The 67,790-nt window shown below is 37.7% G+C and overlaps 4 protein-coding genes and 1 non-coding gene across 7 annotated transcripts; 2 read left to right on the forward strand and 3 right to left on the reverse strand.

Annotated features, from left to right (window-relative positions):
• The first annotated feature begins 3,997 nt into the window (after nucleotides 1-3,997).
• LOC149090307 (trypsin-like) lies at nucleotides 3,998-10,904 on the forward strand. Its single transcript, XM_089233969.1, has 5 exons — nucleotides 3,998-4,171; nucleotides 6,253-6,442; nucleotides 6,757-7,028; nucleotides 7,280-7,428; nucleotides 10,234-10,904. The coding sequence occupies exons 1-5, from the start codon at nucleotides 4,090-4,092 to the stop codon at nucleotides 10,402-10,404; spliced, it is 864 nt and encodes a 287-aa protein (XP_089090095.1). The 5' UTR covers nucleotides 3,998-4,089; the 3' UTR covers nucleotides 10,405-10,904.
• Nucleotides 10,905-10,984: 80 nt separating this feature from the next.
• On the reverse strand, nucleotides 10,985-20,943 carry LOC149090308 (uncharacterized). Of its 3 annotated transcripts, none has more exons than XM_089233967.1 (3): nucleotides 20,851-20,943; nucleotides 13,691-14,412; nucleotides 10,985-11,202 (listed from the first exon to the last, which is right to left on the reverse strand). In XM_089233967.1, the coding sequence occupies exons 2-3, from the start codon at nucleotides 14,341-14,343 to the stop codon at nucleotides 11,040-11,042; spliced, it is 816 nt and encodes a 271-aa protein (XP_089090093.1). In that variant the 5' UTR covers nucleotides 14,344-14,412; nucleotides 20,851-20,943; the 3' UTR covers nucleotides 10,985-11,039. The 3 variants fall into 3 exon arrangements, with proteins under 3 accessions (XP_089090093.1, XP_089090092.1, XP_089090094.1); XM_089233966.1 differs by having other exon boundaries at nucleotides 20,599-20,878; XM_089233968.1 differs by lacking the exon at nucleotides 20,851-20,943 and adding an exon at nucleotides 20,136-20,483.
• Nucleotides 20,944-22,932: 1,989 nt separating this feature from the next.
• TRNAA-UGC (transfer RNA alanine (anticodon UGC)) lies at nucleotides 22,933-23,004 on the reverse strand. The gene has a single exon. It is a non-coding gene; the product is annotated as a tRNA-Ala (tRNA).
• Nucleotides 23,005-25,561: 2,557 nt separating this feature from the next.
• On the forward strand, nucleotides 25,562-43,133 carry LOC149090310 (uncharacterized). Its single transcript, XM_089233970.1, has 4 exons — nucleotides 25,562-26,114; nucleotides 29,012-29,527; nucleotides 38,429-39,043; nucleotides 42,712-43,133. The coding sequence occupies exons 1-4, from the start codon at nucleotides 25,650-25,652 to the stop codon at nucleotides 42,718-42,720; spliced, it is 1,605 nt and encodes a 534-aa protein (XP_089090096.1). The 5' UTR covers nucleotides 25,562-25,649; the 3' UTR covers nucleotides 42,721-43,133.
• Nucleotides 43,134-43,709: 576 nt separating this feature from the next.
• On the reverse strand, nucleotides 43,710-50,726 carry LOC149090311 (uncharacterized). Its single transcript, XM_089233971.1, has 3 exons — nucleotides 50,238-50,726; nucleotides 46,614-46,761; nucleotides 43,710-43,877 (listed from the first exon to the last, which is right to left on the reverse strand). The coding sequence occupies exons 1-3, from the start codon at nucleotides 50,595-50,597 to the stop codon at nucleotides 43,807-43,809; spliced, it is 579 nt and encodes a 192-aa protein (XP_089090097.1). The 5' UTR covers nucleotides 50,598-50,726; the 3' UTR covers nucleotides 43,710-43,806.
• Between the last annotated feature and the right edge of the window lie 17,064 nt (nucleotides 50,727-67,790).

A 67,790-nucleotide genomic window follows, 5' to 3' on the forward strand; every position in this document is an offset into this window, starting at 1 on the left:
CATCTTCTCACATTTCGGGGACGACCAGACCCCCAAGTCCCCCCCCCCCTCGTTACGCCCTTGAATGGGGTCCAAAGAGGAAAAAGAAATTCTACGTTTTGAAGGGCAAACATTTATAACAACAACTTATAACGACAACAACTAATAAAGGTTTTTAGGACAGGGTGACCTAATAAAAAGTTGAATTTTTTTTATTTTGATGAGAGACTATACAACCCCTTGCAATATGAATGACGTATCTGATGTCTACACATTATTTGGATACTTTTCCCAGTTGGTAGTATGCTTCTAGGATCAACGGTTCGTGAGATATTTCAGGATAAAAGAACTTTCCTATACACCCTGTATAGTTATAAAACGAAACATAACACAGTGCAAATTTTATCATCTAAATTTTGCATTGCTTGAATGCAAACAATATTTTACAATCGTTGATGGTCATCCAGCTCGTATTACTGTGCAACCACATGAGTTGAGCATACTACGATTCGAAACGATGGGGACTGATATTTTTTATTAGACTATTTTTCAAATCCCCATAATCATGCTGCTATCATAATGATGCTAATTAAGTTAGCTAACACTAATAAATCTGAACGTAGCTTGATCGTTTTATATTGTCTTCTCAGGGGAATTTGAGCAATTTTTTCATAAATATCACAAAATCACACTAAATATCACAATCGATTTAAGATTCAGACGGCAAGGCTGCCATCAAGCGTATTTTTGTTCGTAAAAAAAAGTTCATGAGTAAATAATATAAATTTATTCATCCTCACATTTAAGTTTTTTCTCTCTGATCGCGGACTTGTTATTCTGCTTGATACAAAGCGAAATTCAAGCATGAATATCAATTAATATTATAAATGAATAATGAATTTCCACTTGTAAGACTGCAACTAGGGGAGGTCTAGTGTCCCGGGACCTGAATCATAACGCCTATATATTGAGTTTATTGTTTTCCAGTTCAAAATTACGGGGAGAAGGGGGAGGGGACGAAAAATGGGTTTTTGCACTGGGAGAGACAGAGTAAATTTTCTTTTCTACTTTTCTATTTGCGGTCCCTGCCCATTGCACTTTTTGTATGGGCTCCAAAACCTGGGAGATGGGGGTTTTGCTGCTGGCGGGCTATAAAAGTTTCACCGCCCTGCCCTTCTTCCCACGGAGCTATGAATCAGGGAGATTACAACCTCCTTGCCTTCTTCTACTCCATTTCAATTTTGTTGACTATCCATTCCTCCAATTTGCCGGCCATACTGGCTGCCCCAGAGGAAAAGTGGGTGTTGAGCATTCCCCCTCGCGATTCATGAATACAAAATGCTAACAACCCCCCCCCTCCCCCTCTCCTTTGATACGCCCTTGAACCCCGTATATACGAGAAGTCTGAAATACCTAGCTTCTCCTCAGGAACGTCTTAAGGTGCCCGGGGGCCTCGTCATAATAAGATTTTGGTACTACGATTTTCAAGAGTAAGTATGGAAATTAGTGGGCAGGTACTTCGAGCTAGGTAGGAGTCTCGGGGCATTACTTGGCTCAGGGGCTCCTGGTGCTGTTCAGACGACCCTGCTCCCCCAGCTTCTCCTATGGGGCACCGCTACTGCACGGTAAAAAATTCTATGCCGGAAGAAGCATTTTTGACCTTGTTTAGACATTTTCTCTCGCAAGCAGCTTCGTAGGAACATCATTCTCATGTATGTAATGGCTGTACCGCGATTCAAATAACAATCCATCACATTCGCCTGTTTATACCCTCATCTCATTGAGTTTTGTCATTATAAAAAATAATAACAATAATGTTATTGATAGTGCGGTAGGTACTGGGAAGATCGAACCTTTTCTTCAAATCGAAACACAGATATTTTTCCTATTTATACGTACTATTAAATGACGTTTCAGTTTCGAACAAAAAAGCTTTAAATTCATCGTAACGAAGTTCAAGGCCTTTGAAAGTTTGAGAGAGAGAGAGAGAGAGAGAGAGAAAAGAAATGCGAGCAAGTTCAATAATTCCAGTCTTGTTATTCCCGCCTCATTTGACCACGGTTTTCGGTCAAGGCACTGACTTGCCTTGTCAAGTGTGTTTGTCACGTTTCTCTTCTTCAGGAAAACTTATTGCGGTTTTATTATTATTTTTTTCAGTTTTGCGAAGGAGTATTTGCCTCACCCTTGAGAGAGATGACCGTTTGACTTTTTGGGACTGGTAGGTCCTTTATCTCCCGACAGTTTAGCCCATCGCAATGAATATTCAGCTATTTAAAATGCATGAAACAAACAACAACAACCACATGAGTTTGTTGTTTGCTTTTCTTTTTACGAATTCGCAATTTTTTTTCTCCCGATGAGCACTGAATAAAGGTGCTTTATTTGGATATTTTAATTTTTTAACAAAAATATATTTTTACTTTTTGATTGCTTCGGAGGGGGGGGGGGGGCATGGTTTATGCCCCCTCGCGTACGTCTCAGGGTCCCCGGCAAAGTGATGTTCTGGGCTCCCTACTTAGTTTGAAGTATAAAAGTTTGCTAACAAACGTATTTATGTCGCCAGAGCGCAACTGCAACAACATAAATACGTTAGAGCTATGCATATACATACACTCACAGAACACGTTCTGCCATGTACCGATTCGTTGGAAATTCCACAGAGGGATGTGTACACGAGGTGCATGTACAGTTAAGTAGCAGTAGTATGCATATTTATACAAGTACTCTCGGAAATCATAGTACCAAATTCTCGTCATTTAGGCCTATTATGAACACACTCTCCCTCCGTTCCATGACATGATTGCCCATGCGTTGAGATAGCACTAACTCCGGGAACAGTTCTGCTGGATTCTGAAAGTATCCACACCTTTATATCACCATTTTTCACTTTAAAGCTGCATTTCTTTGCATTCAAAAATGTTTTTAAAGCTCTTTGTGGCTGTCTTGAACAGCTGTCGTGCTGGTTAAGGGAGTTTCACTTGGTTTCCACCTGTGGTTCCCCCTCCCCCTTAGGATATCCCAGGACCGCAAAGGGGTTATATGACCCAAGTTGAGAACCTCTGAATGAATTCAGATCGTCTCCTATTGAAGTTAAAATAGTGCATTAATGGTAAAATCGCACGTTGCCTAAATTGCATGCGCAAAATAGCATGTTATCTGCAGATAACTCAAAAAAGCTCTAGTACAGCAGGAGGAAGCATTGTACAGCATTAATATTTGAGTCCTACGGAATAAAATTCATGGGTTTTCAGGTCATTAGAAAAGGTCTTTTCAGCCTTAAAAAATACGTTTTGGTTCATTAGAAAAAAAAAAAATTGGGTGTCACCAGAGAGTAAAAGAGTGTAATTTTTGTGATTTGGAATTTTCTCTTGACTTTTGAGACCCCTGTTTTTTTATTTTTGGTATCATAAATGTCTTTTGAACATAAATTTTATAAAAAAAAAACATTGCCTCTAAATTTCCGATAAAACTTTTTATCTTTGGAGATTCTGTGTAAAACTTTATACCGACATTTCATAGAAACGAACAGGTTAGAATTTGTGTCTTTGATACTCTTCTTATATATTCCACAGAGAAGTTCATCTATTTTTATTCAAACAACCTTCGGAAAAAACTCACGATGACCTTGGCCTCTACGACATCTTGATTATCGATATAAATAATGAACTATAAACGTAATAGTAAATAACAAAAACCTGAACAACAACCGGAATTCTAATAGGGATTCAGGTTAAAAATATAGGCGTGGCATTCTGAACTTGAAATTCTATATTTATTGGTCTTTTTTAAAAAAACTAAAATTGTGGAGAAAATTATTTTTCTAGAAGGATACTTGGTGGCGACCCTTTTTTTTCTCAGTTCTTCGGAAATTTGTGTGAAAGGCTCCATTTTTTTTTTTTTTCATGTATATATATGTGCTACATGTAAGATGAGAAAATGAGAACCGGTTCTTTTTTGTTCGTAAAAAAACATAAGAGGTTGAACTTGCAGAAGAGATCATTCTCAGTGTATGTGCAGTAGTATATATAGAAATAGCCCGGAGTAAAAACGTGAAAAAGAGACCATAATCGTTCCTTGACATTTCAGGGCGCCTCCGACAGATCTTTCAGTATGTCGCGTGTTTCCGCTGTCCAGCTGTTTCTGGTGGCCACAGTATTGACGAATTTCGAAACTCGACTCGTCGCTGGACAGAGTAAGATTTACATGCTTCTTAATATTAATGCCCCAATCATACTTCTTTTATTTTTTGTAATTTTTGTTTATTTTATCGATAACTGATTAAACAGCAATGTTCGTGCAAAAAAAAAGAAAAAAAAAATATATATATATATTCTCCAGTTGTTATACCCGAATCTGACAGTAACAAAACCCGTGTCATTGAATAAGCCTTAACATATTTCTATAATTAATTTAAAAAATTAATGAAAAATTATAATGTAATAATTATATTTCCATTGTAAAAATTGTTTGTCCTGATGTGTGCTATCATCCCTCACATTTTGGTGATAAAGTGCTGTAACACCCTGTATAATAAATTTATATCAGTGGTTCCCAACCGGGGGTGCGGGAGAGCATTTTTGGGGGTGCGAGATGGAGATAAAAATTACAACATGTTGACTGATTATTCAGGAAAATTAAAGTGATGATAAAAATTGAATTTTTCAATTCCTAAAAAAATATGAATCATACGAATATTTTGACGCCTTATCTTCTGACTTCTGCTACTGATACTTGTGTTATACGAATTTTGCATTGTAAAAGCTTCTTTTCCGATTAGGAAATTTATTATTTGTTTCCCATTTCGGTTCAGAAAAAATTATTAGCATGTTGTGCTTAGATTTGATGCTGTCGTGAACACGCATGACTCAGGAAAAAAGTAAAAAAATTCAGTCAAGTGTCAAAGAAATATTATTTTATAGTTGTTGCGGCTGGAATCAATAAGTGAAGAACCATTTAATGAATCTTTTCCAAATGTTAAAAAACAGTAATTTCTTTTTTAGTTTTGTTTTCAAACTAATTGTCAAAAATATGAAGTCAAAATTAAAAATTAGCCACAGCCGAAAAGACAGTAAACAATAAATAAAAGAATTCGTAGAAATTAATTATCGGGTAATTAATCTAATCAATTGCAGAAAAAACCCCGAATTGTTTTTCTAATCGATAGAAAAATGTATTATCCAAGGGATGTGCGGGAAGGTGAAGTCCCATTACTCTGGGGATGCAGGAAGGAAAGAAAACAAGGTTGGGAACCACTGATTTATGTCCTCTCTTCCTCTATCTTCTGATAAAAAAGATATCCATGCTCAACAAAACAGAAAAATGCACAACACGTTATAGCAGAGAGGAAAAAAAGTTTACGCTGTTAAATTTTTCATGCTGCTAACAAATTTTTATGCAGCGCAGAGCCTCCTCCCCTTATCCGAAATGGAAGGGCCTGAGCCAATTTAAGATATGAGTTCAGCTCTGTGCAGGAATGTGACTAAGATTTTTGACGCAAACGTGATTTTGCCATCCACTGTACTGTAAAATTTGAAAATATTACAACAGTATGTTTCTTCTCATCTAAAATTCACCCCTCCCCCTTGAGTTTGCCCCCCGGGGCAGTGCCAATTTTGCCAGTTCCTTGCTCTGTGGAACTATAAAATGGCTAAAACAAGGAGCTTTCAAGCTAGAAAATATTTGTAGAAATTTATTTGTTTCATTCATTCAATTTTTGATAAATGCAACAAAATTAGTTCATTGATTGCGCTGATCTCTAGTACATCCATAGACTAAAGATATTATTATTACTCTGTGAGTACATCCCAGGCCTTTTTCCTCTTAGGCGTTAAGTAGTGGGTTTTTTTTTTGTCCAAACTGACTTTCCATTTGTCTCATCCGTGAAGAGAGGAGGAAAAAAATGCCAGTGGATGATATTTTTTGCTGTCGTTTATCATGAACTCTGCGCCTCCAAGCATATTTTTTGTCACTACAATTGCATCTCACTTTTTCCTATGAGGAGAGGGGAATCTTCATATACAACTACTACAACGATACATGCACCTTGTACATATTCCTCTGCGGAATTTCTAACGAATTGGTACATGCAGGAAAGTGTTGTGAGTGTATATGCGTGGGGCCCTGTGTTTACAGTGTATGTTGTCGGATTGTGCTTGTTTCGTGTTCTTTGGTTTTGCCGTCTTGAGAATAAACTTGAAATACCCGGAGAACGATTTTTTTTCCTAAGCATAAATATATTATACGAATGATTTGCATTGACCATACTGATTTCAGACTGTGGGGTCACGAGATACGGCAATGACTCAGAACGGATCGTTGGAGGAAGACTGGCATCCAGAGGAGAGTTTCCCTGGCAGCTTTCCCTGGAAGTAACCCATCCACAAAAAGGAAACATCCCTCACTATTGCGGAGGTGTCCTCATCGACAGGGAATGGCTACTTACAGCTGCACACTGCATCAACAAGTGAGTATAAAGACGTGTATATACAGTCGATTCCCGTTCTAACAAATATTGTTAAAGCGAAAAAATCTCGTTTTAACAAAAACTTATCTAATCCCCAGATAAGTTTACATAGGAACAGTGTGAAAATCTTTAATTCCTTTATAACGAAATTTTGTTATTAGATCTCAACACGGTTGGGCTTCGCTTTCTTAGTAAATGATCCGGAAAAATACTTTTGAAAGTAGTACGTAGTAGAAAGTAGTTTGTAGTAAAATACTACGGTAGTAATACTCTACTTTCGCTCGTTTGTCTTTTTTTTTTTCTTCACAAAACAGTCCGGCGTTCTCGTTGGCCTTGCCGTCGTTCTGGAAAGTCCGAGTCGGAGAACACAATTTGAAGGAGAAGGAAGACAGCGAGAAGAAGATATCTGTTAGCCAAATCTACGCTTATCCATGGTACCAGGGATACGACAACGACATCGCACTGATGAAACTCGCTGAACCCATACCAGACAACCCTAACATCAAGCCTATCTGTCTGCCGAAAAGCGAAGACACCTTCACTGGAATGACTTGCACTGCATCCGGCTGGGGAAAAGTCGATCTCCGTAAGTGATTTAAACATTATTTATAAAGCTATACACGTAACACAATATGTATTATGCTTTTAGTGAAAAATTCCCCAATTCTCGCTCCATAACGATACCAACCTCAAACCATTAAACACTACTGATTAAAAAGTTGTTGAGAAGTTGTATTTTTGCACAGATCCGTAGACTTATCTATAGGAAAGGGAGTGACCGAATTCTCACATTATTTACATAGATTCAAAAGATTTATTTTTCTTTCCTCCCTCTAGATTCGAAAGCATCGGAAGATCTGAGAGCTGTTGGAATTCAAGTTTTCGAGAGCAGCGTGTGTAGCGCCTACACTACCAAGTTCCGCATCCCTATACAAGCTTGGCATTTGTGTGCAGGAACTCTACTTGGTGGAAAAGGAACGTGTCAGGTGAGCCGCAAAATATAACCCTTGCTACAAAATTCATGGGATACACAGTGCCGTCTTAACTTCTACGTAGAAATAATAAAAGCATCGGGGGGGGGGGGGGAGGACCGACCCGGACATGGCTTGGAGGCCTTATGATAATGAGATTCTGGTTACAACTTTGAAAACCGGGAATCAAATACGTAATTCAGTTTCAGTTAGTTCAATGTTTGGGAAACAGATCGTGGAAACCCAGTAGAATCCTTCATGAGAACGATGCGCCGACTTACATCATTAGCCAAAACAAAAATGTCTCGTTTAAAATTTTTCTACAACGCCTTTTCAGCCGAGGGTCGGAAATGTTTCAGACTTTTGAGTGCGCTCTGTCTGAGCTTTATGTTGGATATTTCAATTCCTGAATTATTACTGGGAAAGGCTAGGCATTATGATACGAAATACTGTGGGTGATCGAGTATCCAAAGCCCTCTCAGCTCCGACGCTAATATCCTCAATTTATCTATGTATGGTTTCAGCTTATTCTCGCAAGCCAGAGGCACTTATAGGGGGGGGGGGGGGGCTAGGTACCGTTTCATCTTTTCCCGATTCAGCCTCAAGTCAAAATAGTACCGTTTTATTCTCAGTTTGATATAAAAAGTGTCTTATTCTAAACCTCTCTTTTCCTTCTGTCTACTCCCTTCAAGCCAAAGCTCAGAGGACTACATAACTTCAAATTTAAGTATTCCTGCAGCAGAACCTGGTTCAAAATTGCTCGCCGATGACGATTCGCGAGCAAAGCGGAGCTCTTTAAAATACTAAGAGTGCTCACAAGGTGCCTGATTCTACACTCGTGAGATCGATTCCCGTTTTAAACATTCATTGGCCACAGTTTAAATATGGGAATACATAAGTCATACATACTCACCTATGGCCCTCGGAGTCCTCTAACCCATGACCTCAAGCGTAGTTTTGTGAAAATCAATTAGGTGGCACATAACACTTGAGTGGCCCACAACACATTTACAGATCACTCAAGAGTGACCCGCGACGTATTTACAGATCATTTGAATGATCTGCGGTATAGTTCCTGAACATTTAAGCGGCCGCATCACAGTTCCACATCACTCAAGCGGCCAACGCCACATTTCCCCATGACTTAATTGACCGCGGCACATTTACAGATAACTCAAGTAACCCGCTGTGTATTTACATATCACTTACGTGACCTGCGACACAGTTCTCCATTACTCAAGGGAGGGGGAGGGGAGCCTACAACACATTTCTACATGATTCAAGACCCACGGCACATTTCCGGATCACTCCCGCAATCCGTTTCCAGAGCAATTACGTTTCCCGCCACATATTTTCAAACCAATGAAGTGACCCACACGCTCCTAAGGGATGAGCGACCTCGATGCAGGCGCTCTTCCTCTTATGATGGGCATGCACCGTGTTCGTGACTCAAATAATATTCACCACGTTTTTAACATGCCAACATAAAAACGGGGAAAAAGGGAGTGGATGAAATTGAGCTAGAATTTATCACCTGAGGATGAAACGGCACTATCTCAGCAAGAGGATGAAATGGGAAAGGATGAATCGGGACATCACCGACAAGGCGTTGGGAATTGGGGGGGGGGGGGAAGTAGGTTAAAGTTGTCAATCGTCCCATAAATGCGGAATTATGCGGCGCGTACACAGCAGGTGGAGGGGGGGGGGGAGTGCATTGCATTATATATTCATAAAGAATTGGGAGAAGGGTAGCTCAAATACCTTGAGCGCCCCCTGCCAGGTTACGGTGCCTATGCTCAATACCCACCAGAAGAGATATGTGCATCACTTTTGGAAAAGTTGAAAATGGCCAGGAAACACAGCGAAAAGAGATTTGAACATTTACAGAGGAAAAAGGCTTCTTCCATTTATTTCTGTGCAGAGTGGTAGCGAGGGAAGTCTTAAGAACATCATCGGACCCCGGACCAAGTGATTTTTGTGAAGTCCTAAAAGGTAAATTTTAGAAAATTTCAACCAGATCTAATTTTTGTAAGGCCCCCCTTCTTCTCTTGAGGCCCCCGGGTTGCCCCCATGCGTTAAGGCGGCGCTGGTGATAGCAAGGTTATGATCACTGCATCCTATTGAATTCTTTCTTTCAATAGGATGCAGTGGGCCCCCCTTCTTCTCTTGAGGCCCCCATGCGTTAAGGCGGCGCTGGTGGTAGCAACGTTATGATCACTGCATCCTATTGAATTCTTTCTTTCAAACCGAGCACAACTCCAGTCTATCACCATGGGCAATTTACTACCGATTAGTTGTGCCGGAAGTATGAGTATGTATACCTAACGGTCCGAGTGCATAAATAGTGTTGTATGTGAACTTTTAGTGGTGTCACATCTATATTCAAATTCTGAGTGAAGTTGTGACGTTTGAATATTTGTACTGTTGTAGAGGCCTGTTACTCTCTGTGGCGAGACTTTTTAACGGGGAGATCGGCTCGCATTTGCGCCACGAAGTTGGGAACCACAAAAAAATCAACTTCAGTCGACCACCACTGTGGTTGAGGTGGAGTTTGAACCCGGGCCCTCGCAATACGATTCTGTCACTCTGACCACTCGACCACTACAGCGGCAACCTATTGAATTACAAAGAGCGTATTTTGAATGAGGTTAAGGTTAATTTTTTAAATTCTCGATACTTTTGAAATCAACCTTATAATAATGGCCTGATGTTCAAATATATTAATGTATATTCGCATCATGTATTTTTTTTTATCAAGATGTTGTTGTGATATTCGTTTATATATTGCACGATTTCTATTTTATTGAAATCTTTTTCTAGGGTGACTCGGGTGGACCATTGGCCTGTATGACAAGTGATCGCGGTTGGGTGTTAGCTGGTCTAACATCGTTTGGATCTGGTTGCGCAAAGAGAGGTTATCCTGATGTATATACAAGGGTGTCGCATTTCCTTTCCTGGATAAAGCAAATGAGAGGGGACCTAACGGGGTAAAACCATCTAAAATCCCATGTGTATCGGATACTCCATAAGCTAGCCCATCTAACTCCAATAATATCATTCGGTGCTGGTTGCCGTCAAAGTTTGGCATTTTCAAATGGACAGAGAGAAGCAGGGAGTTTAGGAGTGTCTGTGACATTTTAAGGGCGATTCGGAATTCATCGTAGCTCATGTTCCTGTTCTTTTCTCTATTGAAAAATTTCAGATCGATTTTCATTTTTGTAGATCAAAATTCAACCCTGTGAGACAGATTAATTATTTATTTAAAACGAGGACTAATAAATATTTTCACTACGGTCAATCGTTTCAGTTATTCAATATTATTTCAATTCATGTGAGGATTTCAAACAAGTTATACAGTTCGGATTTTAAGCAATAATCGTCACTCCTCAAGGTGTTTGAAAACTATGTGATGGAAATGGAATCGATCGCACTCTAAGAAACGTTTAATCCTTTGCAGAAATGTTGGCAACAATAAATGCTTTTACAATTCATGGAACTTGCCTCTATTTTTTATACACTATCAAATAACAAAATACAAAAAAAAAAAAAAAACTACACCGTACACACCATACACTGGATAAAAAGGAAAACGAATTTTATTGGCTTCAACGAACACAAATTCACGTTCAATCGCTTTTAAGCTCTTTCAAAAGTTTTTTCTTCTGCAATCTCAACACGTCTAAGTTGGCCTCGTGTATTTGCATTTTAATGTCGTGTTCACGTTTTGCCATTTTCAGCAACTCGTAATTCAGCTCATCGGTTGAAATCTTCTGACCTGACGCATTTGATCTGGAATGAAAAAGGATTAATATATAAGCACACACACATACGAAAAATACACTGTGATTCATAAAGAAGTATAAGTGCAGTTCCAGATACTACTACTACTACTACTACTACTGAACTATACATGCACCTCGTCCATATTCCTCTGCGGAATTTATAACGAATTGGTACATGTTGGAATGTGTGTATATATGTAGTGGACCTGACGTGAAGTTTGTTTTTGTGTAATGCTTGTTGTGTGCTTTCCTCGGACACCAATTTTTCTAATTATGAGTGAAGTGCAATGATTGAACAGTTGTATTGTAGGCACAAATATTGTTGTGTGTGTGTAGGCCTGCTGCTGTCTGTGGCGAGACTTTTTAACGGGTAGATCGGCTCGCGTTCGCTCTGTAAACATGGTACGCGACTTTATACAGCAAAAAGAATAGGTCCTAAGCTAAAACCCCCTCAGCCTTCCACAAGGGTCGTCTTTATGGGGCAGTACATAAAGCTTTGCACTTGGGCGACAAGTAAGCTCGAGCCGTCCCTCCCGTGACAGTTTTCATGAGGAAAAAGAAGGGCTGTACACTTTCTTTTATGAACATAGCCAAGGCCGTCTTAAGAGCATCATGGGCCCCCGGGCCAAGTGATTTTTCTGAGGCCCTATCAGGCAAATTCTTGAAAATTTCAACCAGATCTCATTTTTGTGAGGCTCTTTTTCTTTTAAGGCCACCGGACCGTGCCCGGATGAGCCCATGAATTAAGACGGCACTGAACATAGCACTAGAAGAAACTGGTCACATGACACACGCTCTATGGCCTACGTCACTTCTCAGTAGCGGGACAAACATTATGAATACATCTACCTAACGGGTCGTGGTTATTTTCCGTGTCTTCAACTATTACTGTTTCACAGAATCTGGAAACTGTGTACTTCTTTATTAATCATTCTATATATAGGGAAAATGACAAAATAGAATGGTCATGGAATATTCCGAAGCATTTTACAGGGGGCAATGCTTATTCACCCTTTAACTTTCAAACCACCGATCACAGAAACATACTTCATTATAAAAATCATTCGAATAACGCGTGGATCTCAGGCATGTCATTTAGGAAGTTGTATACGCATTAAAAATGCTAAACTTATTTTTTCCAAAGGACCCTCCTTAAAACTTAGGCACAATAATTTGTGTCACGATTTTAATGAGTCAAAGAGAAAGAAAAAGTTTCATTTTTACAAGTGAAATATTCATCAAAATATCGCGCATTGAAACATTTGAAATGTTTTAAGGTTGGGGGCTCCAAATGTGTATCTATTCGCATTCGATTATGTTTATATATGAGGACTTTCAACTCTGAGGTGTATTTATTAAACGGTTTGAATTTTGTTTGAATCTCAGGCAATCTGGGTCTTCATTCAACTAAGTTTAAATTTTTTTTCTTCAAAAATATGAGAAAAATCTGAAAAGAGTGATAAAAATCATAATTTTCAAATTCACATATCTCGGTGAATTTTTCACTCTAAATTATGTAATTTTTATTCTGCTTCACTCTTGAAACGTAGGGTGAAAAGTTTCGACACACAAATTATAGGTAAAAAAGCCCGAATAAAGAAACACAATTTGTACATATTTGAAGTTTTTTGCAAAATAAATGACATGTATCCGAAATTTGTATGTTATTTGAATACTTATTCTAATTGGAAGTATGTTTCTATGATTCAAAGGTTAAAGGGTGTATAAAGACTTAACCCTGTTTTATTACATACCATTTAGAATTGCATCACCAAAAATTTAATCAAAATAAATCGATTTAGAAGCCGAAAATTCACTTGGTTTCTGTAGTCTGCTGCCTATCGAATAAAAACAATTTGTAGCGGATTCGCCATATTCAGGAATAAACCTGTATTTATGTTTCAGCTAGTTTTGATAGTGTTATTGATTTATGTATACGATAGGCCTTCAAGTACGGCACGCTTTAACACATGGGGTCACCCGGGTACGTCGCGAGGCCTCAGTTTCTCTTGTTGGTCTCTTGAAAATGAGATTTGGCGCTATGATATTCGAATAATGTATCAAGGATGAGTTTAGGAACTGTGCATCAAATCTTTTTTCGTTCTCAGTGCTATTTCGGCAATTTGGCCCGTAGCTCTAAAAGACTGAACGAAACAGGCTACACGGTGTTGTGGGAGTGTATATGCGTGTCCTTTACCGTATTTATGCTGTCAGAGTTATATATGCTTGTTTCGTGTTGTCGTGCTGCCATCGGTCTTTCATATATTGAAATGAAAATGGCAAATGCCTAAATTTTTTCACGTTATGTGAGTATCGTGTTGAAATGTCTGCCTACTCGCTCGGATATATATACTGTGGAATTCGGTTTAATTGGTCTTTTGATCTTGGTACGATAAGAATGATCAAAAGATTGGCAGTTTCAGTTGTAGTAATAAGATGTTATTTTCTGCAAATAATTGTCGCATCCAGTTCTTTCACACAAAATCGAATCTGACCTTTCTTCGAGTTTCCTCCTCGCTTCTTTCTGATTCGAACTATGGTTGTCAAACGACACCTGTTGATGGAGTGCGGGCATTTCTGTAATTTCGAGTCCAGTTGGCACTTTGACTTCACCGTTCGTTGTCCATATCGTTTTTGGTGAACTGGTTTTGGGCACCATCGAAGAATCGCCGCTGTTCGTCTCGGTGGCGTACCCGTTGTAAGACGCTTCGCCGTCACTGAGGTTGTCACTGTCTGGACATCGTAGCGACATGATGTGCGAGATGCCGATGATCGGTTTGTTGCTGTCGTCGTCTTCGTTCAGCGGCGACTCTCGGAGTTCGACGTTTAAGAAATCGGCCGGTGATGTTAGAGTATTGACGTGGAACATCATATCGATTAGACGTTCGGTCGGTTCGTCAACTATGATGGGGTCCTCCGATTCCGAAGGATCCGACCGCTGCTTGTAGACCCTTCTGGCGAGGATTTTCATCCGTCGGTAGAGATCTTTTAACTGCGTGTAGTTTCTCTGTGGGCCATGTGGAAATTTCTTGTTGTATTTGGCGACCAGTAGCTCCCAAGTTTGCTTCTTCTTGACGATGGACGACGTGTCGAGTCCCCTGTTTTCGGTGACTCCTATGTAATGCTGCAGGCAGTCCAGAAAGTGCATCTTCTCCACGACCGTGAAATTGTAATTCCTCGGTCGCTTGTACAGCACTGAGTACTTGTTTCCCGTATTCTGAAAAAATAACAAAAAAACATACACGATAATGAACATAAATGAATAGAAAAAAAAGAGTAAAATATAGAATACGGAGGTACAAACTTGTACACTGTTTCGGTCACTCACATGCTTGCACATGCTCTATTTCACTCTTTTGGTCGCTCATTGAGACTTGCTTTATAGGTCCCTCTTTTAATCATTTACACATGTTCTATGTCCTTTTTTGATAATTCACATGCTTGCACGCGCACTACGTCACTCTTTTAATCATTCACATGCTTGTACACGATCTAGGTCATTCACTGACCTGATCCCTCGCCCTGAAGATCACGTGCCTCACTTTTGTTTACTCACGTGCTTGCAAACTCTCTAGGTCGCTCTTTAGATTACTCACTGATTTAGTCCCTTCCTGTCTCGGCAGAGGCAGATTTATTTGGGATTACATACAAATTTTGCGGCCCATCTCACATTCTACTAATTTTCCTGTCCACACACATTCCCTCAAATTTTCCGCTCCTCTGAACTAGTCACTCTGGGTTACAGCCCCCTAAGCCCCGTGTAAATATGCCCCTGTGAACATGACCTGTTCTGTCAAACGAAAGAACATGAACGTACCCTACCAAGTTACCAACCCTGTCCAATCCGGGCCAGTTTTCGTGTTATGGTGGATAATCGATTATGGCAAAAAAATGCGTCAAGTCTGAAAAAAAATCAGAATTTGTGAAGTTTCTGAAACACCTACACGTAAACTAACCACATATTTGGAAAGAACAGAAAAAGTCCTATAAGGTGACATCATTTTCATCGAAATATGTGGTTTTAATGGAAAGCTACAAGCGCTGAAAAATTGTCCCAAACAAAATTGGCGTTGGCACCTTGAATTTTTCCATGTATGATTAATGGTTTGGGTCTGAAGGGCACACAAAATTTCCCGAATTTATCTGTGTGCCTACTAACATGGAAAGGGGGGGGGGGGTCACTTACAAAAGGGGGGAAGGTCATTTAGGGGCATGAGCGGAGATACGGGGGGGGGGCGTGGGGCGTCAAAGGTGGAGTCGACTGATCTAATGTATATATTTATATATCAATTGCCATGCCATCATCATCATCATCTTGCCCTCCCCCCAACAATAATGACCGGGCCCCCCAGACTTCCAAGTCTATCTCCGCCTATGCTTAGGGGGTCTGGAAAAGTCGAAAAAAAAGTATTATCTAAATGGCTCACAACCCCTGAAAACCTGCAAAAGAGGCCCCCCAGGTTGGGTCTTTGGCGGGTCACGATATAAAGAATTTATAGCGTGAAAAACAAAAAATGGCGAGAATCCTTCAGGAACCTCCCTCCACGGAGTGGAGCCCTGTCAGCTCTACCCTTGGGGAGGGGCCAGCATGATTATCCACACCATTTTTCTCGAGAAAGAAAATCCCTGGCTCATAAAAAATTCGACTGGTGCATGATTTTTGTTTCGATTTGTTAAGCCCTGGTACATTGTCACCTGTTTTCTAGCTTCGATGCTCAAAATATCGATTCAGTTTTCGCTTCAAAGAAATTTTCGCGTAAAAGTGAGCAACAGTGTCGAACTTTAAATTACACTTAGAATATTCATTTAATTCACCAGTTTTTCATTTTCAATTTTGAAGACAGATGACAGCAGCTTCTCTAACTGCCAGTCGATCTCCTATATGAAAAAGTCTCCCCACAGGGAGTAGGCACATCTTCAATACTACATGTAAGTAACGGGGGGGGGGGGGGAATATCACGCATTAGCCATCTTTAGTTCAAAATATGGAAGGCAGATGGCAGCACTAGCACAACCAAGAAACCACTCTTACAAAATAAACACGTTGGGGCCATTCATATAAACACAACACGTTGCTGCATATACCAATTCCTTGGAAATACCCCAGAGGAATGTTTACGAGGCTAAGTAGTAGCAGCAGCTTCTGAACACCTGCATGCCTCCCACTCCCCGAAGCAGGGCGGGCCCCAGGCTGGGATCTTTTGCTGTCCCCTAGACCAGACTTTCACTGGGCCCTTCATCGTGAATTTATAGAATGAAAAAAAACGAGAACTGATGAGAATCGTCCCGTACCCCGTGGCTATCAGACCAGACAAGGGCCGGGCTCTGTCCCTACCGAGACATTAGCCCTTTATCCACGTGGGTTGGGTCATGCTGGGGCGGAACCCAGGGCTGCAGTGCTGTCGGAGGGGGAGGGGGCATGATGCGTTGCACAGGGCTGTAGAGCTGTCAGCGGGGAGCATGATGCGTTGCACACACTGTCAGTTTTCAGAGGGAAATGAATTCTGCCACAGCTCACCTGTTTTAGTAATTGTCTCCAATTTAAAATTATGCGCATGCCACTTGTCTGTTGACCCTTTCGCTCTTCACGCGCTTTGAGAGTATAGCGTAAATAATGCCATCCTATATTTCGAATATCAATTTCACTTTTTTTACTTGAATTTTTCAAACCTTTTTAACTTTTGTATTGCAAAAAAATGATCGGAGGTCGTTTGAATATACATATGGCAACACACATTTTGAATACATATGGCAACACACATTTTGAATACATATGGCAATACTGTACATTGATAAAGAGATAAAAATGGGTCATTACATTTCTTTGGGGAAAAAAGACATATAAAGAAATTATAGATCATTTGTATTAAGGTAAATTTTTTTGGTATTCTGCAGAAAAATGTATCTACCAAAAAATGCTCAAATCAAAAAATGTGTTCGAGGGGGGGAGGGGGATCTCTCTGTACTAGTTTCAGTGTGAAAATAAAATGTGTCATAAAACTAAAAAATATAAATTTTCATACCCCCCCCCCCCTCTAACCTGCAATTACAAAGTTGTTGCTCTATCTCTTCTGAGGCCATAAAAAAAAATGGGAAAGAACAGCATAAACTAACGGACACAACGCTCCATTTCCCCATTTATTGTTTTCTTTCCCAACTTTTTTTTTCTCCGATATAAATGTATTTCAATTCAAATACCTCAGCGAATATTGCAATTGAAAACTTTTTCCTTGTTGGTCTTCGGAGAGCAAAAACTTTGTAATTGGAAGTTCGAGGACACGGGGACTGACCCATGTCCTCCAGGGTTTTGACCAAAATTCGAATTGCAGAAATAGTTAGGACGTTGTCCGGCCATTTCACGAAGCGGTAGGAGCCAAATCCATATTTTTAATCGTCTACGTGCGTGGGCGGAGATACGGGGGGGGGGGGCATCCCCTCTCCCCACCGTCAAAGGTGGAGTCGTCTGATCTAATGTATATGTGTATATATATTGTGTATATATGAACTGACATCACCATCATCGTGCCCCTCCCCCCAGACTTTCAAGTCTATCTCCGCCTATGTCTACGTGTGATACACGTCTACGTATATATAGAGCAGCAGCTCCATGTGATGAGAGAAAAACTACTAAAATAATTGAATAGACATATAGTTTTTTCTGTCAAATTTTGGAAAAAAAATGATTACCACATCGTGACTGCGGTTTGATGGGTTGCCGTAACTAACGTGGACACAATTATCACGAAAGCATACGCCAACTGGATGATGATCCCGAATCATATCTTTTGTTATCAAACTTTAGCCTCGGATCACCGGCCACTTTGTGATCTGACCGGCCAATGTTCAAAGAAAATGGTCAATGCGCAAAGTGGCTGGTCCCGCCGCGAATTGGCCAATTTCAGGCTGTTGCAGTAACATAATACGTATACCCTACCTAGATTCCAACTCGATATTTGTAGTGGCGTACGCAGGACCAACATTTTAGAAAGGGTGGATTAGAGGCTTGGAGGAAAAGGGGGGGGGGGGGGCTCTGTGGCATCTCTACCATACAATTCAATTTTTTTTGACGTTGTGGTGGTCGAGTGTTCATAGTGACGAGGTACCGGGTTCGAACCTCACCGTCGCCACAGTGGTGGTCAGCTGCAGTTGGTTTTTTGTTGCTCCCAACTTCGAGGCGCGAATGCGAGCCGATCTCCCCCTTCAAGAGGTCTCGTCACAGAAAGCAACAGGCCTATTAACGGTACATGCATTCAATGATTACATTTCACTCACTTCACTTTTTTATTATAGATGGCAGCACTAAAAATCTGACACACAACACTAGATAATCACTGAGACTGTTAGGTATATACACTTCCGGCACAACTCACTAGGTAGTAAATTACCTATAGCGATAGACCTGAGTTGCGCTCGGTTTGAAAGAAAGACAAATTTTAAGTTACTTACCTGCAAAAAAATCGTTTTAAATTAACAGAAATTGATTAAACAGCAGATAAATGTTTTACCCCCTTAAATATTTTATTTTTTGTTCCTGAACGGCTTGGAAGGGGGGGGGGGGAATGACACCCTCTTTCCCCGCATTCACTTCTGCAGGGCCGCAACTAGAAACGACAATATAATTTGTCAAGCGGGCCCACAAGGGGAGGGCTGACAAGGCTCCAGCCCTGGGGCCCGGGACGATTTTCACCATTTTTTTGCTTTTTCCCGCTATAAATTCATCATAAAGGTGTGGTCGAAAAGGTGTTTCATCGTGAAAGTGTGGTCGGGGGGGGGGGGAGGGCCGCAAAAGATCCCAGCCTAGGGGCCATGCTCTAGGATGTGGGGGCCAATGTCCATTATGGCACCACCCCCCCGTAATGTTGAACAGAAAAACCGTAAACTCAGCGCCTTTCCTGGTGCGGATCGCGGTACCAGCGCCCCCCCCCCCCCTCGCTTAGTTGCGACCCCGTGATTCTGGATAATACTTGCTCTAATGTTGTTCGATTAAAATGAGCATTTTAGTTTTTATGCAAAAATGTTTTACACTATAAATTATCCTGGAAGGGCACCAAAGATTCCGGTCAAGAGACTACATACACTCCATGGCAGTGGCGTGCGTAAGATTTTTATTAAGTGGGTGGTGAGAGACGGTTTTTTTTTTCTTTCCCACGGATTTTTTCTTATTTCCAAAAAACACTATAATTTCGACTCAAGCCTCCCAGAATAAATGAAATAATTTCGGAATGAATGAAAGCAATAATTTCAATACAGATGATAGTTAAGACACCCCCCCCCTGCGTACGCCAGTGCTTCAGGATGTGGGGGGGGGGCTTATCGAAAAGAAAAGTGATTGATTAAAAAACTGAATTGACACGAATTTGGTGGTATGTATCAATTAATTAATACGTATCTTTTGTCTGTATGCTAAAATCAAAACAAATTCGCATCATTGAAATTCATTTAAAAAATTCCGTAGATTTCATTTTTAGAATTAAAGCTATACAAGTGGGGTAAAAAACAAATCATGAAAATTTCAATAATAATTTAAATTATAAAATGAAAGAAAAACACACTTTAATTAATATTTTAGTTATTGAATGTTTCAATAAAAAAACAACCGGGGTCTGTCCATGGCCCTCACATCCTGTAGCGGGGCCCCTAGGCTGGGATGTTTTGCGGGCCCCTCGGTTAGACTTTTAACGGGCCCTTTCTGTAGTTAATTTATAGCATGAAAAAAGCAAAAAAATGATGATAATCGTCCCGGGCCCTAGGGCTAGAGCCCTGTCAGGCCCCCCCCCCTATGTGGGGGCCATGGGTCTGTCCAACCAAAATTTGGTTCCGTTTTGCGGACCCTTCCCAAAATTTTGAATTTGGAAAACGGACCCTTCACAAAATACAAATTTATGAAACGATATACATTCCAAAATTTCATTTCTTTTGTACAAAATTAACTAAACTTACTTCGCTCTGGACATCAAAGATCAAATAAAATAGCTCTTCATTGAAGTTTCATAAAATTGTTGATCAGAAAATGAACTTCAAAAAAAAAAAATTCAACAAAACTTCAAATACCGGGCCTTCAAAAACTGAAAATCTTTCTCGGAAATATTTGAATAAAATATTGATAACTACTAATATATTAATCGGTGAATTACAATTATAATAATTTAACGATAATTTTTCTTATCACAAGATACAAATAAATATCCCGGAGAGCTCTAGGGGAGGATTCGACAAGAAAGAAAGAAACGTACGCTTGTTGTTTGGATAATACACGTAGACCTACCTACCGCTATGCAATTCATCTACACGCCCTGACGCACGAACAAACGCCGCGGTATCTTTTTTTTTCACATTATCGTTATTACATATGCCATTATTACAAAATCACAGATTAAGAAGAGTATGGAATAATAAACCTTACCTTACTCATTCATATGAAAAAAAGGAAAAGTGAAGTTCCCAGAAAAATACTGCTAAAAAATGGAGAAAAACACACTTTTTTTCGCTAAAAAAAAAAAAATTCAGGTGCAGTTCGATGAATGATGGTTGCCTGGTCACGCTTATAAAAGCGTGAATAGGAAAAGCTACAGCTACGACAAAAACCGGTCCAGACACAGACCAGTCTAGCAAGCCTCGGTCCAGGGAATAGTTATATAGAGAAAAAGGTACTTACTCCCCTCGCTTCTCTTTCTACCTTCCACACGCATTAACATTACAACACCACCATTGAGTCATTCAAGGGTGATGAAGTAGACGCAATACTACTACATTTAAATGGAATTTTTCACAGAATCTGTATAATTTTTTCTTTTTTTTTTGAAGTTAGAAAACATGTACGCTAAAAAAATTCCGGACACAATATTTTGCAGTAACTATAAATGTTAAAAAAATAATAATAATCGACAGTAATTTCATTGAAGTTATCGTTATTAAATATGGTGTAAAAAAAACACTACTCTCTTTTCAATATTAAATTTATTTTGTTAACATGACTCGGCTTTCGTTTTTTCTTATCCATGAGAAATTATGTACATTTTGTTTTTGAAGATTTTCCTGCACAAAATGATGTAGACAACATATTTTATAGTAACTATTAACTATCTAAAAAAGATAATAATTTTTATTAAAATTATTATTACATATGGAGTGAAAAAAAATGTTTCTTTTCAATAATAATTTTTTTTAATATTATAAATCGACTTTTGTTTTTTTCTTATCCATGAGAAATTATACCGTTTGGCCATCCCGGATATGCTGTTATTGCTGATCATGATAACATTTGATGCGCGCTTATTATCTTTCTATTAATTACGGTCAAACTTCGCTACAGCGGTACTCGATATAACGGTATATCCCTCGCACAACGACGTTTTTTCGAGTCCTGTTTGGAAATGTCTATATCTATTAAACTACTGCTTCTCGATATAACGATAATCCTTTCTACAACGATAATTTTTCTTAGTCTTTCTTATTCTTATCGTTATATCGAGGTTTCACTGTATTGGAAACTATTTTTAAAATTACTATTTTTGGAAATTTTTTCCTTTTTTTTCACAGAATATGTGTGATTTTCTACTTTTTTTGAAGATAGAAAATATCTACTCAAAAAAAAAAAATTCTGGGCACAATATTTTTTACAGTAACTATAAACTACGTTAAAAAAATCGTCGACGGTAATTTTATTAAAATTTTCATTAAATATGAAGTAAAAAATAATTCTTTTTCAATATATAGTATTTAGTTTTTTAAATATAAATCTGCCTTTGTTTTTTTTCGGAATTAAGGAATTGATATCGTTCGTTCGGTGATCCCGGATGTGCTATTATTGCTGACCAGAATAATATTTAGATGCTTATTATCTCTGTATTAATTATTGAAAATCACAATTCCAAGAACAGGTTTCATGAAATTTTCCACGTTTTTTTCACAGAATATGTGGAATTTTCTACTTTTTTTTTGGAAGTTGGAAAACATCTACACAAAATTACCTCGGCTCACAGTAACTACTAAAACTATATTAAAATAATAATAATAATAATAATAATAGCCAACGATAAAATTCTATTGAAATTATTTATTACATATGGAAAGAAAGAAAATTTTCTTCACTATTAAATTTATTTTATAATATAAATCGGCTTTAGTTTTTTCTTATCCACGAAAAACTATATCATTTCGGTATCTCGGATGTGCTGCTATTGAATAAAATATTATCATGATGATTGATGAAGCATTTGTGATACTTATTATTTCAGTATTAATTTCTATAGAAACTAATTCAATGAAACTTTCCACGTTTATTCCCAGAATATGAGTAAAATTTTCTACTTTTTTAAAGACAGATAGCATTATAGTTAAATACTATATGTTGAAGAAAGAAGATAAGATTCAATAATTTTATTGAAATTATTATGTGACACAAAAAAACAGAATTGTTTTCAATATTGAATTTATCTATAATATGAATCGGCTTTTTGTTTTTTTCCTTATTCATGAGAAATGTAACATCGTTCGGTGATCCCGGATGTGCTGTTATTGTGATCATGATTCATGTTGATCATATTTCATGCTTATTATTTGATGCTCACATAATTTCCATGAAACTTCACGCGTAAATGGAAAACTTGAATTCAAGGAAAAGAAATATTGAAATGAAATTGTTTTTCCGCCATTTTTCTTTTGGAAATTGAAATTTTGTTGGGGGGAGGAGGAAATATTTAGGGTTTTTTAAGGGAGGAAAAAAAGAGAAAAAAAATGGAGGTGCGGGGGATCGAACCCCGGGCCTTTCACATGCAAAGCGAACGCTCTACCACTGAGCTACACCCCCTACATGACAATAGAGTCTTATGAATGTATCAAAAACCAAAACAAAGGTTACGATTTGTGTGATATTTTTATTTTGTTTATTTCTGTCAATTTATTCTTTTTTTCCAAACCATAATCACATCCATATTATTTTTCGTGACTGATAACATTTTCTTTTATAAAGAAATAATTACTTCATTATAATGAAAAATAATAATTGTTTGTGATTGATCTTGCTAAAAATTGGGATTGATCAGCTAACATTTTCCCAATCACAAACATTTCAAACTGATTTATTTTTACAAAACTTTTTTTTTTTCAATTCTTTTCCAGTGAAATCCATTTGTTACACGTGAGAAATGTGCTGCCATCTATAAGTCATACTGAAAGATGTTTTATTCAATAAAAAATAATAGGGTTGCTAACTATCCTCCTTTTTGATGTCATTTCAAGCGTCCTCCTACGTTTCAGAAAATTCGCCTTTTCGTCCCCTTTTTTCAGGTGTATGTCTGGAATTGTTTTCCATTTTTTCTGCATTTTGAAACACATATTTCTTCATTGATATGAGTGTTTTGTGTAGTTTTTCCACACACGTATTCACTATAATAGCCGTCGAAATTCCCAGAATTTTTTGTGTTTCAGCTTTTTTTAGTCGTTCCGCTTTCGAGTTGGGAAAAATTATTGTTTTGGCCGGTTTTGTTGGTCGGAATAGTAGTGCCATCTATTGTGTAAATTGGGATGAGTGAAGTTACTAAGGGGGGGGGGGAGCGCAAAGGTGTCCTCCTTTCTCAGTTTTCAAATATGGTAACCCTTTATAACAAGCAATAATAATGAGAAAGATTACTGGAAGTTAGTTATATATTCCAGTGGCACTGACGAAGACAGAAACAACCAGATTTCTTAAAAATTGTTTTACCCATTATTATGGTTACCAGACGTCCTCACTTATGCGTGGATATTTCGCCTCAGTTTTTGTCATTTTAAGCGTCCTACTCTTCATGCATTTTGAAATTTCGCCCTTTATTTGTCCTCACTTTCAAAGTTCCGAAAAAGAAAAATTGAGTTTCTTCTTTCCGGAGAAAAAAAATTGAGGGAGAAGCAGGAAATTATTCGGACATGCGTTGTTTCTCAAGGTGCGTATACACTAGCGCGCTGATCATGCAATGAAAGCATTCGCAATTGGTTGTTCAGTATTTTGCACAGTGTTGTGAACGATTCTCGAGCTGTTTTTACTGGACCAACCTGGAATCGGGTTTTTCAATGGCCACAAAAAGAAAGGTACACAAAGGAAGTTTGTGCACCCACGAGTGGATTAGAACCGCTGCAGGAGGTCGTGCGTTGCAAGATCGGCGCGCTAGTATATACGCTCCTTAACATTTGCTGGAGGTAGGAGCACCTGTCAAGACACCATGGCCCCCAAAAAGGGTGGGACTGACAGGGCTCCAGCCCTGGAGCCCGAGACAATTTCCGCCATTTTTTCGTTTTTTCATGCTATAAATCCATTGTAGAAGAGGCCGTGAAAAGTCTGGCTCGGGGGCCCGCCAAAAATCCCAGCCTATAGGGGGGCCCTGCTCTAGGATGTGGGGACCACGCAAGACACCACAGCGTGTTGGGTGACGGAAGAAAGTGCAGATGCCACCATATTTAGTCAAGCGGCAGTGTTGTTGGCAGAAAATTTGTCCTTTTTTTTAATAGTATTTTGAATGAACGAAGATAACTTCTGGTTGCTATAGCTTGCCTGAAAGTGAGTATAAGTTGCTTTTGTGTTTATTGTTGAAAACAATATTTGTTGTCTTTTAAGTTTAGGCCATAAATCTCTTTAAACTTACTAATACATATGTGGTATCCGATGTTTTGTTCCATGATGTTGCGGGTTGCATCAGACAGAGTTTAAGGTTGATAAGAATGTGTGCAAAAATGTGTAGGGAAAAATACACACAAAAAAGCATGAAAAGATACACTCATGCTAATGAAAAAATATATGTTTCAGAGTGAAAAAAAATGTGAAAAAAGTGAGGAAACCTGAAAAGGAGGACAAAAGGACGAATTTTCTAAAACGTAGGAGGAGGCTTGAATTAACGCTGAACAGTAGAACGGGTGGTAACCCTACGTTGGTGGGATTTTCGTTAGTATAGTGGCTTCATTCTGTTGTGGGAATTGGGAAAAGTGACGTGACGAAGAGCGCGCGAGTAGGCGTCCTCTTTTCTTAGTTTTCGAATTTTAATAACCCTCGTTGATTAGGTTTTTTTCCCCCATAAGTTCAGGAATTGCAGTGGTGACCTCTAATCAAACAGAAACACAATTTTCATATAATTTCTAATAACCATCGTTCATGCACGTGGATTAGTGCTGCCATCTATATTTTAAATAAGAAGATTTGTAAGCAACATGCATCCCGTGTTTGATTTTCGAAATTCGGAAACGATATTCGGATCCGAGAGTATTTAGGACAAAAAATAATTGAATAAATAATCATTTTCGATGAGATGACGCTTTCTTAAATGAAAACAAAACTTAATATATTTTTTGCTATTTGTTTTTCCCCACTCAGCCTTGGTCCAGCCATTGCAAAGGCAGCATCCAGCAAAACGGTCGAGCGGAATCCATTGAGTTTACGATTTTTTTTTTGTCAGGGAAGAGGAGGGGAAGTTTACGTTTTTATGAACAATGTTGAGTTGCATCGTGAGCGGTTGCAAGTCGACGTCGGTCGCGAATCCCAACGTCCACTTCTTCAACATCCCGAAGGAGTCGTTCGCGAGGCGCGAGTGGCTGGACATCTTGTCGCTGCGGACCCGGCAGGTGAACGAGTCGACCAGAGTCTGCGAGCTGCATTTCAAGGAGAAAGATTTCACTTCTACGGCGACGGGTCGCAAAGTGCTGAAGCACCATTCCGTGCCGATACTCAACGTCTCGGGCAAGGCCGCCCTCAGCAGCGACGACGAATTCATGCAATGCAATTCCGATAGCGATCCCGAGATCCTCGAGGTCAAGAAGATAAGCAAGCAGATGGCCGTGGACGCAGCCGCTGCGGCTGCTGGAAACGCCACCGTCAAAAAGGAGCGGATATCGCCCCCGGCTACACCGCCCCCGAAAATCAAGCAGGAACCCCAGGACGAGGAGATGGCACCCGTGGTAAGATTTCCTAGAAAATTAGTTACAGAGGAACCTCTCGATAACGGACACAGTGGGGGACCAAAACTTTTGTCCGCTGACAGGAAGTGTCCGTTAGCATATAGCGATTTCGCTTTTTTACAGTAAAAACCCCTCTTAACAGACACCCCACCCCCTCAGATGTGGTCACCCATCGTTTACGGCTAAATAATCTTCCTTTACAAAATAAAAGTATGCATTTCAAACCCCTTATTAACATTTACTCTTTTTACGGATGAATTTTTTTGTCCCACTGGTGTCCGCAAAAGAGAGGTTTTACTGTACTAATGAACACAATACATTTAGGCCCTGTTTTACAGACTATTAAAGCGACTGTTCACCGGAGCTGTTCGTTATAGAGATCTCACTGTATCATTTGAATTTGAAGCAGTTGCACAAGGTTTCATATACAGTAGACTCGATAATCTGGCCTGTCCAGTAATTCAGCGTTCTTGGGCAGGTTTTCTTCAAGTGTGGAAGAGGAAAACATGCCAGTACATGCGTATGCACAGATGCTTATATTATTACAAGGACTTCCCCCCAGTCTAATATGCGCCAGATTAATGAGAGTCTACTGTATGTCGTTTGGGGGCTCATATTTTTATAGTTTTCAAGGAAGTAGCAGCTATAGTTTATCCCTTTTGGGTGATGTGTTGGCAATTTTTTTCTTTGGTGAGGAAAATGTCCAAAAGCATGACGAGAAGTTGCCAAGATAGTGAAACGGAGGCATGCTTTCAGACATCTTTCTTAGACTAAATAAGGAATCAAGATTAATAATATAAGGAACAGTTATAGTGTAATCAGTTTTGGCAATTTTTTTTTCCTTTGGCAAGGAAAATGCCAGAAAGCATGACATGAAGTCACAAGAGTGAAGCGGAGTCATATTTTCGGATGTCTTTCTTGCCAAAGGGAAAAAAATCATCAGAGGGATAATACTATGGCTCTTAAAACCGGGGAAAAAAATTATGATAAAAAACAACCAGGGACGAAAAGTCGGAGGTGAAATTTTAGTAAACTGAAAAAAAAAAATGTACTGGGAGAACGGTATTTATGACACAAAACGTATTATAAACAAAAAATAAGCTTTGAAATGATAACAGGCTGGCGGGGGGGGGGGGGGGGGGAGTCACATCGCCTTCAGAGGTTAACCAACAGTAAAAAGAAAGGAAAATTGTGTGTGCAACCTAAAAGCCTAATAATAGCTGATGGGAAAAAATGTACAACCATCACCGACCAGGAAGAAATGTGCTAATAGGTTGGGAGGGAAATTGACAAAAATTGCTGCTGAAGGAGAAAAGGGATTATACTATAGCTATTGGAGAAAAAAATCCATTTTTGGTGATGTGATGGATTTTTTCTGATATAAATGTAATTATTATTTTTTTTAACATTAAATTTACCGCAGAACTGCTTGTGGAAAAAGTTCTGGTCGGGAGAAGGCCCTAGTCTATAGACCAAGGCCCCCCCGTTCAAACTAAAATTTTTCATCCCTAACGCAGAGTATGCCGAAATCTGTGATGTACATTGCAGAACAATCAAAGAATTTCAAGAAAAAAACAGAAAATACCATTATGGGAATTTTTACTACAGGACATTTCCAGTCAGCTGTTGCAGAACAGTTCAAAACATTCGGCTTTGGGGCTATTCACATTCATTGGAAAAAAGAAGACAAAATTACATGGAACTCGTTCTCTTAGGAAAACAGTTTTAATAGGGAATCTCAAAGTTCCGGAACCTCAGACTATCCAAAATTTTAAATGATCAACAGTCTAGTGTATTTCTGGGGTTGCTGAAACCGTGCTATGAAATAATGTGGGTGCTCGACACTCTCGTCTCCAACACCACAGATAAATACTAATTGGCAATTCAATTGAAGGGTTTGGCCAAATAACACTCCATGTGGCATTTTAGCAAAATCTGGTTTTTTTTGAGTGAATAATGTTTCATATAGCTTCCGTTACATGTTCCTTAAGTAAGTTGCTGCAGAAATCAACAAATGACGTTGATATGTCACTTTACATAGCTGCAACCATGAGTTCTACAACTGGAACAACAGTCTACTTTTCTATTACGTTCATTCAGTGATGGTAACTCAGGGGAAAATTTCCCATATTCGCGGGGGAAATTGATCCACATGAGAAATTTCTGAGCATTTGCTGGAAATTTTGAGAGTCCATTCAAATGCACTTTACCAGTGTTAACTTACAGGTTAATCGCAGCACATTTTTCGGAAATGTGGGAAAATTTCGTTCAAAAGGGAAAATTTGGGGAAAATTTTTGTCGACAAGGTTACCATCACTGCTCGTTGTCTTTTTAGTTACCTTCCCACATCGACCTCATTATGGTTCTTTGTTTATGACTTAGTTCATCCGCTTGTTGTTCTCTCCCTATTTGAGTACAAATAATGGAAAGTACTGTGAATTTGCGTGTGTTGAACTTTCGACCACCGATATTGATTCGCTTAAATAAATCAAAACACAAGACTCGAGAGATAGACTTTAGGAACGGGAAAGATGTTTATCGCCAGTCACTGCGTGATGCTGGTCACGAGTTTCGGAAGAAAAAATTCCTTGTTCCAGCTAAAACACTGCCAACGTCCGTAAGTATTATGCTATCTATTTTTATATGAAAGGAGTACATAAAAAAATTGTAATCATTTCAATATTGTACTTTTCGTGTCGAAACCAGGGCCGCAACTAGGATTTTCTGTGGGGGGGAGATTTTGTGGGCAAACTTCGATTATTTCTCAACAGTATTTTTGTTCCTTTCTGAAATTTGCCACCCGGGACAGTTGCCTTCTCTGCCTTTTCTCTAGTTCTGGCCCTGGTGAAAACAATATTATTTGAAGTTTAATATGCGTCATATTTTTTTCTTTTCAGGTTAAGGTTTGTGGAAATGCGTGCTACAAGTTTTCTTGTTCGGAGCTTAAGCCAGATGAAAAGAAGGAGCTTTTCAAGAAGTACTACGCTCTCACTTATGATGAACAGTCTGCTTTTTTGACTAATTGCATTAGGTTCCACGAACCAGTGAGAAGAAGAGCAGGTATCGATGATGATGACATTGCGCGGAAAAAATTTTCATTCAAATATTTTATCAACAAAAAAGAGGTTTGCAAAACCACTCTCATACATACGTTCAAAGTTACCCACAGACGGATCCAAACGCTGCAAACCAAACTAAAAAATGGCGATTTAGTTCCCAAGGACCAAAGAGGGAAACACCACAACAGACCTCATGCTAAGTTGCCGTCGACGATCAGAAATTTAAAAGCACAGCAGTTCCCAGAACAAGAGTTACATTATAACAGAAATAAGACCCAAAAAGAATTCTCAAGTCCTGATCTCAATGTCACTGAAATGCATCATCATTTCGAATCGGAGCATCCTGATGTAGCAGTAAGTAAAACGCTTTACGATTCCATTTTTAAAACAACAAACTTGAGTTTTGGTACCTCAAGACCAGATGATATGTGAGGTGTGCGATCAACTATATGTGCGATTGTGTATGCAGCTATGATGCAAGAGGAAAGGAATGAAATCACCAGGAAATGATTTACACGAAGCCAAAGTTTCTTTAGGGTAAATTGAAATGAAGAACGATGTTACAAAATCTCACGTAAATTCTTCTACTGTGGTGTTATGTCTTACAGCAAGTTCTATTTCACATTACTCATACTTGCCAACTACTATGGAATGTCAGTAGCCCCAAAGCAGAATGTTTTGCATTGTTCTGCAATGAACGCTCGGCTGACTGGAAATGTGCTGCAGTAAAAATCCCCACAATAGTGTTTTCAATATTTTTCTCAAAATTCTTCCAGATTTTTCGTCGCAGATTTCAGCATATTCTGCTTTGGGCATCTCTAGTTTCTACCATAAAATATGTAATTACAGTGAATCGAGGAAAAACAAAAGTCTTTTTTAAGTATTTGTTTTTGATTGAAGATTTCTCTGAACTCTATTATCCTATCAAGTACAAAATTATATCATGCAAAGAATGAATATCGAGCTGAATTCAAAATTAAGTGAAGCAACCTTGCTGTTGATAGTCATCGTAAATGTTTGTTTTGTTTGGCTGTCTGCACATTCATAAGTTGGATCCCCAGGTGGGCCCTTATACTGAAAATGTTTTAATTGCTAAATTGAAAAAGAAAAAGACGAATGAGCAGAAGTTCAATGATTTTTTCATAATATTTTTCATGGATGAGATTCTACAAAGGAAGTGGAAGAGAGATGTTGATGACGATGAAGTAGTGATATCATCTTGTTCCGAAAGATAGAACTTTCGTTGATTTTGTAAGACATATAGCAAACATAAATAAAAGGCAAATTTAAATGTTTATCAGGGCTGGGTAAATGCCCAATATGGTCAAGGTGAAGAACATAAGAAAATTGATTTGAATTTTTAAAATAGTCATGAGGGGGAAAAAATTGTGGGAGGGATTGGTGAGGCTTGGTGCAAAGGTTGGCATGTATGCCTACTCTTAACTCACTGAGACGTTTCCTATCAGAGGCAGATTTTGCTATCCATAATAACATTGCCACAATGCACTTGTGGTGTGAATAACAGTGCCGTCTTAATGCATGGGCCCACCCAGGCACCTCAGGGGAAGAGGGGGTAATACAAAAATGAGATCCTGTTGAAATTTTCTAGAATTTACAAGGTAGGGCCTCAGGAAAACCAATTGGTTGAGGGCCCATGATGCTCTTAAGATGGCCCTGGTGAATAATCACTGAAAGAGATTCTACAAAGATAGTGTCTTGTAATGAAATACGTCAATACACAATTTTCAAACCACTTCAAGTAGTAGAAGAACGTAAATTAATCATCTGGTTGGATAGATGCACTGGGCAAAACAATAAGTGGCATGCTCTGTTGCTTCGTAAAATGTGGATAGTGGATATTTTACAGAAATTAATCAAAATTATGGATCATAGTTTTTGCTGAGATAGAGGGAATGAATGAATGCCAGAACTCTGCTGCCAGATTTTTCCCGTTTGCCAAGATCTCTTCCAGCCCAGAGTCTGGAACATGCGTGTACCTAACAGTCGGAGTGCATATATAGTGTTTTGTCTGAGATTTCTCAGTACTGCTGTCTGTATTTCAGAAGGGGAGTATGATGATTGAATTTTGTAGGCTTGTTGCTCTCTGTGGCGAGACATAATGGGGAGATTGGCTCACCTCAAAGTTGGGAACCACCGAGAACAGAAGGAGAGACAAAACAATTTCTAAAGTTTTCATCTTGTCAGAGTGGAAATATATCATTGGACAAGCCAAACTTGACAACTCTTTCCATGGCCCCACGTCCTGGAGTAGGACCCCTAGCAGGGTTTAAGCTAGATAAAAAATTCCTTTAGCAAAAAAGCAAAAATGGAGAGAGAAGCTTTATCAAAATACTACAATGCTAATGATTGATGGTTGGATGTTTACTAGTTTCGTACCTCCTGCACGCATTTTTGCGAAAGTGGCTACTACTTTCATATTCTAAGATTTCCTTTCGCATTTTGGGAAAAATGTGAGACCGTAGCTTAAACCCTGGCCCCTAGGCTGGAATCTTTTGCGGGCCTCCCGACCAGACTTTCACAGGCCCCTTTATGATGGATTTATAGTGTGGAAAAACAAAAAAGTAACGAAAATCGTTCCGGGCCCCAGGGCTGGAGCCTTGCCAGCCCACCCCTTGTGGGGGCCATGACTCTTTCTGTGTCATTGGAATGCAGCAAAATAATTTAAAAACTATTTTTTTGATAAAACAAAACTTTTTCATTGAAAACCACCTACCTAAAAAGATATTCTAAAAACTTTCTGGTTACAAAATACTTATGGATGAAGTACGGCCATGATGACCCATAGACAATTTATGCACGATCTTCACACAACGTATTGAAATCTTGAGAGAAATTCAAGGTGTACAATACTGATTGAAAACCAGATATTCAGCCTGAAGATCTACCTTCCGGAAAACATAAATTTATTCCAATCATGAAAAGTAAAAAGGCAGACTTGTGTTGAAGATGATCCCATACCTTTACAGACAATGTGCAGATTTTTACAAGTCATTGCTGGCAAAATCTCAATTCTTTTTCCACTTGAGATTCAAGAAATTTTATTGCACATTTATGTATTTTCTCTGATAATTTTTCTCTACTTGCATGTAAATATTTTTCAAGAAGAAACTATGAACTTACGTTTATGTATATATGTTACCAACCTTATGAAACTGCTGCATTGTAAACCATCGTATTCATTTCTTCTTGTTTTAATAAACCTATTGACAATCCATCACAGAAAAAAAATTGGGTGATCAGTTTTTTCCCCTCTTAATGAAATGCAAATCGAAATTACGTTGTATGATATCTATCTACATAAGTCTTATGACTGAGTTAATTTTATAGGAAAAGAAAAGGTATATAATATGCCGCTCCCCGAAAGGAATTCATTCAAAGCTGAAAAAAAGTTGGACAGTAAATTTTTTTTTCCGTTTTTTGTTTTTAATTTTTTTTAATTTAAAATTGTTTTTCTTGTAACTTTGGAGGTGAGGGAAAGGCCTCGTAGAAGACAAATTTCTCTGGAAACAAAAGAACAGATCGTGAAATTTATCCAAGAGGGACAATGCTACATTTTTAAACTTCTAAGTGTTCCAAAATCAACAATATGTGATGTTTGAAAGCGGTTTCAAGTGTGTGGTGAGGTAAATATAAAGTCTGGTTCTGGTCACTCAAGAAAAACTTGTTCCAGAATCGATTGCTTGATAAAACAACATTCGGAAAAGAATCAGACGAAGAGCACAAAGGAGATAAACCAAGTATTCCAACCCAATTAATGGAGTTTCTATCAATGTCTCTGCAATCAAGTGATTTCTTTATGAAGCTCGTTTTTTTGGTCAAAGACCCACAAAGAATCCTTTGATTTAAAATAGAAAGGTCTAACTTGATTTTGCTTGGAAGCACCATAGTTGGACTCCTAAACGATGGGAAAAGGCTGTTTGGAGTGATGAGTTCAAGTTCCGAATGTTTAAATCGAGTGAACAACGATATATTAGGCAACCAGTAAACCAGCAATTCAACAGGAGATATCAGTTTCCTCCAGTTAAACATAGTGGTGGTAACATCATGGTGTGAGGCTTCTTTGGATCATCTAGTGCTGGTACTTTTGGTGTAAATAACAGGCATCATGGACCAAAAACAATATTTTGACATTCTGAAGGCCCACATGTTTCCCTACAGCAGAACTCAAATGCTTCGAGGATGGATTTCTCACTAAGACAATAATTCAAAGCACACAGCCAAGCCTGTGAAGTTGTGGTTTACCGCCAAAAAAATTTGAATTATAAAATGCCCATCGGTCTTACCTGATCTAAATCTAATAGAGAACCACTAGTAGGTGCTTAAACTATGAAATTTTCTAATTTTGGTGAAAAATTTCAATTTGAACAGAATAGAAAAAAATACCTATCAGAAATTTGACAGTTTGGCGGACTCAATGCCTGCAGATGCAGTACAGTAATTAAAGCCTTGAGGTACCCTACCAAATACTGAAAAATATTTTATTTATTATGTTTATTTTTGGTGGTTTGATAATTTTTGTGAATCATAAGCTTGAGTATTTTTGTTATAAACGAGTAATATGATTCGATTATGGGTCCATTTTCAGATGTGTATTTTATTAGTAGGTAAGAATCAAATCTATATGCTTTATATACCGATTGTATCCATGCATTATAAAATATTTTAGCCAAAATAAGGTCGTCAGACGTTATGAATGCAACTGTAGATATAATTAAGAATAATATTTCCTGAAACCAATGACATAAGTAATGCCACTGCCATAGGAGTTGAGTTTGACGGAATAACTGTATGTTATAACATGAGATGGCAGCAACAGTGAAACATGTAAAACTTTGACAATATAATACTTTCACCCTTTGAAGGGCAGATAATTTGCTAAAACTCATAGAAAACAATGTTAACAGGTGAACTCACTATGGCAACACTGCACTGGAAAGAGTTAAGGCAGCGTTTCTTGACCCCTGGGCCCTGACATCAGTCAAACTGGGTAATGAGTGGTTCAGTTTTATTTTTCTCCATCAGTCATGGTAGTGACTCCCATGTTTGAACACTTTTTTCGTTGTTCACTGACCTGGTTTCTTGCTTTCTAGGTCATTCCCATACTTATGCACTATCTAGGTCCCTCTTTTGGTCTCCTATGCGTGCACACACTCTAAGGTTACTCTTGGTTGCCCACTGATCTAATTTCTCACTCTTGATTGTTCACATGCTTTCACACTTTCTTGGTCGCTCTTTTGGTCATTTACTGATGGCCCCTCACTCTCTAGGTGACTTTTGGTTACTCCTACATTTAAACACCCCTCAAAGGAGTCACACCTTTGGTCGCTAACCAATCTAGTTCTTCACTATCCAAGTCACTTTTTTTGATTACTCGCATGCTGGTGGTTTTGGTTGCTTGCAAGTTTTTTATTGCTCACATGCTTGCTCACACTTAAGATCACTCACTGACAATTGTTCACACTCTAGCAGGAAGATTTATAGTTTTACTACCTGTGACCTATGCAAATTTTGTGCCTCCCCCCCCCCCCCCCAACTTATTTTCTTGACCACTCCACTTGTTTCTCAGATTTGCAGCCCTCCGAAGTTGTTACTCCTGGCTATAGCCTGCTCTAAGGCCTCACCCCTGTAAATGCACTTCTTGGCATATCAGGCAATCGATTCATTCCTCTTCAACACATAGACAGAGATAAAGCGAGCATGCTCCTCCCAGCATCAAAGGTGATAGTGATAGGAATCGAGACACCCAGGCTCTACCACACTCAGTGATGTAAGCACATTGTCCCAGGAGGCTTGGGTGCCTCCAGGGAACATAACCATTTATTAAGACATGAACAAGATATATATGGGTGATTCTCACAAAATTGGCCTAAATTGTGTCCTCCAGAAGTTTACATTATATATATATATATTTGACATTTTTGAAAGATTTTTTTTTTGTCACTTTCTATTTATATTTAAGTTTCTGTAAAGTCGCCACTCTGTTTTTAATTTGTTCATCAATAGATTTTTAAAATTTGTTCAAACAAATTTTCATTTGTTAACGAAATGTCCTCCTGGCTGTTCTCAGCCCATTTTTCAAATTTTGAAATGATAACTTTCTATCTTAAAACAAAAATATATTATTTTTTCAATAATATATATTTTTAGAGCCATTATACTTTCATATTTCATTTTTTTCATAATTTTAAATATTTCTTATCAATAGTTTATGGCCAAAGGAAAATTTTCCCCCACCTTTTTTTTGCCATTCATAACATTTGGAAAACATTGGTTTCAATCCTGCAACACCAGTTGCTACCAGGGTTGGGTTTTTGATGTCAAAAACTGTCGAAAACCGTCAAAAACCTAAATGAATGCCTTTTGATAATGTTTTGAACATAATAGGTGTACAACATGATGAAAAACTTACTTTTTGGCATATTACAATGTTTTATTTTTAAACATTAATTTATTACAATAATTAAAACAAAATATTAATTATAATTTGCACTTTTGAATTTTTCAACATATCTAGTCTAGAACATATAAAATATAATTTTATGGTTTATTTATCTAAGCTACTCATTACCTGTGTTCAATTTGTTAAGTGGATTAGAGCTGCTTATTCAAAATATGTATGATAGGGCATCAGGGTTAGGTTTTTGACCCCAGAAACTAACTCGGTATTAAAACTATCAAAATCTTACTGTCAATGATGTCAAATAGTTTTTGTTAACTTGATAGATATGTTAAATAACAAAATACTTACTTTTATTTAGATTAAAGGGTTTTATATTCAGAATTATAATTACTGAGGAAAAATATATATTTTGATATTTTAAATTTTCTGATCTGCCCAAAATTTTATTCCATATAAAATTTCTGACGCAGCATCTGTTAATGCACTAACTAAACTCATTTATTTTCGCCTGAAAATTTCTTAGATCAGTGTGTATAAATTCACACAGCTTTAAAGAGTATTTTCAACCAAAGCAGAGCTGACAAGACTTGATACCCAAAGCATTTGTTTTGCACGTTTGAATACAGCTTCAATTGGAAAACCATTGCACTATAAATACTAGTAAATGTACCATATCATAGTTCAAAAGTAAGAATAAACCAAGTTTGACATATACACGCTAGCATTGCCAAATTAAATGACATTTTAGTCCTACAATTTAGTATTTTGATCGCTAGATATATTTCAATGCTATGCGCAATAAGAGTATCATTTTAAGTATCAGTGGTTATCTAGATAATTTAATAATAACAGAAATCAACATTACATACATGATGTAATAAACTTTTTTAAACACTTATGTGTTGTAAAAAGAGTACAGCAGATAGTTTATATCAATGCATATATATAAGCAGTTGAAGAAATTTTGGAAGGTCAAGAATCATCTTGAATCAAAGAATGTCAAATCGTTCCACAGTTTTCCATTCAATGTTCATGTTATGCTTTATTCAAATTTTATAAGAAAAAAAAAACATATATTGTCCGAAATAATTCTGTCGGGAGTAGAAAATTATTTTAGAATCTTATTAAATATTTATTCTTTGTATAACATAGTCACTTTAAACATTACATGCAATTAACGTGTGCATTTTCAATGGGAATTTTTATATCGAAAAGCAATATTTGAGGTTTTGGACAGTTTTTGACGGAGGGTTTTGACGTGACAGTTTAAACTGCGGTTTAAACCGTCAAAAACTGCCATGTGTCAAAAACCTGCCAACCCTGGTTGCTACCTATCAAATTTTGTATTAAGAATGTAGCCATTGCTTGAACCTCCTTTCAAATCAATTACAATTAAAAATTAATTCACACAAATTAGGCTTATTCAGGAAAAATGAGGCAAGTGTCTTTTTATTAAATGTCCTTTTTTGGCAACCTTTTTTGCGAAAAATATACGAGTGAAAATTATTTTTGCTTCACATGTTTCAGTTCAGAGACATCTATTGTTTCAGAAAATCATGTTTTCAACGTGTTTAATTTTTGATCAGTATTGAAAAACATCTCTCCTGGCATTAGGTAACTAGAAAAAAGGTTCGACCATAACTTAAAAAGTAAAAAAAAATCCAAATTTCTTGGTTGCAACATCAAGCTGCAGTAATGTTTCATCTAAAGACTTTGCTTTGAGAATGCAACTCGTGCTCTAGCAAAAACCAACACAAAATTAGAAATTGGTTGTCCCCACGAAATTGATGGAAAAAAGAGCAAGAAACACAGATAAAAAAAGAAAAAATGCAATTTACAAAGAGTATCATTGTTGTCCAAGTTGAAAATGATCTATCATAATAGATGGAACATGTTGCTCTTATCAAGCATTAATATCAAATTAAGTCCTGAAAGAGGCTAAACACCTCATCAGATTTGCTTAGGTATCTCTTAACACGGTTAAATTTAATTTTTTTTCACCATGAATTTTTATCGAACTTCATTGCTGACTATATTTCATTTATTAGCTGGTAATGAAGTGCCCAAGAATTTTTTTTGATAACTTTTCATTGTTTTTGTCTGATTTCATGAGAATGACCCATATACATGGGCAAGTGCCATTATGCACATTGCCAGTAAACAAGTATGAAAATCTATGATTGAAAAATGATGATAGAGGTAAATAAATCACATAATCAAGAAAAGTTCTTGATTATGATAATCTATAAAATTTGATCAGCTTCTTTTCAGGGATTTCCATTCACTACTTTTATGATGTATCTGGCTTTACTTGTAGCCTCCCATTGGTAACTGAATCAGTCTACAGCTAGGTTTATCCAGTTTCTGTACTGCATTTTTTGAATCAGTCCAAAAGACATTCGCTAGACTCAACAATTGCTACCTGTAATCAGCTTCGCTGCAAGCATCATATTTGTCCTAGACTACTTTGGCTCCTCCTCTTCTCTAAACAGATGTATGGGGTCATTGATGATTATCGTCATCATCGCCCTCCAGACTTTCAAGTCTATGTTTAAACACACATAAAATATGTTGCAAAGTAATGATGTCTCTGTGTATTCATGTCTTTTTTTTTTTTTTGGTAGCATTGTGAAATAAATTACCTAGTTTTTCAATATAGTCAAACGTCAATACTAAATAAGATTTTCATCTCAAAATATTTTGACCCCTCTTTGACTGTTTCCATAATGTTTAAGATATTAGAATTTTTCATGCATTTCTTGGCAGATAGTTTGTAATATTATATGAAAAATAGCAAACTATATTACACTAATATCTCCTATTTTTTTGTGCAGCTACAAGAAACTGGAAGGCGGCCTTCCAGAAGAGCCGCTCAATTAGCTGTAAAGAAAATCCACAACACAGTCCGATCGTTAAGCTTTACCCCAGAGAAAGCGATGGAGATGATAGAGAGTAGCAGTGCAGGAACAAGTTCATCAAAATCCTCTCCCGCCAGAGCTACTCCTCCAAGGAGTACCGTTCCGAGGGAACCGTCTCAAAGCAGAGCTAAGCGAAGGAGATCGGGAAAACAAAGTTCCCCACCAAAACCGAAATTTCGAGATCAGAAAGTCTGGCATTCTGTTCGTGCACCTCTTTCAAATATAGGGCTCTTGATGGAGTGTCATGAAGAGCTTTTGAGTCCTCCCCAGGCAGAAGCTCTGATGAAAGCACAAACTGAGTACAATAACGTCATGAGAATGTTGAGAACTCTCAAGGCGAATAATTTCAGGATCATTTTGGAAACTGCTGATAAGCCAGAAACACCAGCTCCTCAAGTCATTACATCACCAACTGTGATCAAGGCACAGAAGCCACCCGGTAGTTTCACGGTGAAGCAAGCAAATTTGGTTCAAACTTCCAGCAGTGGAGTTACTGTTGTGCCGGTGCATTTGGTTACTGTACAACAAACAGTGAGTAAATCATGAGATTTGGGCCCGTAGGCCTTATTCAGTGATTTATTTATTTGATTACTTATGCATTGCTTCCTATTTTTTAGCCTTCTTAAAACCTGATCAGAAACCAGATTTTTTTTGATTTTTCATAGCTTTATAGCAAAATCCCTAAAAATCTTCAAATTGTGCTCTACTTGAATGAAAAATCCCTAAAAATCTTCAAATTGTGCTCTACTTGAATGAAAAATCCCTAAAAATCTTCAAATTGTGCTCTACTTGAATGAAAAATCCCTGAAGTATTCTTCAGTTCTTGCAATTCCAGGCTGACCATGTTTTCTGAGGTGACCCGGTAAGCGGAGTGACGTGTTAACCGGGTGACGCACTAACGAGGTTTAACTGTATGATACCATAAGTGAGCATAGCTGCCAATTATTTCTAAAATTGCTGAAAAATCGCCAATGGTGGGAAATAGAGCACCGCTGCAATTCACAGTCAATTAAAATGGGTTCTATTTTAAAAATGTTTAATGTGATGAATATGTGAGATGCAACGCTCATATTTATAGTCATAATTTTCATTTATAAGTATGCATCATTGCAAATATAGAAAAAGCTGAACATTTATATAAAAGAAAAAATCAGGGAGGTGAAAAATACAAGAACGTCCCCAGAAAAAGGATCATATGGTTACTCCATGCTATCCCAAAAAGTCTCCAGTTTTTCTCTTTTATTTGTATGTAATGTTTTTTTCTGCACAAAATATTTCATCACGTTATAAACTACAGATTTGAAAATGTCAGTCTTTTTTTCACAAATGTTTAATATGACTTCCTTTTGCTACATGCATGCATGATATCAAAACGGCATGAAAAAAATCTTGCAGAACATTTTCTAATAGGAGTTGGATGTGAACATTGTCTCCCTTCATACGGGGTTTCCTGTGCCCTGGAAAGTCGGTGGAAAAGTATAAAAAATGGTCAGGGTAAATGTAAGATACTTGTCATAAAAGTCAGGTACCAATAGTAACAATCACTAGAGAGTTGTGTGGACAAAACTGCAAAGGGCTGGGTTGTTTGGCTTTTTCTGGCATGTGTATAGAGGAACTTGCCAAGTTTTATTGACTCAAAGGCTTCTTTTTTCTGGTGAAATTAAGATGGTGGTTGATAAAAATCATTGATGGAACTGATATTTTCTCATCTGCTACTCAATATCATACCCATATGAATATGAAGCAGGTTGTGCTAGATCAACAAACACAATTTCAATAGAAGAAACATTGTGAGAGAGTTAACCAAGATTTCCTCTTGGGTCTTCGGTATATCTGCGAACAGCCGGAGAACCTAACCCCTTTCTCTAATTGATCTAGCTAACTCTCTTGTGATTGGTCAGCATCCTGATACACAACCTTGACTTTTCTTCCCCATAAATGAGAGTGCAGTTCTAATCTCCATCTCTGGACAGACTTCCAAGAAGATGAAAACATATCTGCCACCACTGAAGATGTTCCCTGCTAATGTCGATGAAACAGCTTAAAATTTTGAAATTCCACTGGACCACAATTCTGTAACTTGGAACTACACTGGTTTTCAAAAGTTAAGCATGTGATGGCTTATATGACATCACTTCAATTTTGTCCTTTGAATTGGACGTGTTTTGGAACACACACGGTACTTGAGTGTATAGTTTTTTCAAAAACTAAACACTGAAAATATTGCCTTATCAGGTGATACTGCATCCATAGATGTAACAGTTGTGGAGGTTGCTCGTTAAATTTCGCTTAGCTACTATAGCAATATATTGATCATTAGAGGTAGGGGGGTGGTAACCCTTGGTCTACTACAGCAGTAGCTCAAGAAAAAATATCCATGCTGGATATATTTTTGGTGCCCCACCCATGTTATTTTGGGCGACAAATCTTTTTCCCCCATGCCTTTGCTAGAGCACCCCCCACCGATCGACTGGGCTGTTTGACTTGTTTCCATAATCGGTATATTGCTGTAGTAGCCAAGTGGAATCAATGAACAACATCCACAACTGTTACATCCATACTGGTTGCAGCATCACTCAGTAACACGATATCTGGAGTCATAGGCATACACAGAATTTTCTCAAGGGGGAGGTTTTTATTTCATTTTTTCTTCTCGGGGATGGGGGTTGTTAAGTTTTTCCTGTACAAAATGACACTATAATCTCGGTTTGAGGGGGGTTAGAACCCCAAAATCCCCCCTTTGCGTATGCCAATGTCTGGAGCCAAAGGCTACACATAAAGGAACTATGCCAAAATACCTTGTATTCCATTAACTATCCTATCTGGAGGCAGATGGGCATGATTAAAGTGGTGTGTGTGTGCTTATGTTATATAAGCTGTCGTGTACTTAACTTTTGGAAGAAGTGTATCTCCTCATTACTAGCAAGCCATGCCAATCATTCGCAAAATTCTTATTCAGTTAACAGTAATTACATATAAAAAAAATACGAACTTATTAAGGAAGACAAATCTTTCCTGATACTGAGGTGCAATGGAAATGGCGATAAAATTACCAGAAAAATATTGCTACTGCAGGGAGTTCCACACTGGGGCAAGTGCACCAACCTCTCTAAGTGGGTATGAAAAGGCAAAATGTTGAATGCTGCTGTTCGTAATTGGCAATAAATGATAGGTAGGTCTCGGTCTAATTAGCCCTCTTGTGCAGAAAATGACAGTGGTGCAACAAAAATGATCAAATAATAATCAAGAGAAGGCAGCGAATCAAGCTGATAAGACACTTGTCTACTGCTGTACTAAAAGATGTTTAAAGTACCACAAATTAGACAGGGCTGGACAAATCTCAAAACCTGAAGGAAAAGGTCCAAAATAATGCTGCTTTTGACTTTTTCAGGTCATAGTGACCCTCTTCCATGGTGGCAGATAAGCTACTATAAATTCCAAACATTTTGTGCTGTCTCAGTCTGCGATTTAATAATACACAAAGAAAACTTTCTGTGCCAACACTAATTTTTTACTCGCCATGGCAACTTGGGGTTTGTCCAGCCTTGAAATCAGATTCTCAGTTCTTGTTGGGATCTTTTCTCCTGACATATAGGTATAACAGATATTGTGTCAAGATGGCTACACAGCGCATTGCTACAGTTGGAATCCCCTTCCCCACAATGCTGAGCAGTTAGCTCACCAACGTTTGATAAGAGAATGAAATAAAAAATATTAAAAACTAGTTCACAGAATGGACCCTGAATTGTGGGTACTGGTCTAAATCTCTCTCATTTGAGGAAAACGACTATGGTTGGACTCAAATGATCTAAAATTAAGATCATGTAGAGAGGAAATTTGTAGGCCTATGCCCCAAAGCAGAATGTGCCGAAATCTGCGACGTACGTTGCAGAACAATTACCACTACTGCAGAACAATTTGGAAGAATTTTAAGAAAAAGTGCAAAAAACACTGTTACATGTATGGGGATTTTTACCGCAGAACATTTCCAGTCAGCTGAGGGCTCGTCGCAGAACATTTCCAGTCAGCTGAGGGCTCGTCGCAGAACACTACTAAACATTCTGCTTTTGGCGGGGGGGGGGGGGGGGGGCTATGCTCAATAACAGTACACTATGAAATAGTATTGCTAAATCCATTACATCGCATGATTATGTATTTATTCTCAGAAAATGTTTTCCCACCTTTTTGCTATTTTACAGAAACATTGAAATCAAAGAGGATGGAGCAAGATTTCACCTTCCCGGAAGCTAATGTGTATAGTCATTCTGCATTAAATGTCTGTAAATGTGTGCATATATCGTGTTTCAAAATGTTTGTTGCTGTACCCTCCCCCCCCCCTAAAATTTGATTATTGTGCAATTCGTTATCATTGTCTTTACAGGTGTATCAATAAAAGACGGAATAACATTGCAATTTATGCTCGTTCTCATTTATAAAGAAAATCTGAATTTTTTTATTGTAAACTTTTTAATTGCTTTGATGGAATTAACATTTTCTCTGCAGCATCATTACTGCGGACAGAGGAATTTGCGGGGGTGGGGGCACAGAATACGTTTTTAAATATCTTTGTAAGAAAATAACTTCATATGGCATCTTAATGAATTTTAGGTTAGTAAATGAAATTTCTCTGGAAAAAATCCTTTGTGCTCCCTTCCGTGAACCCGGTGCAGCACCTCTAAAGGTTGATCCTGCATAGACCCGTGACCGCAGAGAATTGCTATTGTAGAAAAAGATTTTTTTGGATATTATGCCAACATGTGAACTGGAAAAGAAATGCTTAGTGTCTCCACCAGCAATTGAATCTCTGTTCTCTTGCCAATCTGGACAAGTGTGCTAACCTATATACCAAGGCCTGACAAATTCCAGGTGCCAAGTCGGAGGGAAAATTAGCATTGGCACCAAAATTTTCTTCCGTGTGATTACTGAATCAAAGTCTGAGGACAATAGCAACACAATTTTTGAAATTTATATCAGCCTGTCTCTCAACTTAAAAGGGGGGATCACGATCGCAAAAAATATTATTTTGGATTATTTTTTCTGAAGTTTTTTTTAGCTCCTACGAAATTGGGCTAGTGCCTAATGTTTCTCAAAATTTGTCAAGTTCTACTGTACACCAACTAAAGACACAACCCTGCTTTCTTTATTTCTCAGACAGTAGTAGCATGACATGCTGAAGTAGAGACCTTGCAGCCTCCATTAACTTGGCTCCTAGATGGTGACAGTACCTCGATGGATTCATTATTTAAATGCACAAAAGAAAACAAGGTGTTTTATTACATAAAGTTTTTTTTATTTTACACTAGCATCTGTAAAATGTGCCTTGCTCTTTTGAACACTAATTCTGTATCATTTGTTTCTTCAGACTCTGGAAAATAAAAGAAATCTGTTATTTTTTTACATATACAAATGCAGTAACAAAAACATAATCATTAAACATCACTCATAAGATGCATAAATTTAAGCTCTATAAAATGTCAATAACAGGTTTAAAAACTAGTCAAGTTAGAAACCAAATTAATGCGTGAGCTTTGAAGGAAATATAGTTGTATTCCAGTAAACACAGTAATTTCTTCTGGAACTTGCGCGAACAAAGTTTCCATAAAATTATGACATTAATAATCTCTTGTACCTGGGCATGGAAAAATTAGGTACCAAATTTTGTAGGAACCGAGCATAAGAAGAAATACAGAATAACTTGCAAACCGCTAGTGCTAGAAGCGTAATTCTAATTTGAAAAAACATCTAAACAACGTGTAGATTTAAGATACCTTATTCATATTGGCAAGGGGTTGTACAGTTACTAATATTAAAAAACCTTTTTATTTGGGTCACCCTGTCCTAAAAACCCCAATCAGAGAAAGTTGTTACCCTTTCTCTTCCGAGCTCAACAAAAAAATTCCAGGCTTTTAAGCGCAATATTTACAGAGATAGTTGAGTTTGAAAATTGCTGAGAATGAAAGAACAGCATATGAAGCATGATGGCAGCACTACACATAACAGGCATTACAGAGAAACAACAAAAACTTCACGTCAGGTTTCACTACACGCACATTCCCGCATGTACCGATTCGGCGGGGGGGGGGGGGTGTGCATGTGTGGTGTAGTAGTAGTAGGTAGGGCCTCTAAAAAATAGCTCGGGGATCCATGATGTTCTTAAGTCAGCCACCTCGTTGGGCAATTTGCCTGTTGTGGCGTTGTATTTGTATAGAATGAGTTTCTCTCCATTAAAGTTTATGCTGTCCTTTCCTCCATTTTCAGCAATTTTTCAATTGAAATATCTAAGCGAATATTGCACTTACAACATGAAATTTTTTTGTGAGGGACAGGGCAACACAGCTTTCTGATTGGGTTTTTTAGGACGTGATGTCTGTTTAAAAAGATTTTTTTTAATAACTACACAATCCCTCGCAATATGAATGTTGTATCTGAGGTCTTGGATTTTATTTGGAAGTATGCTTCTAGGATCAACAGTACATTCCAGGATAACGAGACTTTCCTACACACCCGTATTTGAGGCGAGTTCAAAAAGCCCAAAATATGCTTGTAACTTGTAAACATTTTTATTTCGGACTCTTATCAAGTCAAAGCCTGTTTTCAATGAATGAACCACTCATTTAGTTAATCAATGATTATAATTATTCAACAAAAACACTGTTAATGAATTAAATAACCATGAACTGATGTTTCTGATGCTAACTAAATGATCAATAATTTTTTTTAATTGATTGGAAGTTCACACTGTTCGACATAAATTACTTGCTAATTTGACTATTAGTACTATCAAACAATAAAGTGTAATTAATATAAATTAAGTAGTTAATGATCACAATTGGCATCGGGAACCAATAATTTCATTTTAGTGAATTAATTCATTAAATAATTACAATTATTAAATATTAATTCTGCACTCAAATGGCAAAATGTTGTCACTTTTTCGAAATTTCACGACAGCAAATTTGTAAACAATGTTTTGCCAAAATGTGATGCTGTTGCTTTATGATTTATTACAATTTTTTCCGTTGTTGCTTTCTTGTAAATTGAAAGAAAAAGACAAACTTTTGCCAAACGACACTACGGAATGCAAACAACTCAATTTTTTGGGGGGAAAGTGACATGACATTCCAACATCTGAGCACAGAATTAACAAAAGGCAGGAGGAGCTTGGTTAATTGATAAACAGGCACAGACTTAATGAAAGCACTCTCTTACCAGCATATTTCAGACTTTTACCAACTTGCCATGTTAAAACCTAAATTTTACCTGTTTACCTGTCTTTTACCGTAACATATAAATTGACATCGTGCTTCCCATAGACCTTCAAGTTTATCTTCATTTATGAAGCCAAGTATAATGGTACCGTGAGAAATGGGCTCAAAGTAGTAGTTATTCAATTATTTTCTGGGCCTTGTGATTTTTTTTCATTCGACAAAATGTTTTGTTGTTCTCAGACTTTGATTCAGTAATCGCAGAGAAAATTTTAGATGCTGATACCAATTCTTTTAGAAACCATGGCGCTTGTCAAGTCCTGCTCAGTATGTTTACATGGCAAATTGCAAACTGATGTACTTGTTTTGGAATACTAGAAGTAGGAAACAGCTATTCAAAGCAATAATTAGATAAAATTTATCAAAAATTTGTCTCTGGGAAGAACTTTTAGATTGCAATAATTTCTCTTTTAACAACTTAGAAAATCTGCAGTAGCATTGCGGGCATCTGATCACACAATAACCATGCTTTACAGCAGGCATCTTTACCCTGTTGCTCTGGAGCACCACAGTTCTCCCCCCGAACCACCCATAGTAGTCGATACCCCGGTTCAATTTTGTGCTCACAAGCACTTTACCAACGTCTTGAATAAGCACCTTAGGATTAAAACCATCTTGATTTTATGCATTTTTATGTCACATTTACCGCAAGGGTGCTCTGGTAGCAAATTGCAATGATTGGTGGTAGAGAACATCAAATTAAAATGGGAGAAATGTAACAAAATTTGAATGTCAGTGAAACCGTAAATCAGCCCCTGATGTGCTATGTTTGTGAAAGTCAAAATATCACAGTCCAAAAATTGTTCAACATAATACTGTTATCATATTTTTCATACCTTCTGTATTGTCCTCATTTTCTTGTTTTGAAACCTGCTGTTCGTATTTTTGAATGATCTGTTCAGCTTCTGTGAGAAGTCTATTTCTAGCAAGCCCTTGAAGACCCAAGATGTGCTTCAGGAGGATTTCAAAATCAGACTCTAAAACCTATAAATTCAAAAAAAAAAAAAAAGCTTCAGTGACTTTACAAATTAAATAATTGTTCTGTGAATGAATTACAATTAGTTAATGGACAGGAGGATCATATAAAAAAATCAAATTTTGTATCTTGGTACATCAAGGCTGGTCCTAGCAATTTTGCTGCAACTTTGATTTGGCTATCTGAAAATATTTTTCTTTCTTCTATTACCCTAATACAGTGGTTCCCAAAGTGTGGGTTGCAACCTCCTGTGGAGTGGCAGGTCACAGGGGTATAGCCAGAAATTTCGTTTGGGGGGGGGACCAAAGTGATAGAACAATAGATTTGGCCATCCTTTCCCCCTTTTTTTTGGTCATTTTCTCACATTTCGGGGGAGAGGACCAGACCTCCAAGTCCCCTCCTGCTACACCTTTGGCAGGTCACGCTGATGATTTAGTAGGGATGCAGTTCTCAAAATTTCGCCACCCATGGCTCCCTTATCATGACAATGTTTGCCAGCAGCCCCCCCCCCCCAGAGAATAGTAAAGAAAAACCACTTCAAAGCAATAAATAGGCAATCCCCTAGGAGCCACGGCACACACTTTGAGAAACACTGGTTTAATCCCAGAGAAAAGACACAGACAATAAATAGCCCAAAAATTTAAGGTGTTCTTCGTCGACCACGAACTTGGCAAAATCCTGTATAATATATTATTTTTGAAGCATCGTGGAGACTGCTGCAGAAAAATGACATAAAGCTAGCGGTTTTTTTTATGGTGCCTTGTTTTCAAGAAGAGTTTGTGTGTCTGACTATTCTAACAGACTGAAGGAGAAAAGCTATAGATATATGCACCAGTGATTCTCAAACTTCCCATACCCGCAGGTTTTTTGCCTTAGTCAATGTTCATCCATGAAAATTGAAGAGTCTGCCATTTTCACTTCAAAACATAGAAGACAGATATCAGTAACACTAGAATACAAAACACACAAAACTCTACTTGAACTTCTCTTCAGCGCAGTTACCAGATATCTCTCCTCCATTAAAGTATTATTTTGGCAATGATGAGCCCACAGAGTAATTATACATTAAAACCTGTCTTTTTAATGGAACCTGTCTTCAAAGGGAAAAATCTTGGCCTGTGATTTCAATGCTCAAATACACATTAAAAACCTGTATTGAACGAAACCTGCCTAACGTGGAAACGGAAGGGAAAATTGCATGCTCTAACGAAAAATTTCATGTAAACACTACGAATGTTTCCCATACCAATAAACCAAGGGAATCACACAAAATGTTAAAGTGCTCTACTGAAATTCCACAATTTTTTTATGCAATCTCTGCTTGCCATTGTGAGTATCATCGGCTCCTACATTACCAAAAACTGTTTCCATACTTGATGCTGCGATTTTAATGTCATATGTAGCAAGGCAGTTGCTTCCTGAGAAATTGTTACAAAATCTTTCGGAAAAGCAGGCTTTTCCACAAGAGAAATCAATATAAAGGTTGAAATCCCAAATGATGCATGCAAGACTTACAAAATTGCATGTAAGCTGCTGTCCATGATCGCTCGCAGTGCTGAGGATTACATAAACATAGACAACAACATACAAACTAAACTTGACAACATATATAGACACTCTCATTGAAAATTTTAGAGGAAGTCAAGAAGATGAGATGAATGTCGTCATTTTCTGAAGAAAAAACAGTGTAGGTGGTGAAGTTTTATACAGACGCTGTCAAAACCTTCAAAGAACTTCAGAAATTTTGCTTTATAGCATAATTATCATTATGCTATAAATTAATGCTTACTAACTAATAATTACTTTACTTATTTTCAAATTATATTTACTTTATTTTCGATTAATTAATTTTTTTTTTCAATTTTTTCGAGATCGTTACATAATTTTAAACAGTGTCAAATTGAACCTGCATTAAGCGGAAACCTGTGTTCAACAGAAAAAGATCTCGGTCCCTTGCGATTCCATTGAAGACAGGTTATACTGTATTTATTTCTTACTTGAACAGATGAACTACCATTGGGCAGAGCCAGTGTTTAAAATCTCTATTTTTTCCCTTTGGAGTATAGTAAAATAATAGAAAAAGAGTTTTTCTGAGGTGATTTTCTAAGAGTTTGGGTGGGGGGGGGGGTGCATAGAATAGGGAAAAAGTTTAGCAATGGCTCTGACTTCAGTTCTCTATAGCATTTTACAGAGGGTTTGGTGATTTCCACTATGTCAGTTAATTTTCTATATGCAGTATACCTTTTCGTTGCCAAATTTTTATGCCAAAACAATGATAAATAGAGCCTGGATTATATACAATAGCATATTTTAGCATTTTTTTGTCGTTAAAGCATATAAATGCATAAAAATACATAATTTTCAAAATAAGTGCATATTTTCATATAATTATTTGATTTCAGTCATTTTCTTTGAATTTTTCTACGTTTGTCGTCTTTTTCCAAAAATTTATATATTTGTTTGGACTCACAAAGAACACTGATCATTAGAGAAGGGTATATGTTGTACCGCAATAAAGAGAGAAAAAGAAGATTATCATTTTAACTATTTATATTTTTTAGCTTTTGTGGGTGTTCGCATTTTTAATGTTTTCCATGCTAAGGTGGACTGTGCTCTGCATTTAACACATGAACAGTATCAGTGCAGCGCCATCTATGGATAAAATTATAACTTAAGTTGAAAAAAGAAGTTGGAAGAAGGGGGGGGGGGTCAAAAATAAAATTCTTGTCAAAAGTGGGGTTGAGCTTGAAAAAGTTTGGAAACCACTGACATAGATGATAGGCTTAAGGTCTTTTCCTACTGAACCTGAAGCAACCACATGTGGTATCTTAATATGCTCTCGCTGGAAGTTCTGTTTGTCCAAAATGAGGACAGAAGTATCGCATGGCTCTCTAAACTCGAATTGGTATTCAATTGCTGTATGGTGATATGATCGAGTTGGTGTGTAGTAAAGTAGTACTGGTAGTTAAACAAGCAACTTTAGATCAAAATAATTCACACAATGGTATACCTTTTTGTCACAAAGTTTTCGACCATGCCAAAACAGTGATATGCCGTCAACACCATCCTCTCTGGCACATTTCGAAACATTATTGGGAGTTCCCATCATCCCGTTGGTAACCCTAGCACCAAAATAGTGGTATATCATATAATTGGGAATTTATCAAAAATTCAATACATAATGTGCAACATAATACAGTAAAACCTCTCTTTTACAGACACCCTCTTTCATGGACAAAAAAAATTTGTCCATAAAAGAGGGAGGGGGTGACTGTTAATCAGGGGTTTGAAATGCATACTTTTATTATAGGCTTATTTTTATTTTATATTAAATGTATGCATATTTTATATTTCAAGGGAAAATTAACATTTGGCTGTAAAAGAGGGGTGGCCGCATTTTTTAAGAGAGGTTTTACTGTATACAGTTCATTCGAGAACATTTATACGGATAAAGCTCATTGGTTGGTTCATAAAATGCGCTCACATTTTCAGTTTTAAAAATGTTATTCAACAACCAGGTCTGCCTTTTTTTCTTGAAGGCCCATTCATCTCTGGATGTGTCCCATAAATGCAAATATTCGAGAGACAGTTTCTTGGCCTGTTTGCCATCTTGATACTTGAGTCTTTCTTCTTTTGCCTGCCGCTCCTTTTCGCGTTTGAGTCTCCGTTTCTCGCGCTTCCTCTCTTTGTCGGCCTCCGTAGATTTCCTCAGATTCGTCGTGGGCTTTTCCTCTGGAGTAACAGCTTCATTCGAGCATTGCTCTTGGACGTACTTCTTCGCTTTATTGATGATCATCGAACACACATCCGACGAACGTTTCCGCTTCGTTTTATCTTTTCCCATCGTGTTGTTATCTTTTTTTGACAAGATAAAACGATTGGATTGGACAAGGGGGATTCTGGCCTCCTTGGTTTTTTGATGAGCAAAACGACTACAAAATTTTGCCAGTAACTAAGCGCAAATATAGACGGCTTTGACTTTGAACGGTTATCTTGACGGCTGTAACTTCAGCAAGTAATACTAACTGTTTATATTTGGTAATTTTAATCTGAATATATTATTATAATGAATATATAATGAAACTCGGAATTGATAATGACTATTAATTACTCGAGAAATATTTTCAGGAAAGTCTAAAATTCGCATTTTTGAGAAATATTATTTCTGGAATTCCTCATTCGAAAACTATGATCGAATGTAAACATCAAGCAGTTGATGGGGAGTTTGTTGGGAATTTTTGGCGTGGTTGGTGTTACGCCCCTCTCGCTCTGCGTTTGTGCCTTACCCTTTATTTAATTTTTTACTAGTGTTTCCCTCTTTAAGTACAGTTTTCTTTATTTATTATATTCGTAGGAGTAATTTTATTTAATTTCCTGAAGTGAAGGATCAAGGCTCTTGGTTAGGGCTCTGCCCGTTTCCGGGGTCTAGTTTGACTCCTTCAAATGTGCAGCTATGGCTGTTGAAATAGATACACAGCCAGCGGGCAGTGCAGACAAAGTCTCGTCTACAAGTCATAATTGGAATACTTTATTATCTGATGAAGACATCTTGGACGGTTTTGGTGAGTCCCCTCGCATTTTGCTAACTTTCAAGTTTTCGGGTGCAGAAATTATTCCCAGATCCAGGCCTTTGTGCCTGAAAAAGGATATCTGCTCAAAAATCTCTGTTCCTAAACACATCTCGGAGATTCGATTCACACGCTCAAGTGAGCTGTTAATCTCTACGGAAAATATTCACACTGCGAAAGAGATAAAAAAAATAGATATGATTTTGAACATTCCCGTTAAATCGGTCCTTTTGAAGGATTCGATTACCTCCAAATTTTTGCTAAATATTCCGTGTGATATTGCAGTAGTGGAAATTGCGGAAGAACTGCAATCGGAGGGGTTACAGGTCATCGGTATTCGAAGATTTATAAAAGAAAGAATTCCTTTACAAACTGTTCTGGTAACGATTCTTGGTAGGAACATTCCGCTGGAAATAAAGTTATGGTTCTTGATATTTCGACCACGTAAATTTATTGAGCGTCCTAATCAATGCCTTCGCTGCTGGAGCTACTTTCACCGCTCAAAGTTTTGTAGAGTATCATCTCAGATCTGCAAACGATGCGGCCAAAATCATAACCATGAAACCTGCCAAAACCCTATCTCCTGCATTAACTGTAAGGCTTCCACTCATCTTGCCTCTGATCGTCAGTGCCCTGCTTATGTCTTGGAGTCAAAAGCATATCACTATAAAGCCGATCATCATGTTCCAATAAACATCGCTCGAGAAAGATGTAAAATGAATTCCTCTTCATATGCTGCTCGGACCAGCATTTCCATGTCATCTGACTTCAGTGCTCTCAAGGCTGAGATCAGTTCCCTGGTCCAAGCGGAAGTATCTGCCATCAAAGAAATTGTACTTAAAGATCTGAAAATAAGTCTTCAGGAATCGCTGAATGACTCTATTAGAGCGCTTATTCCCGAAATAGTCAATTCGGTTAACCTAGCTGTACATAAGGTGAATATAATACCGCCACTTAATTCGAATGTAAATATGGACACTTCTGGTCCTTCGACTGCTATCTTCAATCAACCTTTTCCCCCTGAGCATAATGATGATAGTGACTTTTCTCAAGATCCTGAATCGAATAAATTCTATACTTCTCCTGCGGAAAGGGTTAAACAAAGACGATTAGCTAAGAGACTGAAAAATGACTTGGCCTCAAATGTTGGAACCTAGTTTTTCACTTAATTTCATTTTTGTCTCCCCCCCCCTTTTTTTTCCCCTCTCGTTTAAAGTTTGTTCCTCGTTTGATCTTTTTTCCTTTCTCTCTGTTATCGAGTTTGATAATGGTTTTTCTTTACCTCATTTAGAGCTGACAAGAGTTCAGTATTCTTATTTTTGTGATCAAATCGAGCTTCGTTTGATTTTTTTTCCCCTCCCTTTCCTATTGTGTTTTTCTCGCTTGATATTTCCTTTTTCTCTCCCAAAAATAAGTGTTGTTTTTTTTGTTTTTTTTTTTTCTGTGAATTTGATGCTTTTTCCCTCTCTTCAGTTCAATATATTTTTCTAGTTAATCCTTTCCAAAAAAAAAAAATACTATGAATAATATGAATTTTAGAGTTCTTCAATGGAATGTCCGAGGCATCAAGTCCAAGTCAACCTTTATCAGAAATTTTTGTTTAAACTATGATATGTTATGTTTACAGGAGACTTTTCTGGAACCGAAGGACCATTTTTTTCTTGCTGGTTTTCAGATTTTTAGAAATGATCGACTTCTCCCAGGTGGTGGTTTAGTGACCGCGGTAAATTCATCTCTTTCCTCATCTTTGATATGGAAAATTTCGGACCCCTTTTTTGAAATTATGATTGTTCAAGTTTTTCTAAATAATTTTTCTATGTATGTTGTAAATTTTTATCGTCCTCCAGGTGTTTTCAATATCGCTGCTATTGACAATATTTTCTCATACATCTCTGGGAATTTCATCATAATCGGAGATTCCAACAGTCATCATCCAAACTGGGGAGGACATATTGTATCTCCTGCAGGTACTATGTTATTTAATTGGTATCTTAATCATAACCTTTGTCTAGTTCCTCCATTTTGCCCCACCTTTTATAGCAAGGACTCACAATCTTATATCGACTTATGTTTCTGTAGTCCAGGTCTTTATAGATATATTATCTGGACTCCCTGTGAATCCTTATTCAATAGTGATCATTTGCCAATTAAAATTTCCGTCTCTTTGAATAAACAATTCATATCTCAGGAATTCCGTTACATTAAATGGTCAGCAGTAATGGCAGGTCTCTCTGTCATCCCCGCTACTAACGATTTCGACAGTATCTACAATCATGTTGTTTCCATTGTTAACTCAGCTAGGTACTCTGTGTACCGGAAGAAACAACCTTGGCTTAAGTTGGATAAAGAAGGGCGTATTGCTCTTATCGAAAAAAAACGGGCTTTCCGCTTATTTCGCCGTGTGCCCTCTCAGGCCAACTGGATTAAATATAAAAAATTAGCTTCGGTTTTTCGTCGCCACCTTCGCATTCTACGATTGAAGACTCTGGCTCAAGAACTTCATCCTTTTACTCAGCCCTCAGTTCTCTTTTCTGTCTTGCGTAGACACCGTTATATCGTGGCGAAAACTTGGGATGATTCCCGGCATATTTTCAAGATTGCTAATAATAGTTATGTCGAGCCTCTCGTACAGATCCAACTTTTAAAATTTTACCACTTCTCTTCACCTGGCCGATCTCAAACCGTTACTTTTTATGGTCCTCCTCGTGAGTTCCAGGCTCAGATGGATGCACCGTTCTCTCCCACGGAAATTCGTAGAGCCATTTGTTCTGGTCGTTCAACTACCCCTGGTCCAGATGGTGTTCCATTGAAGGTGTACAAACTCCTTCCAAATAAGGGGATTGAATTTCTGAATGCTTTTAATACCCTTTGGTCTTCATCGCTGGTGCCGCCGTCTTTTAAAGAAGGACGTATTATTTTTATTCCAAAGTCAGGAAAACCAACTACTGATCCGAAGAACTTTCGTCCTCTGACCCTTATAAACACTATTAGCAAAATCTTTGAGAGAATCATTCTTTTTAGGATCACCTGGATTGCATTACGATTTGAGCTCTTTCCAAAAAATTTTTATGGTTTTCGACCAAAAACTGGTGCTGAGATTTGCATGAAAGATATGGTGTCCTCTATTTCATATGCCCTCCAAAGGGGCTATACTAGCTACATTATTGCTCTAGATTTGAGAGCTGCTTATGATTCTGTGAGGCATGATTTGCTCATTGCCAAATTAGCCCGCTTGGGCTTTCATGGTAAATTTTTAACTTGGCTCTTTAATTATCTCTCGAACCGTAAACATGTCATTCATTGGAGGGGTTCCATATCTGGTGCCTTTGCTCCCAACTGCGGTCTTTTACAGGGTTCTACCCTCTCCCCAGTACTTTTCACCCTGTTCACATTAGATATAACCTCATATATTAATTCTGACATTAAGTTTTTTATGTATGCTGATGATATTTTCCTTCAGATGAATGCGTTAGATGGGAAGTATGCTGAGTTCAGATTGATGAACACCTTGCCTAACATTCTCAGATGGGCTGAAAATAGTGGATTGTGCATCTCTCTATCCAAATCTCGTTTTTCTATTTTTTCACGGAGACGACCTCCATACTTTCCTTCTTTCAACATTAATGGCGAATCCATTCCGTTTGATCCGTACTTGAAAGTTCTGGGTGTTCATCTGGATTGTACTCTCACCTGGAAAAAACAATTATCATCTCTGCGTTCTAAGGGCACTCTATATTTAAACATTTGTCGCTCCATCTCTCACTCATCAAGAAATATTCCTTGCAAGTTCCTCAAACCTGTGCTAATGAGCATCATTGGAGGTACCATTGGTTACGGAGCTGTGGCCTGGTTTAATGCAGCCAAATCTTCTCTCACCAAGATAAACACAATCTATAACTCCTCGATGAGATCTATCTTAGGCCTCCCTACGTCAACTCGCATAGATAAACTCAGAACCATTCTCGCCCTACCCTCCTTTCAGGATTCCATTCTCTTCAGGATTGGGTTATCTTGTATTTCTGCCACAGCCTCTCCCACGCAGGGTCACTCTAACCATATAGATTCGGGTTTTTGTCGCCTCTCGCCATCTTTGGCTAGGAAAATATCACAGTTCAATAATACCATTGGTTTTTCCCACAGGTCCATGCTGCGTCCAATTTATTCTTTTTGGCCGTGGATACCCTCAAATATCTATTTCATATCGGAGGGTCTTAACTTTCAAAAAACTAAGTCTACCATCCCTTATCAAACAATATTCCAAGAGTACATTGAGTCTCTGCCGCTTAATGCTCATGTAATTGCTACGGATGCGTCTAAATCATCTCAAGTGGTTTGTGGAGCTTTCTGTTTGGTTACAAAAGTTATCAAGTCTTGGTTCATTAATAAAGACTCCTCAGTTTTCACTGCGGAGGCCCTTGCTATTACTTTAGGTCTTAGATCCTTCATTCAATCGTCTAATTCTTCAATATTCATATTTACGGATTCCAAATCAGTCATCATGGCTCTCGACAATTTCTCTATTCATTCATCTACGGTGACTCACCTACTGTATGCTCAACTGGTTCATACTAGTTCTTTGGTTAACAGCATATCACTAATCTGGGTCCCAAGTCATTCGGGCATTGCCATTAATGAAACTATTGACAATCATGTTCGTACTGTAGCTTCTACTACTGTTGATCTTCTACCTTCTAGCCTTTATGTAGAGGACATTCGTTCTCTTTACTATCGCCACTTCAAGGAAAATATTCGCAATGCTCTTTTCTTATCTATTCCTGAGTTTAGCTCCTTCTATAACTGCTGCCAGAACTTCTCCCCTTTGTTTTCGAATAGAAGGTTGGAATGTTTATTTTACAAACTTATTTGCAATAGAGCTCCCTTGAACGAATACCTACATCGTATTAAGAAAATGGCTAACCCTCTCTGTCTACAATGCAAGATTCCTGAAACTTCCTCTCACTTTTTGTTTTCTTGTATTAGGTTCTCCCAGGTTCGGTTCTCAACTTTTAATTCTCTTTCTCCACCAGTTAGGTGTTGGTCCGAGTTCTGTTCAGGCAGACCTGAGAACATTATCTGTTGCTTTGAGAGGTTTGTTACCCTTAGTCAACGATTTTCTTGAGTTTTTATTTCTTGTTTTTTTCTCTCCCCCTCTTTCTTTCTCTCGTTTGGTTTTTTGTCCTTTTCTACCTTGGTTGTTTGGTTTCATTTTTTGTTACCACACACTCATCCAGGGACTCCATGTCATCATATCATTTTAAAGCGGCTTAGCATCGTCCCCTAAGCCTGAAGACTTCTTCTCCATCTCATATAACATCTCCATCTGCGTTTGTTTCGTCTGGTTTGTGTTTTTTTTTTTTTTCTTTTTTTCATACCCTTCTGAAGAAGAAGGAAGAATGGAAACTGCTGAAATTTCTATGTGTTCTGTGATTGTTGAAAGCTCTTTCGTTAGTACATTTTTATAACATATTCTATGCTCTTGTGGAAGTTTCTTTCTCTAACAGGGGATGGCCCGAAGGCATAAAGCCCTGTATAATTGAAGAAGAAGAAGAAGAAGAAGAAGCAGTTGATGGTTTTTAATGTGTTGCATTATTCGAAAATTTCTTAATTTTTGTAGGAACTGTTTTGGATTTCGTTATGACAGTGTTATAGTTTTATTGTGAAAATGTGTGAGTTATTAAATATTGTTGTTAATTAGCTGCTGCCGGTAATTGGGGGGAAGAAAGGCTTGGTCGAAATATTATGGTGAAATACAAGATACCAGAACTTTTCCTCGCTTTCACATCAAAGGATTATGAAAAGGTCAAATGCATATTAGAGTCCGGAATAGACTTGGAGTGTACTTGGAATACTTGGACGCCCCTACGCTTCGCTCTACGCAACAGGTACCGCGACGTGGTGGCTTTGCTGGTCAAGCACGGAGTGGACGTCAACAGGAGGAGCACTGACTACATGCACATGTTAGAGCCGCCCTTGGCCGCAGCGTGTCGCATGAACGACATCGGTCTCGTGAACGAGCTTCTGAAGAGTTCCACCATGAAGATTGACCAGGTAGATTTCCTGGGCAGGGGTGGTTTGTATTTCGCAGCGTCTAACTTCAATGCTGAACTCTTGAAGATCCTACTCAACAGTGGAGCCCACGTGAGAGTCTCGACTGACAAAGCTAATGACCCCCTATACATCTGCACATCTGGCAAGAGGGCTGTACATCAGAAAGCGAAGACCGTGGCCCGGATCCTGCTGGTTAGCGGTTGCAAGGCTAGTCCCTCGACGCTTCGATGGGCAGTCGCGATAAAAGACCAAGATCTTTTCAGGCTAGTCATTCGCTCTGGTTATCAGATGCAGAACGAAGAGTTTTTGAACGAGACTAATTTGCACGAGTCTTGGCCGGATGACGATAGTTTCTGTCTCTGGGTGATGAAATCGAAATGTTGTCCCTGCTCGTTAAAAATACTCTGCTGTTCTGCTATCCGGGATGCACTGATCAGGAAGTGGAAGAGTGTTCAGGAGTGTCATTCGAAACTATTACCGTTGCCTTCATCATTAGTGGATGATGTTTCACTCTGCACTTAGACATAAGAGTTGTAGTTATGCTATTTATACCTACCTGTATGGCTCTTGTCTAACCATGTAAGGGTAGATGTTTGTGATCTCTACAATGTTTTTCTTTATAATTATTTCATGTTGATATTTATTACTTGACTGTGTTCAATATCTTCAACTTGTACTCAGTATTACATGAACAATACAAAATCTCAGGAATTGTGTGTGTGTGGATATAAGTGAATTTCTTTTATAAGCACCATATAATCTTTAAGCTAGGGCCACACTCATGTCCAAGTTATTCACAAATATTTGCTTCCTATGTCTGCCTTTACCCGCTACGATGAAGCATCAGTGGCATATACTGGCTACACACTGTCCCAGCCTAACCCAATGTTAGCCCCCCCCCCCCCCCCCAAACAAACTCACTGACTGTTAACGTTCTTCGAATAGTGTATGGCCAGATGGGTTGAAAGATCCGGATGGAAGGCGACTCCTTTGACTTGATCTGGAGGCTAAAAGGTCCTGGTGGTTTTCTTTGACCAGCCTGACATTTGATGATCATTGCCAATGGTGGAGTGGCCACACTACTCACTCATGACCCACCTTGGAATGTATTAGGCCAGGCTGGACATGAGTGTGGCCTTGGCTTAGCGACAAGTTTGCACCTTAGTTTTTTAAAAATATATTAATGTTGCTCAAATGAAAATGCCAAGTCCCTGATGATGAAATACCAGTTAGAAATATTGTCTTTGGTTGGCCCTGAAAACAAAGATCCCATTTTTTTACACATGTCTGGAACTAAAAGGGAAAAAAGGGCAAGTTGGGGAAAACCCAGTTATAAAATTATGTTTTACAATGAGTGGCATGGCAAGATTTTGTCCTCTTCCTGGAAAAAAATCCTAGTTACTGCCCTGGTTTTGCCAACAGGTGTCCTTCTAAAAGAAAGCCTTCAGCTGTGAGAACAACCAATCCTTCATCTCAGCCTTCAAAACCAATAATTATCTTTGCTCTTTAAGATGTTTTCTTGAGAGTGGTAGGAGCAAACAAATGTGAAAGTCATAGAAATTACAAGTTCAGTCTACCAGGTGTGTGTTCCAATACTTTCTGCAGAGTGCTTGAACAAAGATATATACACAATTGAACTCCTGATTTAACGAATCATAAGAAACCAACCATTTCATTCGTTGAATCAGGGTAAAATTGATCAAGAGGATAAACACACTCTAAATGGCTAATTTTAAAAGGTACTTACTTTGGGGTTGCTATTAAAACTTATTTCTGACAAAAATTGAAAAAAAAACCCTATAAAATTCAGGATGCTTAAAAAATTGCCTTACAGAAGTTTGTTTGGCCCATCAAACATATTCTATCGAAATCATTATTTTTAGTTAATTTAAAAAAAGTGTTTCCATTGAGATGACCCACCATTCTTTGCTTGTCAAGACAGAGCCCAAACTTGGAGTAACTTCTTTACTATAAGTAATTTTTTACAAATCCGAACAGTACGATGCTTTACGGCAGAGGTCTTAAACCTTTTTCTAGTCATAAGCACTGCCTATGTCCATCAAAAGAAGAGCACCTTTTCAACAAGTTTGACATACCAATGCATGAAATCAGGGTGATTTCAATCCTAGAATGCAATTTGTACAAGGTGTTTAGTTGGAACATTGATCAAGTGCTCGCTAGCACTCTGGGTGCTTCAGGGAGCATTGTGGTACTCGCGAGCAACGGGTTGAAGATGGCTGTTTTATGGTATTGGTGTGCACCAATTGGGCACTGAAATCTTCCTGTGTGTGAGCAGGGTCTGGTTGTATATAAAAAAATGCCTCTAGTTAAACATGTTATAGTGTCGTAAGGGATTCAAGTATTACATCAATCGATTTTTAGCCATTTTTGACCCCCCTCCCTCCATCAGCAAAATTTTGTCAGCTATTCCCCCCCCCTTTAACGCACGCATACTGGGATCAGAGATGTATGCGGAGGCAAGATCCTACTATGCCCCCCCCCAAAAAAAAACGATTAAAAATTTATTTTTTGATGTAAAAAAATATTAAAATATCGGAAGATACCTTTTATATGTTGTTATAATCAATTTTTGTTAATTTCAATGATATTTGAAGGCTAAGAACTGAAGGCAAAATTTTTCTTTAAGCAATTCATTGAGACCCATCCTATATTCCATATGTGCTCAACCCAAGACCTGCAGGTCAAATGTGGCCAGCCGCCTCAAACCAAATTTTGCAAAAATGGACTGAACAGCACATTTACAGATCACAAGTGGTTTTGTGACACAGTTCCAGAAAACTTGAGTGGTCTGTGGCACATTTAGAGATCCATTAAGTGACGTGGCACAGTTTTAGAGCAGTTAAGCGGCCTGCAGTACAGTTCTACATCACTCGACTTATCAATAGGGGGAATGTTAGTTCAGGTGCCCACAAACTGGGGAGTGTTTTTTTCTCGTTTTTGGTACAATGAGTAAGATGTCATTAAGAACATTTCATATTTTTATAAAGGGTTGATGACGTAAGCATCATTCAAACCCCTCCCCCTTGTCATAAAGTCAGCAAATCCGAAACCCCCTTCCCACCTATAAATACTGACGTGATATTACCAACATTATATTGTTCAAGACATAATAAGATTTGGCAACTTTTTAATTTGATCGTACCCAATCCTATGTTAAGGGAGAGGTATCTGAAGTCATATCAGTAAATAGAAACGATCTCCGAAAATGTAAAAAATAATAGTCTGCAGACAGTCTATGTTAATTGTTCACCCTGTATGGGTGAAAACTAATTGCCCTCATCTTTCAAAAAAGATTTTAAAATAAAATTTCAAGAGTCACACCCCTAGCTTGCTGAGAACTACTCATCACTACTTAATTTTTATTAAGGATTGTTTTCTCATATATATTTCTTTTCCCGTTCACCACAACTTTCATTGGTAAAGGGAGCGACACATTTATATACAGGGTGTCCTTCCTATAAGTCCTAATTCATCCATTATCTCATCAACCGTTCATCATTGAGGTATGGTTCTCTGAGTTAAAAGATGCTCAACATGCATCTTGAAAAATCACTCTACCAGTTTTGAGAGAAAATACAGTGTCACTAAAAAAATCTACCATATTTTCCTGCTGCAGTAGCGCATAATCTGCATTCAAAATTTCAAGAAAAAGCAATGTATAATTATATTTGTATATTAGCGTACCATTGGTACACTAATTAATAAAAAATTTTTATAAAACAATAGTATTATATTTACACACGAAAAAAATTTTGCAGTTCAATCAAAAACCTTCACATTCAGACTCATCAGAATACTCATCAGGCTGATAACATCATTTTCTCTAACTTTTTTTACAAACATGCCCTGAAAAACTCAATGAGGAAGTTGCCCTATCTCTTTTGAGCCCATCAAAAAAAATCCCAAGGGTGCAATACTCGTTGAGATATCTGTTCAAAAAAAGGGGAGAAAAGTTGGGAAAAACAGCATAAACTAACAGACAATGCTCCTTTCCCTCATTTATACTGTTCTTTCCTAGCTTTTCTCCAATTTTTGACTTTTACTTTTAAACATGGAATTTCTCTTGTTGGCATCAGGAAAGGCAGGGCAACAACTTTCTAATTAGAAGTTAGAGAATAGGGGCACTGCATAAAAATTTAGATTTTTTTCACTCTCGAAATTGGTACGCAGTGATTTCTGAACATATTTTGAGCATTTTTTAAATTAGAACCATACCTCTGCGAAGAATGGTTGATGAGATAAAGGCTATATTAGGACACCCTGTATATTGTTATGACAGAATGAATGTTTTTATATGATGCTATCTTTCAAACAAAATAACAATTAACGTGGGTGACTAATGTGCACTACTGTCTGTAAAATTTCTCAATATCTCAGCTATACACAGGGTGGGCCAAAATAGTAAGCTCACACATTCTGAAGCTGAAACAAAGAATAGAAATAAGTTAACAAAAAATTAATGTCTAAATCAAATTGCAATGCTTCATGAGCAGATCCCCATTTCTTTACAGAGATTTTTTTTATTATTTTTAGAAAAGAAAATCAAAACACAGTAAATATGGATTTGATCATTATTATCAATCTACATGTTGTAAAGTTCAAAATATGACTTGATGAAAAAAGTGATTTTGAAAATAAGGTTATTTGATAGTTCAATGGTGCTTTTGCTTTTATTAGCTAGGTTTTCATTTTATTTATACGAAAATTCAACAAACAAAACTTTATTAATTTCTCAAAGTAGCTACAAAAGTACTGCAAGAAAAAAAAAACTATCAAAATAATTGAATATCCACATACGAATATCAGAAATAACAAATGCCAAGCTAAATAGATAATACCATATCATATATGGACACTATCATCACCGGTATTATTTCAAAGGCACTAACTTTGCTTTAGGCAATTGTCATGGCAGTATAACCTATTTCAATCTTGTTACAGCTTAGCTAGTTGCTTGTACGAAATGTTTCCTGATGCAAATATTTGAATATATTTAAATTGATACAGTTGGCCCTTGGTATTCGTGGATTTCATATTTGTGGTCATGGTGTCTCTCCAAGTTTTCTGGAAAAAACAGTGAAGTGCTAATTTTCGTATTGAAACAAAATATCAAGTATGAATAGAAAAGCTTGGACAAAGAAAACACTTTTCCTGGATTGGTTTAAACATTGTTTTGTTTTGAAAGTCAGAAGGGGCTTCCAGTGCTGCAACTGGGGGGGGGGGAAAGCAGGCAGGTCTGGTGCCTTGGGTGCTGGACAAGAAGGGGGGCCGAATTCATCCTTTAACTGCATCTACATGCAAGAGGAGCCAAAATTCTGGTTTGCCCTGGGTGACAAAGTGTCTAGTTGCAGCTCTGGATATGTCTTGACAGTAAAGAGGTATTCTATTTAAAAAGTTTTTTGGATACTGGGTTATGTCTCTGAAAAACAAGGCATTTAAGTCTTCCATATACCATTCGACTCTACATTTAGCATTCACAGCTGCTTGATCGGATAATACGAGAACATTTATAACTTGCTATAAACATTACTCACTGGTGATTGTGCATGCGATGGAAGAAGATGCAAATACAAAAAAAGTCTTAAAGTCATGAATGAATTCCACTGATGCCATCAGTGTCATTCTTAGAGCTGTGGAAGCTATAAAGATGAGAACAGTGATCTTGAGTTGGAAGACTTTTGGCCACAATGTGACTCGAAGACACACCCACTTCTATAAAGCCAAAAAAGTTATGAAAGGCATTGTCAGGGTAAGCGAAGCAGTAAGGTAGAGAAGGGTTCAATGATGTGGATATAGAATAAATTGAAGAATTAATTGATAGAAATTCAGAAATCGACAGAAGAGGGATTCATTGAGCTGACTGCTACTGAAACTGAAGCGGTACTCCGCGGTGATCAAGATTAAGAAATGGAAGATGAGTTCATTATGAGCAACATAATGCAAGGGCTTTGTAGGTATAAATCGACAATGAATTGTTTCAAGGATATAGACCCATCTACGGTACGTTCCTCACGTGTAGAAAAATTGGTAGATGAAGCCTTGTTACTATACTTTAACAAATCAACTGAAATTAAAAAGAAATGGCTTACAGACCTTCCAATAATCTTTCAGAAAACATCAATAAGAATCATTACTACTAAACCATACATGCACTTCGTCCATATTCTTCTGCAAAACTTCTAACGAATTGGTGCATGTTGGAACGTGCATATATGTATTGTGAACCTAACATGGTTTGTTTCTGTGTAATGCTTGTTATGCACAGTGCTGCCATCAATTTCTTTACCTATGACTGAAGCGTGATTGAATAATTGTATCGTTGTAGCCTGTTGCTCTCTGTGGCGAGACTTTTTAACAGGGAGATCGGTCTGTATTTACGCCTCGAAGTTGGGAACCACAGAAAAACAGCTTCGCCAGACTCATGGCAACGGTGAGATTTGAACCTGGGGCCTCGCAATGCGAGTGCATCACAATGACCACCCGACCACCACAGCAGCTCTCACAAAATACTGCATATAAAATCGAGGTGAAGGAGGGGGTCCTAAACATTTTTGATGGCTTGAAAATATTGAGATGCACCTGGCCCAACGTCTGCTAATGGCAGCCCAGGTTAGAACAATAAGAATCATTAGACGATCAAATCAGACATAAAAGTGCCTAAAAAACAAAAGTTTGTGGTTTGTGTTACCTCCGGAACCTTCCCCCCCCCCCCCCGCCGAATACAGAGGGACAACTGTATAATCATTTATAATTTACAGTCTTAAGACATGCATAATGCACTTGTTTTATTTACATATCTCTTTCCGCTTTTCATCTTGGAGAAATATTTTGAAAAAATATATATATAGCCTACATTATACACATTATGGTATCAGATCACTTGAAAAAATGTAACAACACTGTGCAATACTTTTGGTATGATAATTAGATATATAAAGACACAAACATAACTTTATAAAAGAGACTAGAAAAAATAATAAATATATTATCATAATTATAATATACAGTAGATACCGCTTATTAGAAGCATGGATAATGCTATCATTCGGGTATTTTATCACTCTTGCAAAGTGCAGAATAGATCAATATCATAAAATGGGAATAAAATCATTTGTAGTTATAGGGACTTCGGTTTGCTATCAATTTTTTTTCAGACGAAGACTTTTTTCGCCCCCAATTTTTATAACCAAACTCATTTTTTCCCCAAAAGTTATCATTATCAACCTGCAAAACAATACTAGGAGATCAGAAGGTTACCCCCTCCCTTATTTACAACCATTTCAGTACTCAGTTCACAATGTCCCAATTAGGCGTGCTAGCAGTAGAAGCCACTATAATCCATGTAGAGCTGCTTTTGCAATGGCTTTCCTATAGTGAAGACAAACAAGTAAGGTGAAAAAAGCCCCCTCCTTTAGTTCTTAGTCAGTTTCTTTCAGTTGAGCAGGTTCACAACTACTTGACTGAAATCAAGGTACCTACAGAATACACTGTCCATTGCAAAAATTATCGTTATTCATAAAACACATTAGACGGTTCCATTATATTCTAACTCCTTGTAATGGCTGAGTAATAATAATGAACACAAGATTTTAGTTTTAAGAGAAAAAGATCCAGTTTCAGAACAAGGGGGTCATTCAAGTATTATGTCAGCATCGATGGGGGGGGGGGGAGGTTTCTGATTTGCTGACTTTTGATGGGGAGGAGGGGGTTTGGATGATGCTTACATCATCAACCACCCTTTATAAAAATATGAAATATTTTTAATGGCATCCTGAACTGTGGTTTGTGGACACCTGAACTAACAATCACCCTATTGATGTCTCCTAGAAAGCCACTTTAGTGATCTCTAAATGTTTCATGGATCCTTCAAGTGATCTAGAAATGTGTTTAGGCCATGTAAGTACTTTAAAACTATGCCATACATCATTCAAGTAATCTGTAATTATTCCGCGGATCACTTAAGTAATCTGGAAATGTGCTGGGGTAACTTGAGTGATGTAGAGCCACACTGGGGGTCGCTTAAGTGCTCTAAAACTGTGCCAACTGTCACTCAAGGGATTTATAAATGTGCCACGGGTCGCTTAAATGTTTTGGAACTGTGTAGTGGGTCACTTAAGTGATATGTAAATGTACCACTTAGTTCATTTTTACAAATTTAGTTTTGAGGGGCAGGCCACATTAGATAACCCCTGGGCCACATTTGGTCCACAGGCCAAGTCTTTATCATTATATGGCTTAGAGGGTGGTCACAATGAATTTCTTAAAAATAAATTTTGAGTTTTTAGCCTTAGAATAGCATTGAAATGAACAGAAATTGATTATATTAACATATAAAGGTATTTTCTTTCAAATTTTAATTTTTAAAAAATATTTTTGCTTTAAAAAAAAAGATTTTTTGATCATTTGGGAGGGGGACAGGATCCCTCATGCTCCCCCCCTTTCCGTGTATGGTCTCTGATCCCACCAATATGTGATAGGAGGTAGGGGAGCAGAGATGACAAAAGTTCGCTGACGGGGGAGGGTGTCTAAAATAGCTGACGTAATACTTGAATGGCCCCCAATACGGGAAAAGAAAACCACAACTGAACATTTTGCAACTAGTTATGCAGGGAAGAAAAACCCAGTTGTCCCATTTTCATACCTTCTGTTGAATGAATGAGACACATGGTCATTGCATTCGCTTCTGCATTTTTTTAGGCTACAGTTAGTTATCAATCTGTTATCAGAAACATCGAGTCTTCATGCGATCACATTAAGCAGCATGTACTATATATGCAATTCCAATCAGAAAAAATACAATATTTTTAGAAACCGGGCACAAAGATAATAAATACAATGGCACCTCAAGTTACAAGTGTTGCTAGTAAAACTTACTAATAACCTGGCTTGCTAATAACTTAAGTTATGAACAAAAGATATTTGCTGAATGCTCTGACTTAGCAAATATCTGACAAGTACTGTAAGAAAAGTTATTCTCTGACTGCAGAAAGATGGCTTATGACCTTCATCACGAAAAGAGAAGGCTCATTCTTCAGTAGGGAGAAATGTGGAAAAAAAGAAGCCATTCTCCAGCAGTAACTCTTGAAGATTTTTTCTCCATTGCTCTCTACAGAAGAATGAGCTCTTCCTTTTCATGATGAAGGTCACAAGCCATTCTGTGGTCACAAAAAAATTTTTTTAATACCTCTAGTCTGTATAAAATACCCTCTATTAGAGGGCTTGACAAATCAAAAAGTAATTTAGGCATCACCCAAATTTCTTAAGGGCCAAACATTTTTTTTCTTTTTCAAAAATTACAGTCAAAAATTCCCTGTCCCCTTTGGTCTAGGCAACCCTTTTCTGTGTTGGCAGACATCTTAGGCATAAACTTATATCTGACCCATGGAACCGAGCTTCCCCCTTGCCACAACATACATATATTTGTACCATCTCCATATATAATATTTACAGAAATATGCCAATATTTTCTACAATATTTTATAATATACCTACTAATAGTTTCAAAGACTATTTTCCAAAAATTTTGGGTTCTCAAAATCCATTCTAGAATCGAACATGGAAAAATTTAGGTGCAGATGTAAGTTTTCTAGTCACCATGGTGATCTGGCACCTGTGGTTTGATGAGCTTTGCTGTGTATATATTATACCTATATTAAGGTCTTGTATACTCCAGGGCAGCCTAATATTTTATGCTACCTCCATCCATGCTACCAACTAATTTCAAAAGCAATAAAAAAAAAAAATTGGTATGATTTGACCACACATTTCTCTCTCTAAATAGAGCCTAATATATTTTTACACAAGTATTGATGTTGTTAGGATGCAGAATGAATTAAAGAGAGTCCATTATCCTAACCCCTTCAGATACAAGCTTTTGGCAACAAATTTGGAAATCCCTATTTGCAGCATTGGTAATAATTTAAAAAAAGAAAAAAAAAAAGAGTCATCATTCGTTCATGTTAGAAAAAAAAGGGGGGAAAGAAAGAGATAGGAAAAAAATATATTGAAGACAAAAACAGTGCAGTGGGGAACAGAGTACTCATTCACCCTTACCTTCCCCTACGTGTTCTTTTTTCTCTCTTATATACAGTATATGTATAGTAGAAAGAACATTATACATGAGGGGAAAAATCACTAAACACAGGAGTATAGAAAGAACGGGGGGGGGGGGACTTCCATTTAATGAATGAACACTGGAATGAATTTCTTCCACTTGCGTTTGGACGAGATATTTCATCCATGACCATGAAGAAGTTAAATAGGAATGTTTACTTAAAGATTACTTACTTACTCATGTTTACTTAAAGATTACTTACTTACTCATGTTTACTTAAAGATTACTTACTTACTCATGTTTACTTAAAGATTACTTACTTACTCATGTTTACTTAAAGATTACT

Source organism: Pholcus phalangioides, unplaced genomic scaffold (genome assembly GCF_987345545.1).
Source record: "Pholcus phalangioides strain wild (caught in Gottingen) unplaced genomic scaffold, Ppha-v1.0 ptg000001l_1, whole genome shotgun sequence".
Classification (NCBI taxonomy): Eukaryota; Metazoa; Arthropoda; class Arachnida; order Araneae; family Pholcidae; genus Pholcus; species Pholcus phalangioides.

What these genes read in the sequence shown, in the direction of transcription:
- LOC149090310 (XM_089233970.1), top strand. Translation starts at nt 25,650, where the DNA reads ATGTTGAGTTGCATCGTGAGCGGTTGCAAGTCGACGTCGGTCGCGAAT. An exon ending in ACGAGGAGATGGCACCCGTG is followed by an intron (nt 26,115 to 29,011) that starts GTAAGATTTCCT and finishes TTTTCTTTTCAG; the next exon opens with GTTAAGGTTTGTGGAAATGC. An exon ending in CGGAGCATCCTGATGTAGCA is followed by an intron (nt 29,528 to 38,428) that starts GTAAGTAAAACG and finishes TTTTTTGTGCAG; the next exon opens with CTACAAGAAACTGGAAGGCG.
- LOC149090308 (XM_089233966.1), bottom strand. An exon ending in AGGAGGAAACTCGAAGAAAG is followed by an intron (nt 11,203 to 13,690) that starts GTCAGATTCGAT and finishes TTTTCATTCCAG; the next exon opens with ATCAAATGCGTCAGGTCAGA.
- LOC149090307 (XM_089233969.1), top strand. Translation starts at nt 4,090, where the DNA reads ATGTCGCGTGTTTCCGCTGTCCAGCTGTTTCTGGTGGCCACAGTATTG. An exon ending in TCGACTCGTCGCTGGACAGA is followed by an intron (nt 4,172 to 6,252) that starts GTAAGATTTACA and finishes TACTGATTTCAG; the next exon opens with ACTGTGGGGTCACGAGATAC. An exon ending in CTGGGGAAAAGTCGATCTCC is followed by an intron (nt 7,029 to 7,279) that starts GTAAGTGATTTA and finishes TCCTCCCTCTAG; the next exon opens with ATTCGAAAGCATCGGAAGAT.
- LOC149090311 (XM_089233971.1), bottom strand. Translation starts at nt 50,597, where the DNA reads ATGGGAAAAGATAAAACGAAGCGGAAACGTTCGTCGGATGTGTGTTCG. An exon ending in ACATTTTTAAAACTGAAAAT is followed by an intron (nt 46,762 to 50,237) that starts GTGAGCGCATTT and finishes TTGAATTTATAG; the next exon opens with GTTTTAGAGTCTGATTTTGA. An exon ending in AAATGAGGACAATACAGAAG is followed by an intron (nt 43,878 to 46,613) that starts GTATGAAAAATA and finishes TTTATTTTCCAG; the next exon opens with AGTCTGAAGAAACAAATGAT.